General features: G+C 33.9%; 1 protein-coding gene and 1 pseudogene across 1 annotated transcript; both read left to right on the forward strand.

The window, feature by feature from the left end:
* The first annotated feature begins 14,129 nt into the window (after positions 1-14,129).
* Positions 14,130-15,231, forward strand: LOC140667452 (uncharacterized; annotated as a pseudogene).
* Positions 15,232-28,177: 12,946 nt separating this feature from the next.
* LOC140667702 (uncharacterized) lies at positions 28,178-29,607 on the forward strand. Its single transcript, XM_072895858.1, has one exon. It carries the CDS (start codon positions 29,029-29,031, stop codon positions 29,605-29,607), a length of 579 nt encoding a protein of 192 aa, XP_072751959.1. The 5' UTR covers positions 28,178-29,028.
* The last annotated feature ends 42,482 nt before the right edge of the window (positions 29,608-72,089 follow it).

Below are 72,089 nucleotides of genomic sequence, written 5' to 3' on the forward strand. Positions count from 1 at the left end.
ACAACCACCACCACCACTACCACCACCACCACCATCACCACCACCGCCACCACCACCACAGCGAAAAATATTAAATTTTTAATAAAATAGTAGGAATATTATTAAAATATTATTTTACGTACTTTAGTAAAGCAGACTACATTGTAATATATGAAAATAAGAAGGATTTATTGAGACGTTTAAAATTATATATATTTTGTTATGGATATTTTTGACGTTTTCAATAAATCCATCTTATTTCCATATATTACAATGTACCTTCCCTTACTAAAGCACGTAGCATCATATTTTATTACTTTCCTTTCTATTTTATTAAAAATTTTATACATTTTGTTGTGGAAACTATCTCCATTCGAAATTTTTGACGTAGAATCATATTTTCCTACTATTTTATTAAAAATTTAATATTTTTCGCTGTGGTGGTGGCGGTGGTAGTGGTGGTGGTAGCCACCAGGTGGTAAGTTAATTTGTCTTTAATTGATTTTTTCACATTTACCTCCTGTGTTTAATTTATTATTATTTTGTATTCATTATAGTGACACTTGAAAAGGATCACAACCAAATGGTCGAAATGTCGTATTATTAAATAAAGAATTTATTAGCTAGTTTGGTCGTTTTAATCATGTTATCTACTATTAATTGATTACTAGCGATTTTGATCTAATTATTTAAAATTAAATAATTTAAAATTAAATTTAATATTTTTCGTTGTGAAGACTATCTATATCCTCTCCAAATTTTTGACGCGTCATCGATAAATCAATTTTACTTCGATATATTGCAATAATGTACTCTGCCTTATATTAAAGCACGTAATATTTTATTGTTTCCTGCACTATTGCTTTTAATAAATAGTGAATTAATTTTTCCTATTCCTCTTTTTTCTTCCTTTAACCCTTCATTGTCTACACACTTATTTTGAGGGATGACAGTGGAGGGTTAGGAGGAAGAAAGAGAGGAATAGGAAGAATAAATAAAATAATGCTAATTTGTTTTATTCTAGTTTTGTTCTATATAGTCTTTGAATATTTATTACAATGTCATTTTATTATAATGATATCTGTAAATTATTTTATCTTATTTTCTAAATTTCTAAATTTATTCTGTGTTTATTTTCGTTAATCGCATAAACCTATAATTAGGCAGATTTTACATTTGAAATACATTTTGTGTTATACTTATTTAAGACACGTTGTTGAATTCCGCAATTAGAAACTTTATTAATTACTGTTAATTAATGCCGATTATGCAATTGACATACTCGTGCACGATTAGTAATACGTGTCTTCAAATATTTTCGAAAATTCAATTTTTATTTTAAAATATTTTACATAAATATTGGCAATGTAGGTACTTCACGAGCAGTAATGTATCTTAAAACGCTCGAAATTTCGCTCCTGAATGATTAGAAAAACATATTTCGCAAAGAAGGTATCGCTAAAATCAGTGGGAAGAGCGATACCTTATTTGCACTGTAAATGCATTTATTTGCGTTTACTAATATGCGATCATTAATAACTTTTGGGAAAAGCTGATCAGATAATAATAGTACAGCAATTTTGTCCCGGCGTTATATTGAAAAGTGCATTTTTGTACAGTATTTTGTATGTTTGGTAAGAAACTTATTACATTTTGTGTGTCTGCGTACTTTTAAGTGTTTTAATGTGTTATATATTCTTACGTTGAGTTGTTGAAGATGGACCGTAACATTCAAATAAATGCGTTCTTTTATTAAAAAAATTTGAATTATTTGCGTTCTTTACACTCTGTGCTCTTATTGTCTTTCTTTTCTCCATGACGGAATCGTATAGCAATATTAGAACAGAAAGAAGCCTGAGGCTATAATTATACGGGCAACTTATTCTTAGCATCGATAAGATATTATTAAAGATCGTTAATCTTAGATAAATTTCATGACTCAAGTAGTAGGAGACATAAGATTTTAGAAAAAATTTTAAAAAGAACAAACGTTGTCTTTGTTTGGACTCTCATCAATGTCAAAAATTAAAAATAACGAATAGTTAGAAATGAAACAAAACAATCACACATAAAATAAAATCGAATGTACAAAAATTAATAAAAAATTAATATATTACAAACGTAAAATAAAAAAATGCTTAAAAAATAATAAATGTTTTATTATACCAAATTACAGGTTTGTTGTCAACAATGTACGACAAATATTAGTACAATAAAACAATTATTTTGTTGTTCTTACTACATAAAAGATCTATATATTTTTTAAAATAAAACAATAGTTGGATGAGATTTACTTATTTACAATAGCACGCAGCGAGATTTTTTTCAGTCACGCTACATTCTGTAAGATTCATCGGTCTTTAATATAAAATTATAATTTAATTTTGGTTATAGTTTAATAAAATATTTAATTAAATATAAAAAAGGCTTAAAGAACAAAGACAAATGGAATTAGTGTTTAAAAAATTTTTAATGTGCAACAACTTTAATTATTATATAAAAGTAGTAAGAGACATCAGATTTTACAAAAATTTTAAAAAAGAGCAAATAACAAACGTCTTTGTTTGAATTTTTATCAGTGTCAAAAACCTTCGAAAAAAAGTCGAATGAATAATCCATTTATACATTTTTATAAAAGTAGATATTACATACTTAGCGTCATAATAGTTTTATGAAAAGAAGCGACCGAAAAAAATTGTGAATGTAATGATGTAATAACGTTTTTAAATGGTCAGTACCATGAATGATACTTAAGCTTAAATAACACAAAGACAAAGATATATCCTAAAAAAAAAAAATAAGTCAGAAAAAGGGAAAACCGAATTTATCATAGAGAGGACAATTCTCATCGCGAAGTTAATTTTTCACAGCAGAAAAAATCATAGAAAAAGATTTTATTAATGTAGATAATTTTCTTTATATCTATAAATAATATATAATTAGCATTATAAAATAAGAAAAATTTATGTTCCACTCTAGTCATAAATTTTTTACTACAGTTTTCATAGCAGCATATTAAATGTATTTAGACGTTTATATGTTCAACATATTTTTCCTTGAGTTCTCAGATTATTATAAAATTATTATTAGATTATTATTTATATTTTATTGCAGTTTGGTTTCTTTTTAAGAGGAAAATGCATTACGCACTCCTCGTCGATCGGTCTAGCGAGAGAGTGTGAGACTCCCCCCGTCTATAAAAAGTAGTATACCCACTAAAAAGCCTTATATATTTCTCAAAGTGCATTTTCTGAGGAGAAACCTTATATTTTGTAATACATTTATATACACAAATATGTATTATATGTATGTTACACATAGAATTAATTACGTCATAAATATATATTACAAAGTATGATATAAAATTTAATATAAAACATTTAACGTAGAGAGTATATTATAAAATGTGTTACAAAATACATATTATATAAGTAATTTTATACTATACATAAAATTAATTATATATTTTACAATATATTTACAAATATATTTTACAAAATAGGAAACAATTTATTACAATATATAATTTGAAATTTAATAGTGTACAAAATAATTTATTACACGAAAATGTCCAATATATCTACGTCCAATATAAAATTTATTAGAAGCTTTTAGATCAAACGTAGCTGATAGTCTATCACGACCAAAAGAATTATTAATTAATTTCGATTACGTCTCTCTCAATTAAGAGAATCTGGAATTTTAATGAAATTTTGTGTTATTGTACGTGGTCTTTTAATTTGGTATTTTTCATTTTGGTAGTATTTATTGAAGTAATATACACATATATATTTTATTAAAATACTTTTTTATTGAAATTATTAAAACATCAAATTTTATGTGAAATAAAATATGCATTTTAATTCTATATATACGTATATATTACTTCATAATATATGCTAAAGTGGAAAAAGATCACGCAGCTAATAATATCTAATAAAACATATTAATAAATCTATTATATGTTTCGTACTTTTGAGATCCACGATTATGGATCTAGCACAGACCACAATTTGTGGATCTAGCACGGACTCGAACCAATCGGTCGTTTTACCGTGGCACTGGAAAGTGGATCCAGCCACGTAGTTCCGGAAACTCAATTGTGGATCCAGTTAGCGCCACCGTACGGCGGAGAAAAAGCGTTCCCTAAAAAACGGTGGCATGACCCTTCTCATTCTTCTCTCTAATACCAGCATAAAAATGGACACTCAAAATGGCTGCTTATGGACGCCAAAATTGAATGGCTTTTCGGAGATGCTGGAAGAACAAAGTTTTAAATATAAATATGGAATATACTTCACATTTTTAATAAAATCAACTCAATAAGATTAAATTAAAATATATAATTTTAATATGCAACAAATAAAATAATATATATTAATAATATTGAAATTTTAACACATTGTTTACTGTCCTTTAAATAGTATATCTATATAAAACATAATCTTCAAAAACATTAAATTATATTGATAACAATTACTAACCGATGAAATGTTATCCCTTAATTTCGCGCTATTGTTGTTATGCCACAGGCCTGACAATGCACCATAATTTTATTTCACTATTTTTTTTAGAATTAATAATTGTGTATAATAATATGCACATGTATCTGTCTGACAACAGCTGCAGACGATGCTAATAAGCGTCCAAAAAGTGGACACTCAAGATGGTGGCTTCCGTCAGCGATTTCGCTAGCCCCCACCACCGATACATTCCCTCTTGTTTCTTTTTACTCTTTGTTGTATTTTTACACCATGGGTAAATACACCAAGTAAAATATGTGCTCTATGCACGTTTCAATTTTCGCGGGAAAAATTTCTAAAGACGCATTAACATCTGCGTAGTCATAGACCTTATAAATATGGTCTGGCCATGCTAGACAAGACTGCGTCCGAACTTTTCTTTCCATCTCTCTCTAGAGTGTCCGGAAATACGTTTTACGTATGCTTGTGACATACATTATACATTAAACGCATTCGCACAGTGTCATTAGTTGCGTTCAGCAGAGAAAGCAAATCAGTGAGCGCTTAGTGATTCTTTATTGTGATTGGTTCTTGCATTTAGATCTTCGTTGAATCTAAGTGCAGAAACCAATCACAATAAAAAATCACTAAGCGTTCACTGATTTGCTTTCTCTGCTGAACGCAGCCAATGTTTTGTTGAAGCGTGATTGAAATTATCCAGGTTATAAAATTTCAGTGTGTATATATATATATATATATATATATATATACACTATATATATATATATATATATATATAAAGCATAAAAAAGAAAAATATAAAAATAGTTATATTTTAATTCGAGATATCAACACTCGAAATATTAAATAAAATTAACAATTATAATTTTTATTTAATTTTTTTTTAATATCTTCATTAATATATGAGATTAAAATGCTGATATAAAGTATGTATGATTTATTTATTTTAAAACTCCTTTTATAAGTTTATAAAGTTTTATTTTGCCTGTTTTTTTAATCTGTATTTTATATTTTCAAAAAGATATTTATTCCAATCTTCGCCACAATTAAATATCAATTCTGGTTTTATATTCAGGCGCCATATGTTTAACTGACATGCGCAATATACATTTCCGGACATTGTAGAGAGAGAAGTACTAAAAAGTATGTTTTTCTTTCTAACCTTCCTTGGATACTATTTTACTGCAGAAACTATAGCAATTGCCAGTCCATATTTATAAGGTCTATGTGCGTAGTGCTCTTATTCGCCAGTTTGATAGCTGTTTGTTTGTATATTTATATTTGTATATTACTGGGTATTGATTGAACTTTCACGTGAAAATTTTTGTTCCCATGAAACTTGATGACGGAAAGATGGAAATCCGCCCTTATACTCTCTGTAATATATATTAATACATTTGAAGATAAACTTTAAAAAAAGTTAATCAAAGGACCCCGCACAAAACCAATCAGAAAGGTGGCCCCAGTCAAATTGGCTAAAATTTTAGTATGATGTAGTCCTGACTGTCCTGATCAAAAGTCTCAATGGCCGCAAGTTCAAAAAATGGCTAGTTTCCGAGATATTTGATCTCAAAGTGTTGAAATCGATGATAGCTCATCGTAAAAAATCCTTTTCAAAGCTTTGCAACATGTTTATATATATATATATATATATATATATATATATATATATATACATATATAAATATATATATATATATATATATAAGTAGATAGTAAAAGAGAGTTCTAATACCGGGATCTGAGGGGGGTGAGGTAAGCGAGGGAACCGCTTACCTCACCTCCCGGTACTGATATGTTCGTGGGGGGGGGGGGGTACCAAATGTCCTCTCAGATTGAGGAGCAAGGGGGGGGTATAAAATGTCCCCTCAGATTGAGAGGGAAGGGGGGTACATATGGTTCTGCAGGTGGAGGGAGTGTTTTCTCCGATTGATTGCGGAGGTCTGATGGTGAGAGAGAGGAATGTCAACTGTTATAGATAAAATATTCACCCCACTCTGTTTATCCATAATGTATATTTGCAATAAATAATTAGATTAACACTTTACCGACCGATAGTCTATTAATCGGCTTTTTGTCCCCGACGCTTACCAACCGATAGCCTATTAATCGGTTTTTTATCCCCGGCGCTTACCCACCGACAGTCTATTAATCGGTTGCTATGGCAAACAGTAATTTGTTATTTAGTATTGAGGTACAACTAGTTAGTTTGTTCTGTAAGCTTCCATATTTTTATATCATTTTGAAAAACTTACCGTTCGCGATGATCGAAAAAAATGGTGAGTTTTATTTAGATGATCTGTCAGATTGTCCTGACAGTTATTCAGCAAGTGATAGTGATGACGAAAGTGATGGCAGTGATATAATAATTCGGAAGCGATGTTCTGTATTGTCACTAAAATATAGTGATTCAGAAGACGATGAAATAAGTAACGTCGAAGACGATGCAAATAACGTTAAAAATAACGATGATACATGGACGAACGATGAAGTAATAATTTTGGAACCTTTCGAAGACAGCCCCGGCATAAAAATTATGCCAAATTCTCCAGAAAGTATAATGGATAGTGTAAATTTATTCATTGGAAATGACTTTTTCGAGTACTTGGTGAGGGAATCCAATAGATATCATTATCAAGTCATGGAAAAATATAAAATTATATCAAAAACAAAAAAATGGACAGATATAACGGTACCGGAAATAAAGAAATTTTTAGGCCTAATAGTTCTAATGGGACAAGTAAAAAAGGACGTTCTCTACGATTATTGGTCCAAGTCTGATCGAAGTATAGAAACTCCATTCTTTTCACAAGTAATGAGCAGGAACAGATTTGTACAAATAATGCAGAGCTGGTATTTTTGTAACAATGAGAGCATTTCTCACAATTCGCATAGGCTTGCTAAAGTCCAGCCTGTCATTGATTATTTAAAACAAAAATTTAATGATGTATATAAACCATGTCAACAATTGTCTTTGGATGAGTCTATAATTCCATGGAGAGGTAGACTTTCGATTAAAACATATAATCCCGCAAAAATTACAAAATATGGAATACTTGTCAGAGTGCTGTGTGAAGCTGTTACAGGATACGTATGCAACTTTCACGTGTATGCTGCTGATGGAAAAAAATTAGAAGACACTGTTTTAACGGTTATTGAACCATATAAGAACATATGGCACCATATTTATCGAGATAATTACTATAACAGTGTCAATATGGCTAAAATTCTTCTCAAAAATAAAGTGCGAGTGTGCGGAACAATTCGAAGAAATAGAGGTCTTCCTCGATCACTCTAAACAATACAACTTTCAAGAGGTCAGCATGGATTTTGTAGAAATCATCAAATTTTGTTAGAAGTATGGAATAATGGCAAAAGAAACGTAAACATGATCTCAACAATACATTCTGCACAATTAACGGAATCCAGAAGCAGAAGTAAAAGATCAGATGGCCTAATACAAAAGCCTAATTCAATAGTAAATTATAACAAATATATGAAAGGCATAAATTGCGCGGACCAATATCTATCCTATTATTCCATTTTTAGAAAAACAAAAAAATGGACTAAACGAGTTGTAATGTTTTTTACCAACTGTGCACTTTTCAATTCATTTAAAGCATACACAGTTCTAAACGGAAAAAATATTACGTATAAAAATTTCCACAAAGCGGCAGTTTCGTGGATAGAAGATTGTGAAACTAATTGTAAGGAACAAGATGAAGACCTATCTATCTAATTCTGAACCCACAAGGAGAACATCCAGATTAGACCATCCCAGAAGACTGTCAAATTTCGGAAAACATAAACTTATAAATATAGTGACCAGTGGTCGAAGTGCAAAATCCCAAAGACAATGTAGAGTTTGTGCAGTTAAAAAAAAAAAAGAAGTAGAACATGTTTTGTCTGTAAATTTTGCAATGTTTCACTACACAAAGGTGATTGTTTTGAACAATATCATATTTTAAAAAAATATTAAACTATTTCTTATTTGAAGTATATCAATATATGGATTATGGTATATTATATAAATATTAAACTGAAAACGATTGTAATAGATAAAATAAATATAGTTTAGCACTAATATCATGAAAATAAAAGATTTTATTAAATTTAATTATCCTATAATAACAGAAAGCGGGCAATTTTATCTGAGCATAAGAAAAGCACATATATTCCCGCGCGACAGTCTAAGCCGAAACAGAACCGGTGCCAGGGAGGATCTGCAGCCGAGCGGCCGGTCGGACGTGCGTATGATGTTGAATCGCTATCGGTCGGTAAAGTGTTAATATTAATAAATTTTTATATCCCCATGGTAACAACGCGATAGGCGTTCGTAACGTGGTATAGAGAGAGACGATGCTATAGACGTTTGCAACGCAGTAGAGAGAGACGGTGCGATAGGCGTTCGCAACGTGGTAGAGAGAGACGGTGCTATAGGCGTTCTATATAGCGTAGGACAAGGAGAGTATGACGTGATGTAAGAAGGAAGGCGCTGTATATGTATAACAAGGAGTGCATAATGATAGGAAAAGGAGAGCATGATGGTAGGAAAAGGAGATATGGGTGCGAGAGAAAGAATAGAGAAGAAGGAGGATAGCGGGAAGGAGAGCGTGTTATGGGTGCGAGAGAAAGAGCGGGAAGGAGAGCGCGTATGGTGAGAAAAGGGCAGCGCTATAGGCATAGGACAAGGAGAGCACAATACGGCATGGCAGTAGGAAGATAGTATGAGAGAGAAAGAAGGAAGGTGTGGGGAAATGATAACGGAAGCGCGATAAGACGGAAGCTAAGGCGTACGCGAGAAAAAGATAATTTTTGTATGTTAAGTTTTTTTATAATATTAAATATTATCTTATTATATATCTATTATATATCTTATTATCTAATTATATCTAATACAGAGGAAGAAGGATGGGATAGATGAAGAAGGCGCAAATAAGTAATATATATATGAGTTTAACATAAATTTTTATTTAAAAAGTGTGTATACATATAAAGAGTGTGTGTGTGTGTGTGTGTGCGTGTGTGTGTGTTTTAAAATTAAAAATATAAAAAGATATAAATTTAAAAATGTAAAATATAAAAAGATATAAATTTAAAAATATAAAAGATATAAAAATATGAAAATTAAAAATATAAGATAATATAAAATCTAACGAGATATAAAAATATAAAATTTAACTAAAAATCCGTTGGAGCGAGGCGGGGAGGAAACTCGTGACAGCTGCGTCTATAACAGAAAAGAAAATGAACATTTTTATTAGTACTTAAAAAAAAGAAATATTTAAAATTTCCGCATACTTACAATACAAGGGGCTCCTCTCCGAATAGCCTGCGGAAGTCGAATATATCCGCATATAAATGTGGAAACTCCGCGTCGAGATCTTGGACCCCGGAACGATCGCTCCATAAATCCTCCCACTCGGCGCTCTCTCTCTCTCTCGCCTGCACCAAGCGCACCTCCTCCCTGTGCGCGATGTTAATCTACACTTACACAATAATAGTTTTTGTTGTTTTCACACAAGTTTTATGTTATACAAATCGGACACATATTACAAGGTAATTTGATATAACGGATTTCGACACTCGCTACAAAATAGTCCGAGAATTAATGAGTAAATATTAATTGCGTGTGCCCGCACAGCACGAATCTCATCAAAAAGTTCCGTCACTCTCATAAAACATGATGCGCAGAAATAAGTACCATCTGTAGTTGCATAATAAAAATATATGCAACACATTCTTTTTAATCCATCATACGAATTAATTTCTGGTAAGTCTATATCACGATAGATTCTTTCCGAAAAACACTTTCGTCACTATTATAATCACTGTCCTCTAAGGGTGGTACTTCAATGTCCGATCCCTCTTCGTCAGAATCATCCATATTATCATCACTATTATTTTCAATATCATCTAAACCGATATTCCCAATATTGTCATTATTTTCATCATCATCACTGTCTTCTAAGAGTGGCACTTCAATGTCCGATTCCTCTTCGTCAGAAATGATCATTAAATAATCATCACTATTATCTCTGACATTATCAAAACCGTCATTATTTTCATCCATATTCTATTAATATTATATATAAAACACAGATTTACGGAAGACACAAGCACAATGCACAGACTTACTCGCGACACGAGCACAATGCATAGACTTACTCGCGATACGAGCACGTAATAAACTTCTTCTTAGAGCGTAGAGAAAAAACTATAGCGCCACGCTCATTTATCTCAAATATATAACACAAGATCCCATATCTCATCTCTTTCTAAATAGAGTATCTCTTTCTAAATAAACTATGCATATGATCCTATGATCCTTAGAGGTAAACGTCTTTGTTTGACTGAGACTAAGATAGCGCGAGGAGGAGGAAGAGTCGTAAAATAAAATGGTGTGAAGAGAAACATTAATGTTAATAATAATTTTTTATTTTTTATTTGTTACAAGTATCATAAAGTATATCATTTATAGCACACGCCAACAATTTGCAATCTACGAGTGATCCGCTATCGAACGCGTCATTCTCACGAATCGCTTTCACAGCATCATTTACATTAGAAATATTGTTACGTTGCAAAACGTTACAAAATTGTTTAAACTTTTCATTCACGAGATGTGTATTTTGACACAACCATGAAATGCATATGATCGATACAATCTTCAAAATCGAATAAATGTAATAATGTTTGAGGTTGCATATACAAAGACTTATTAGATAATGTTAATTTAACAATCCTCGATCCGTTTAATCCGTTAATCATTTGGATAGATAGATCGCAGATCCATAATGGCTGACTTTCAGTCGATTGTACATGTCGTTCAATGTCTGTACGTTTCTGCATCAATGAGTGCCAGAGTACGATAGGCAATACTACTCGATTGCCTCGGTTGTCACCAAGTATCAATTCCACATACGACATAGCTCCAACGCTTATTCCAATCTCCAAATATTTGTAAGATGTCGGGATTAAGGTATACCTTCTCTCAGGTATGCAAACCGTACGACGAGATAAAACGCTATATAAAATATTAAAATATATTAAAAAATAATTGAAACTTACATTTTCTTTGATTGAATTTCACCGTTCTCAATCGGAATGTAAAAATTCATCTTGTTGGTTTCTTTTGTGGAGCACATTTTTTTGCACAACCTTATGTACAGACAACTGATGCGATACTAAACTGTTCAAAGTTCTGCGAGCAATTTGTAATATCGCAAAACGTAATGAGGAAGGGAGTATTTCTCATGTAATTTTTCAAGCGCCAATGTAAGGCTGCTAAAAAATCATTAAAAATCGTTCCCCCGTGCTTTCTCGAGCGCCGTGGGTGGCTGCCGTATGATGAAATCGATTCAAATATTCGGTTATAAATGTATACGACAAAGCATGAGATAAAATTTTTTGCTAAATGAAAACATATATAGAACGCCAACAGTATGGATGTTTGCGCTAAAGAATAACGTTTCGCATAGTGGGTGGGCATTATCATGTATATTTAATTTGACTATAAATATAAATAATAAATATAATCCTATGCGTACAGGATGTCATATTATATTACATTACCACGAAATATGTGTAAGATAAAGAGACATGATATTATAGAAATGACGGATGTTTACACGAAAGAATAACGTTTCGCAACGCGAAAAGAATATAACGATTAGATATAAATCAGAACAGAGAGTCAAATTTGGCCATTATTGTCGAAGCTTGTGCGAGTGTACCTTATATGTAAAAAATGGAGCAGGTTTTAACACATCAATCCACCTTGATAAATTCGGTGGAGGAGTACTTTGTGTGGGAGGTGCGATGCGATGAATATATCAAGTCGTTGGAAGAGCAGAGTCGAATTAAATAACGGCGAATATCAATCGGATATCAACAATTGTTGATCGCAAAGATCGCGCGACTCGAAGGACTGAAAATTGCGCAAACGTTTCGTACACGCGGGTACCGGCCACAGCGCGCATCAAGCTGCACTATTTTGAAAGATCGAGAAATTGATACAGCGTTCGAGAACCGTATATCGACTGGTGCGATAATCAATATCAATTATATCGAACCTCGCCAGTTTCTCGAAAACGCGAGTGATATCGTGCTCGAACATGTGCGAGACACTATCAAAACACACTGCAGTGTGAAAGTGAATACCGTGTTTAACGGTGAGTTTGTGGCGGGTGAAAAGCACGATATTAAAAGTGTAAATACAAAAAACTGTGAACTCTTTCGTACATCTGATTTACGCGAATGATACGAGCAACGTTATCGAGCCCACTTTAGCATCTCTCGAAGAATTTCAAGAATGTGATAGTGGGTGGGCATTATCGTGTATACTTAATTTGACTGTAAATATAAATAAATATAATCCTATGTGTGCGGGATGTCATATTATATTACCGCGAAAGATAATGATGAAGCGAGCGGTAGTTAACGTGCGATCCAAAGACAATGCATGTTTTGCACGGGCAGTGACTGCTGCTATGTATCCCGCTGAAAGAAGCGTTGAACGAGAATTATCGTACCCGCATTACACAGATGTGCTAAATCTTCGAGATATTGAGTTTCCAGTAACTCTTAATCAAATTAAAAAGTTTGAAATTTACAACAATATTTCAATCAATGTGTATACCATCGAAAACGAAAATATTGTTCCTATTCGTCTTTCGGAGCAAAAGAGGGACAAGCACGCCAATTTGCTCTACATCCAAGATGCGCAAGATATCGGACATTTCGCGTGGATCAAGAATTTATCCCGGCTCATGAGTTCACAACTCAATAAACACAATAGACAAAAATATATCTGCAATCGGTATGTATATTTAATATTATTGATTTTTCCTCAAAATAAATATATAATTATTATTTCTATTTTATAGATGTTAAAATATATATAATTATTATTTCTATTTTATAGATGTTAAAATATATATAATTATTATTTCTATTTTTATAGATGTATACATTATTTTTATTCGAATGAGAAACTACAGTCACATACTGCGGGAAGATGAATGACTGCGCTATCCGATTACCGAGCGATAAGGATAAGTGGCTCGCTTTTAACAACTATAACAGGAAGGAGCAGGTTCCTTTCGTCGTGTATGCCGACCTGAAATGTGTTTTGAGAAAGACGAACAAAGAAGAAGCAGAAAAAAATGTATACTAGCATCATCAAGTATTTAGTATTGCTTATTATGTACATTGCTCGTACGACAAATCATTATCCGCGTATCATTCATGTCGGGATAATAATTGTGTTGCATGGTTTGCTGAAGAATTAAAAAATTTAGCAACGCGCGTGAAAATAATTTTATCCACAAATCTTCCCATGATAAATTTGACGCGTGAAGAATTGGAAAAGTTTAATAGCGCTATTCAATACCATATATGTGAGAAACCATTCGTGGAAGACGATACGCGCGTACACGATTATTGCCAACTCACTGGGCGGTACACAGTATAACCAGTAGCGTCACTTAGTGAAAATAGCGTCTGAGAAATACTACAGCGCATGCGTTGCATTACTACCGACAACATGGCGTCGAGGCGGCGATAAGCGCGAGCCGATGATTTTACTTGATTATTTTATTATCAAGCTGAATTGCTCGAATCTCTTTATCTTTAACACTGAGAGTTGTAAGAGTAATATATAAAATGAAACGTGTAATTATTAGTGGTTTCATATGTGCAATGAGTGAGTGTAATGAGAACTCGGGAATAAATCATCAGCATTTAAGCTTTTTTCGTTTTCCATCTCATCTAGAAAGGTACTGATTGTTTGATAATTTCTTATACGTATATATATGTTATTGTTTCTAAAATTATAGTAATATTTAAAATTTTAGAGCAAAATTGTGGTTACAAGCATATGGTATAAAGAAAGATATCTCAAAAAAGCTATACAATAATTATAGAGTTTGTTCAAAACATTTTGCTCCTATGTTCTTAAATAATTTAAGAAATCGGCTACATGCAATTCCAAATGTAATTATTAATATTACTAATGAAGAAACTACTACATAGAATGAAATCAATAGTAAATAATTTTCGATTATTATATTTATGTTTGTTTCTTGATTATTCAATGTATTATTATTACATACTAAATTTTAATAATATTTTATACGTAGTACAAACTTCAACAGAAAATATAACAGATAATAAATCTACGAAAAATATAGAAGCAAATGTAGTGGCCATGAGTTTGACAACTGACAATTTGACAGGTTAGGTGTAGAATATTTATAAAAAAATTGATTAATCTAGATTTTGTTAGATTTTTTTTGAAGATATTTTATTTTTATTTCTAATTTTAGATATTGATGTAAGCACAAATTCAACTGAAAATGTTAATCCGTCAAATAATGATTATCAAACATCTAAAAATGATAAAGCTACTCAGAAGGAATTAAAATTATCAAATTCTACTCCAAGGAAGATAGCTCTCAGAAGAAAATGTGATGCTGCAGAAAAAAGAGCAAAACGCGCAATATTGAAATATAATAAAGAAGGAAACTCTATAGATGGCATCACTTTCAGCGATTTCCAAAAACTTCTTTACAAGTTTTATCCAAAACCGATAGCTGATTTTATGAAAGCTCAAGCAGATAATCTGAGTAACAAAAAAAAATGGTAATAAATATACAAAACAATTTAAAATGTTTTGTTTAAATTTATATTTTAAAGGGCCCAAAGCATATAGATTATTAAGTAATACTTTCATTTTACCATCAAAAGAACACTTGAACGCACAATACAAGGACTTATAATTTCTCCAGGTTTACATAATATTGTGTTTGAAAGACTTAAGATTAAAACTGAAAATTTATTAGATAGATTTATTAGATAAGTATTGTTGTATTAGTATTGATACAATGTCATTAAAAGCAAGTTTATTTTATATAATTAATAGAGATATGGTAATTGGATTTCATGATACAAGTTATACTAGTTTCTTACCTACATGTAATGCAGCGATAATCATGGTTAGAGGTCTGACAAATAAATTTAAGCAACCACTTGGTTATTTTTTTCTTAATTCAAGTATGGATGCTGATGAGTTACGAAATATTACTATTGAATGTGTTATGAGGCTTCAAAATATAAATTTAAGAGTTATTGCAGAAGTCACAGATATGGGAAAAGATTATCAAAAGGCAGCTAAAAAATTAGGTGTGGAGAAGGATTAGGACTGAAGAAACTCCTTACTACATTGTAAATAAGCAAAAAATATTTTACTTCTTTGATACACCATATCTTATTAAAGCAGCTAGAAATAATTTATTAAATAATGTTATTAAGTCAGGAGATAAAATTATATCGTGGAAATATATAGAAAAATTATTTGAAATAGATACAAAAAACATAAACAGATTAGTACCTAAACTGGCTCAGGACACACACATTTATTCCAATAATTTTCAAAGGATGAAAGTGAAATATGCCGCTCAAGTCTTAAGTTTTTCTGTAGCTTCTGCTATTAATTCAATGATTTCACTTGGACAGTTGCCGGCATCTGCTAAAGATACATCAGAATATATTGAAAAATTAGATGCTGCTTTTGATATTTTCAATTCATCGTCTGTTAAAAAAAAGAAACCAAGCAGAAAGGCGTTTGTAGCCTCAGAAAAACAAGTGGAATTATTAAAATCATTAAAAACATACTTCTGCAGCCTTGCAGTTTTCACATATGATGGCAAAAATATTACAAAAAAAGTTAATGTATTTAGATACTGGAATCAAAATATAAATAGTTTAAATCAAATGTGGGAATACTTAAAGGAGATTCGTTCAGAATTTAAATTTTTATTAACAAGGCGTATCAATCAAGATATAATCGAACATACATTCAGAGAGATTAGAAATTTATCGGGTAATGCATTCAATCCAACTCCAGTGCAATTTTATTACTCTTTTAGAAAATTATTTGCTACCAATCATTGTTCAGTTCAGACAGGAAATTGTACATTAGATGTTGAAGAATTGCAAAAAGTCATGACTGAAGTGAAACAATTTGAACACAATTTTTGTACAAAATACGTCACTGACGAAGAATAAAACTATTCAAATTGATGACCATGATTATTGACAAAAAGACATTGTTGACGATAATGCATTTTATTATATTTGTGGTTATTTTATGTCAAAGAGTCTGAAAAAGCATTCCTGTGATATATGTGAAACTTTTGCCAAAGATATTGATAATTGGAATAATAATAGATGTTACACATTATTTAGAGCATTTAAATCTGAAAAAGATATATATAGCGGATTATGCGTTCCGAATCAAATATTTGTGACCTATATAGAAAATTTAGATAGCATTTTCTTTAATCATTTACATATACTTATTTTAAATGAATCTGTTTTTCATACAATGATTACTTGTTTAGAAACAGTTTCTTGTCCTCACCCATGTAGAAATTTTCCAAAAAAATATTTTCTCAAATTGTATGCCAGAGTTCGTCTTTATTTTACATTAAAATTTTTTTAACAGACGCTTTAAAACTCAACAAGAAAACAAAAAGGTTATAATTTTGACTCATAAATAATTTATTATAATTTATTTTTCTAAGAATTTATTTTTATTATCAGTTATTATTTATTTTCTTCAGTTATTTATTTTATTATCAGTTAATTTATTTTATAACTTTATATGGTGTATTTTAAATTATTTAACATTAATTAATACACAATTCTAATTAGTTATTATAATTTAATTATAATTAAATTAATCTTGTTATTTAATATATAATTATATGTTAAAGATAAATGGAAAATGTATAATTTTTATTTGGTAAATATATTATTGAAAATGTCAATAAAAAGTGTTTCATCTTATATATATTAATTAATATTGTTTTTAGGTAACTGTTCCTGCCAAAATATTTAATACGATCTTGTTATTTATGAAGAACATAATTATTTTACTATATAATAACAAGACAAAATAAATTAATATTTTCCATGGAACTAAGTACATCAGATTAAAAACAATATAACAAAATAAAAGAAGTTTTATTCATTTTCAAAGAGAATAACGAAAAAAATTAAATCATTGATCAAAAATTTATATTATAATTTAACACACTATACACTTATTTATTATATATACTTTATATTTATTATATATACTTATATGTATACACTTATCTTTATTTGTAAATAATAAAAAATAAGTAATCAAATGTACATCATTGTTTAGATAAATAAACTATATTCTTGTATAAATAAAATAAAAATTATAAAATTATGTTACCTGTTTGTTATAGCCCCAGAAAAGGCTACAGATTTAATGAATATATACATATAATATATATATACATATAATTATATTGATGCAGGAATGCATCGCGAGCGAAGCGATAATCGCGCGAGCCGCTGACGCAGCGAGCCACGCGCGCCCGAGACCGAGCGCGAACACGAAACCGGAAAGGTGTCACCAAATTGCTAAAAGTACAAGCGAGGAAATTCGACTTTGAACTTCCTCGCCTGCACTAAAACGCGAATTCAGCAACATAACCATATTTGGTCATGTTGCTAAGGGACCCCCTCCGAAAAACCATGCAGTTCGGAGGGAAGCTCAGCACCCGCCGCGATGGGCAGTCGTTGATCAGATCCAAAAGAGGAATAATCGTCACGGGCAGTCGTTGATTAGAACTTAACGAGTAATAATCGTCACGGGCAGCTGTTAACCAGATTCAACGGAGTCACACACGAATGACTAAGAGATATACGCGCGCCTGAGATAAGTCGACGCCTATCAGACTACCCGTGCGACAGAGCGTACGAGAGATACCGCTCTCTCACTTCAACCGATATCAAACGCGAGTGACATAACGTTCGCTGGGAGCAGTGACAAAATACCAACCCATTGAGTCTATCTAACTGTTATTTATTACAATAAAAGGAAGAAGCAAACACATATAAAAACAAGAACTTTATTAAAATAAATAGAGGCCACTGCCCGCCGTATCCCCGGCCTTCCCTGCACGAATCCCGAAAAACCCTGTGCCCCCTCACGGAGGCACAACAATCTGGTGGCAGCGGTGGGATCCAGGGAACACCCCCGGTGGATGTCAAGGAGTTAGCACCTCGACCGTCGTGCAAGACCTGCAATAAAATACAAAGTGCGTAAACAGGCAGGCACGTCAGAAAGTTAGCAAACACTGACGGACATCAAGAAGCCAAGAAAAAACTACATGCAGAGCAGACGACTACGGACCACGAAATAAACAGAGCATCGCAGAATTGGAGCAAGGACGCGAGCCGCCAAGCCGCCCGACCTACGACAACTCCATCGACGACGCATCGCCGCCGGAACGCGACCGCCAGCCTTATCAGCCGCCGAGCGAAGGACGCAACGTCAGCGAAAACCGAGACAGCGAGCGAATATGCAAGCGATACTACTACTGTAAGTCCGAACCAAATTAATTTTAATTAAATTTGCGTGAATGTCGGAAGGAAGAAACTTACCGAAACCGATAGCAAATAAGTCGTGGTTGCTTAGCGAACGAGCAAATCGAGCTATAAAATATTGCGAATTAAGTCCCGCGAGTGTAGCCGTAGAAGCGCTCCGAGACATACGCGATAGTGTCCGACGGAACCTCGAAACTCGATACTCGAGTGATAGCGACACAGAGCTACCGAGCAATGTTATAACAGAACGCGAATTTCCATTTACGAGTTTCGACGCGAATCTTGTTGAAAATAATCCGACTGACCCCACTGACGATTTACACGACTCAACCAGACGAACGAGACCGTATCTTAGTCGAACTCCAAGCCAGGTATCACTCCGGCGAGAATTTTCATTGACATCTTACGAGAGCGAGATTTTTGATCCCGAAGAAATCTACGCACGAACGCGCGAGATGACAGAAGCTCAAAATCCCCGCGCGTCTACGTCCGCAAACGTGTCTAATGACGCGGTAGACGACGAGATCGCACGATTGCGACGAACAATTAATCAACCGATACAACCGCGAGAAGAATCGACAAATGACTCTACGTCCGCAATGTTAAGAGAAATGCGCTACGCAATACAATTCTTAACAGAGCAAGTAGCTCAACTACAGCAACGCGATCAAAATACAAGCCGTCGAGAAGAACTTTCCGAAAGCATATATTACGGACGGACCGATCGCGACGTTAGAAACCGACGTAGTATGGCACCCAATTTCCTGACGTTAAAGGAAGCGAGACAAATGATTCCGAATTTGACGGAATGTCGCGACACAAGTTGCAAGATTTCTTGAATTCATGCACATACGCAATACAAAATACAAATCCGGCAGACGAAGAATCTCTTATGCAGGCGATATTATATACAAAGTTACGCGGAAGAGCGCGACAAGATTTTGAAACGCGCGATATACGCACTTTCGATGAATTTCGGACGCAACTCGAAGCTTGTTATCAAACGAAACAAAGCACGACACACTTGCAAGTCGAATTTAATTCATTAAAGCAAAAAACAAGCGAAACCGCCTACGCGTTTGGACAGCGAGTCGATCTAGTAGCTATGAAATTATATGACTCTATGACCGAAGGAAAAGAGCATACTCTAGAACAAAAACGCACGATTCAGCAAACTATCAGAGACCAAGCGTTAATTAATTATCAAATCGGACTACGCGACGACTTGAAAGTACTCGTACGGTCACAACGCTTCTCGACATTGCAAGAGGCGATAAACGACGCGAGCTCGGAAGAAAAACTTATCAAGCCGATAGGAGCGAGAACAAACAGTTATCAAAATAAAAATAAACTCGACTCGAATTACTCGCGACCGCCTCGAGATACTAATGCAATATGTTTTAAATGCGACAAGATAGGACATTATGGACGAGATTGTCGAATGAGCAGATACGCTCTGCCGAAACCCGAAAGACCACGCGTCAATGTGGTAGAAAAATTTTGCAAGTATTGTAAAAAGCGCGGATATAATCGCGACGAGTGTTGGTCTTTAAACGGCCGACCGCAAGGAAAACCACAGGATCGAAAAAACCCGAATAACGCGAATAAATCGAGCGATATTCAAAATAATTCAAAAGAAACGCGTTATAAGACGCGAGGAAAGAGTTCCGACTCCGAGCGTAGTAACGACGAAGAAGAAAGAAGCGATAGCAAGGCAAAGCGCGCGCTGGAATATCAGGTGACACACGTACGACAGACGCGAGATAAACAAGGACTCGATGCCCATACGCGAAACGAAGACAGGGCGCATAAACATGCTATACGATTCCGGTGCGACCATATCACTAATAAAAGTAAAGCATTTAAAAGGCGAAACATTGATATACAATAAAAAATTAGCGTTAATAGGAATAACCGGACACAAAGTATATACAATAGGGAAGATGCATGCAACAATTAATCTAACCGGACAAGACATTAAACATGCAATTTACGTAGTAAAAGACGACTTCCCCATGGAATACGACAGGATACTAGGAATCGATTTCCTAAGGAAGCAAAAGGTATCCTGCGATTACAAAAATAAAGAGTTAAAAATCGGTACGGATGTACTCAAGATGCAACCATATAATAAAATTATCTTGAAACCACGCAGTGAAACCATCGTGCAAGCCGCGACTAATCGAAACGAAACGGGAATAGTACGCGCGAAAGAAACAGCCCCTGGAATATATATAGGAAGATGTCTGGTAGAACCGAAAAACTTTCTCTGCCCAATCAGCGTTATCAACACAACAGACGAGACTATTGAGATACGTACACCTGTTGTAACTATAGACGACATCGATAAAGATAACCCGCACGGTATCTATACAATAGCCGTGGGGACGATAAAAATACCCCACGTAACGAGCGCATCTGACAATTGTTGCGAACACAGCATCTCAACTCTGAAGAACGACAGGCACTCTCAAGGATATGTGATGAATATAGCGACATATTTCACCTGAATGGAGAACCACTGTCGTGCACTGCGACGGTAGCACACGAGATAAATACGCGCATAAACGCCTCAACGGTAAATGTAAGACCGTATCGCCTTCCGGAGAAACATAAGACGGAAGTAAATAAACAAGTGCAACAAATGTTGGAAGACGGAATAATTCGTACCAGCGCGAGTCAATAGAATGCTCCGCTATTAGTAGTACCAAAAAAGACCGACGTATCAGGTAAACCGAAACTTCGAATAGTTATAGACTTTCGAAAGCTCAACGACTTGACGATCGGCGATTCCTTCCCTCTGCCTAATATTACGGATATACTGGACCAGCTGGGAAACGCAAAATACTTCACAACATTAGATCTAGCATTTGGATATCATCAAATACCAATGGCCGAAAAGGACAAGCCTAAAACTGCCTTTTCAACTCCGTATGGACATTACGAGTTCAACCGAATGCCCTTTGGATTGAAAAACGCACCGGCGACATTTCAGAGATTAATGAACTCTGTATTGACAGGAATACAAGGACTCAAATGCCTGGTCTATCTAGACGACATCGTCATTTACGGAGCAAGCCTCGAAGATCATAACAAGCGACTCAAGGAAGTGCTGCAACGACTTCGAACTAATAATTTAAAATTACAGCCGGATAAATGCGAATTCCTACGCAAAGAAGTAATGTACCTGGGCCATATAATATCAGAACATGGAATATCTCCTGACCCGTCTAAACTAACAGCGGTAAGAGATTTCCCGACGCCAAAAAAGGTGAAAGATATCCAATCATTTATAGGTCTAGCCGGTTACTATCGAAGATTCATAGAAGATTTCTCGAAAATAGCTAAACCATTAACGAAACTGACAAAGAAAACCGAAAAATTTGTGTGAACCGCAGAGCAACAAAATGCTTTCGAAGTACTTAAAAATAAATTAATAACCCGTATTAAAATATCCAGATTTCGCTGAACAATTTAATATAACTACAGACGCATCCGACTACGCGATCGGAGCGGTCTTATCGCAAGGAAAGATAGGCAGCGACCGACCGATAGCTTACGCCAGCCGAGTACTGAACCGCGCGGAACAGAACTATAGCACTACCGAAAAGGAACTATTAGCTATTGTATGGGCTGTAAAGCATTTCAGACCCTACGTGTACGGAACACAATTTAAGGTCATTACAGATCACAAACCTCTAATATGGTTATTTAACGTGAACGATCCAGGATCACGATTAATTCGATGGCGAATAAAATTAGAAGAGTACGATTATGAGATAATACATAAGGCCGGACGTGCGAACGCGAACGCCGATGCACTAAGCCGCAACGTAACGCGAGACGACGACGAGCAAGAAAGAGAAAAGATTCTCACCGCCGAAGACGAAGAGATAGACGATATCAGCAGCGAAGAAAGAGATAAAGAAGAGGACGAGAAAGATAGCAACGATGCGACACGTGCCTATAGCGCAGATGAAAAGAAACAAATATTATATGAATATCATGATGCACCCACAGGAGGACACCAAGGTATCGAGAGGACGATAAACAGAATTCGCCTCACGCACAATTGGACCGGGTTAACGAAAGACGTCGAACGATACATTAAAAAATGTAACACTTGCCAAAAAAATAAATTATCGCGACGATTTAAAGCACCCCTCGTTATCACCGATACACCGAGTAAACCGTTCGAAAAATGTGCATTAGATATAGTCGGTCCATTAACGATAACTAATACCGGAAATAAATACTTACTAACTTTTCAAGATAGTTTGACAAAATTTAGTAAAGCAATACCGATACCAAATCAAGAAGCGAACACTGTGAGTAAAGAATTTACCACAAAAATAATTTTAGAATACGGAATACCGGAAAAAATTTTAACCGATCAAGGCACAAATTTTTTAAGCGAAATATTTAAAAATACGTGTAAATTATTAAAAATAAATAAAATTCAGACGACCACGTATCATCCTGAAAGTAACGGCGCGTTAGAACGATCGCACAGAACATTAACAGAATATCTACGACATTATATTAATAATGATCAGACTGACTGGGACGAATGGATTCCGTTCGCGATGTTCACCTACAACACTACGCCACATACAACTACAGGATACACGCCCTTCGAGCTAGTATACGGACACCAAGCCGAAATACCGACAGCATTAACGAAACCACCACAACCGACATACAACTATGACGATTACGCGCAAGAGCTAAAAGAAAGACTACGCGCCACGAATCAAGTTGCAAAAGATAATCTCACAGAGAAAAAACTGAAATCGAAGGAACACTACGATCGAACCGCAAAAGAAACAAAGTTCAAAATCGGCGATAAAGTACTCATTTACGATGAAACGCTACAACGCGGAAGATCGAAAAAACTCAAATCTCTATGGATCGGACCGTACATAATAATCGAAAAGCATTCAAATATCAACTACACGGTAAAGAAAGGAAGGAAAAGCACCCGCTTACACGTAAACAAGCTTAAGCCATATATAGAAAACTAGTACTCACCTTCTTCAAGGATCCGTGTCCTAGTCCTCCTCCTCCTCCCCCCGGCGACATCTCAACTCGAAAAAGTCGAACTGGTCGTGGACCTTCCTCAGCTCCACGCGGACGGGATGCATTAGGTCCAGGGCGGGCACCACTGCCCGCACAAACCTCACACCCGGCACCGAGAACGTAACGCGGAGGGACAAAGTACCCCCCGCGACCCGGGAACTTCGGAGAACGGCGCTCCGCGCCCGCACTACGGGGTCCACCGGAGGCGGTAGACCCACAACCGGTAGGCGACCCCTAAAACAATCGCGGCAGATATCGGGATGAATACCATCCCGATATCCATCGCACTGGCGACAAATCGGCAGGCTCCATTGGAGCAAAAATCGCAGCATCTTAAAGATCTACCTCAACCAAAAGTCGTTGAGAGACTAAACCAACATTATAATATTACCGGTATAGTATCAGCCACTGGATTAGCGCGAACCCCGCGAAGTCAGAGAAGGCGAGCGACACCCAAGAGATAAAATATAATAAAATGAAATATAATATGATATTACAGGACATTCGCCTGCTGGATCAGCAAAGGTCACACGAAAGACGACGAAACGAATCTCTCATACCAGATACAAGAATTTAAACATAACCCAGGGTTATTCTTCGAAGAAATCGGACAAATCCACTACGCAAAAGAAAACTGGAAACTAGTAATTATATTAGACTTATTAAACTTAGACGAAAGATACGAGCAAATAAACGAATATTTAAAACAGACCGAAAGATTATGCGAAACTATGAAATTTCACACTCATTATCTTCGAGATACATGTGTGAACCTAGATATTCTAACAAAAAGAGAAGCAAAATATTTAAAAAATGTCATAATACAAATTAAAACAATATACAAAAAACAGACAAATAAACGACGAGGACTCATAAACGGAATAGGTTCCTTATCAAAGTCTTTATTTGGCACAATGGACGTTAACGACGAGAAACGAATTAACGAACAACTTAACATATTAGAAAACAGTCAAAAAACAATACAGCATGCCGTACAAAATCAAATTAAAATAATAAATACAACTATCGGGCATATTGATAAAATCGAAAATACAATACAACGTAACGAATACCTCTTACAGAAACGAGTAAATGAATATATAGAACGCAGCGAGATAAACGAACACTTTACCATAATTACCGCAGTAATAGCAGAATTAATACGCGACGCGGATAACATTATAGAATATCTAACATATACAAAAAACGGAGCAATGCATCCGAGATTAACACCGATAGATAGCATAATAACACATTTAAAGGAAGCAACACAGCAGTTGCCACAAGGACTGTACTTCCCTTTTCAAGTACACACCGAAGATTGGCTTACTATAGAAAAATACGCGAAAATAAGCGCATTCAGCGATAAAGCAATTATTTATACTATTCTAATCTTCCCATTAATTGCGCAACCGAGCTATACCATAATGAATGTAATTGCGTTACCTGTATTCAGTTATAACAATATATTCGCAGTAACAGAAATTAACCATAAAATAATTGCGGTAGACCAAGAAAAACTAACATACGTTATAGTAACAGAAAAAGATTTAAAAGATTGTATTAACATTAACTCACAATACACATGTGAGCATGCGACACCGACATATAGAGTAAATTTAAATGCACCATGCGAAATACAAATTTATACACAGCAGCGTCAACGTAACTGTAAGACGAAATACATTATATCAATGCGTACCACATGGATCGCATTACAACAGCCACAAACATGGCTCTATTCGACTGCTACCGAGCAACAATTAACAATACAAGACGACAAACGACAAGAATACAAAACAATGATTAAAAACACTGGGAAAATTACGCTGAAGGGAAAATGCAAATTAATAACTCCAGACATGACTATACAGACGAAGCAGACAATCTATGAAACGGATATAGAAACGTACCTGCCTGAATATAACTTGACACTAGTACGAGAACGCAACACGATAACACACGATAATGACACGATACAAGACATAGGTCAACACCGAATGGAACTAACAAAATTAAAATTACAACTAGAAGAAATAGACAACAATTTAAAAAGTAACGAACAAAATTTCTTCGCGAAAAAACAATTCGTATATCCAATGGCGACAAGCGGAACAATCACGATAACAATAATAATAATATTAATTGTACTTTACATAGTCATACGAAACAAAAATAAAAGAAGGAAGCGACCATTAATTAGGATATACGACGAAGAGCGATCCGAACCGATCGATCGACTCCCGAAACCAATATTAAAACGTAGCCTAAGCACGCGATTTTAGATAAGAAAAACGATTATATTTAAATATTGTAAACGCGAAAACAAATAAAATTGTAAACTAGAATAAGAAAATAATATAAAAGAAAACATATAGTATATATATCGGGAAACTTAAAACTTAAGAAAAAGAAATAAATTCCCTAAAACAGAAAACGTTGAACCTCCGTTTTCTTTTCCAACGGGAGAGGGGTGTTATAGCCCCAGAAAAGGCTACAGATTTAATGAATATATACATATAATTATATTGATGCAGGAATGCATCGCGAGCGAAGCGATAATCGCGCGAGCCGCTGACGCAGCGAGCCACGCGCGCCCGAGACCGAGCGCGAACACGAAATCGGAAAGGTGTCACCGAATTGCTAAAAGTACAAGCGAGGAAATTCGACTTTGAACTTCCTCGCCTGCACTAAAACGCGAATTCAGCAACATAACCATATTTGGTCATGTTGCTAAGGAACCCCCTCCGAAAAACCATGCAGTTCGGAGGGAAGCTCAGCACCCGCCGCGATGAAGCGACGGGCAGTCGTTGATCAGATCCAAAAGAGGAATAATCGTCACGGGCAGTCGTTGATTAAAACCTAACGAGTAATAATTGTCACGGGCAGCTGTTAACCAGATTCAACAGAGTCACACACGAATGACTAAGAGATATACGCGCGCCTGAGATAAGTCGACGCCTATCAGACTACCCGTGCGACAGAGCGTACGAGAGATACCGCTCTCTCACTTCAACCGATATCAAACGCGAGTGACATAACGTTCGCTGGGAGCAGTGACAAAATACCAACCCATTGAGTCTATCTAACTGTTATTTATTACAATAAAAGGAAGAAGCAAACACATATAAAAACAAGAACTTTATTAAAATAAATAGAGGTCACTGCCCGTCGTATCCCCGGCCTTCCCTGCACGAATCCCGAAAAACCCTGTGCCCCCTCACGGAGGCACAACATGTTTATTATGAATAAGAATAATATATAATACATTATAATAAAAAATACATATTTAATATTATTACTTATTAATTTTCTTTCTTACTTATTTTTATATGATTATTTGCGTCATTTTAATAGTATATTTGCAAATTTGCAATATTTATTTAAGAAAATATGAATTGCGATTACTTCAATAATATAAAATTAGTTGTCTTTCTTTTTCACAATTTAAATTTTAGCGCGCTAATACTATCAAGAACATGGCGACATGACACGTTACTTCAGACACTAACATCAAAAGAACCGACATGAAATGCCGCTACTGGTTATACATATACTGTGGTACAGAGGTCCCGCGCATTCAAATTGCAATCTAAATTATAAGGAATCCTTTTATATTCCAATTATTTTCTACAATATATCCGGTTACGATTTACATTTTATAATCGAGGAAATAGCCACAGCGTTCGAAGGAAGAATCGATCTACTTCCGATAACTAAAGAAAAATACGTTTCATTTACGAAAGATGTTAAACTTATGGAAGACAAATCACGAAATCACATTAAATTACGTTTCATCGATTCTTTTAAATTTCTCACAACAAATCTCAACAAATTAGCATCTTTTATCAGTAAAGATAAATTAAAAATTTTACAATCTGAATATCAAAATTTACGTGTAGAAGACTTTGATTTGTTAACGCGAAAAGTCTTTCTGTACGAATATATCGATTGTGTAGATAAATTGCACGATACATGTTTACCTCCGTGCGAATTATTTTACAGTTCCTTGACCGATGACACAGTATCCGAGAGCGATTACGCGCAAGCCGAGACTGTTTGGAATCGATTCTCCATTAGAACGCTAGGCGAATATAGCGATCTATATTTAAAAATTGATGTTTTGTTATTAGCCGATGTTTTTGAAAATTTTCGTGACAATTGTATCAAGAGTTACGGGCTCGACCCTGCGCATTACTATACTCTTCCCAGATACACGTGGGATGCCATGTTGAAGCATACAAACATTCAGTTTAAATTGCTCACTGACATCGATATGGTAAATGTTTATAGAACGAGGTATACGCGGTGGTTTGAGTCAATGTTCTAACAGATACGCGCATGCTAATAACAAGAACATGCAGTCGTATGACATCGAAACCGTCAACGTACTTGATGTATTTCAATGTAAATAATTTATACGGATGGGCAATGTGTCAACCTTTGCCTTACGCTAGTTTTCAATGGGTCGACAATATATCCAATTTTGATCTATCATCGATCGCGTCCGATTCGCCTACAGGCTATATCCTCGAAGTCGATCTCGAGTACCCGCAACATCTTCACGACGCACATATTGACTTACCGTTTTGTCCGACACGTGATAAGCCACCCGGAAAGCGAGAGGACAAGTTGCTCGCAACCTTATACGATAAGAAACGATACGTAATACACTACCGCAATCTGCAGCAATGTACGCGACACGGTCTTCGCGTTACAAAAATTCATCGCATATTACAATTAGCGCAATCTCCATGGTTACGTACATATATTGAACTAAACACACAATTTAGAACAATGGCGAAAAATGATTTTGAAAAGAATTTATACAAATTAATGAATAATGCAGTTTTCGGTAAAACGATGGAAAATGTGCGCAATCGCGTAGACGTTAAATGTATAACAAAATGGGACGATAGGTACGGCGCAGAGGCAATGATCACGAAACCAAATTTTCATAGCAGGAGCGTTTTTTCGGAAAATTTAATCGCTGTGGAATTGCGTAGACTCGAGGTGAAGTTTTACAAACTAATCTATGTAGGTATGTGTATACTTGATGTATCGAAGATGTATTTTGTACGAATTTCATCACGATTACATGATTCCAATGTATAGAGAAAAATGTAAAGTCATGTACACCGACATGGATAGTCTCATATATCACATTGAGTGTGAAGACGTGTATATAAAACGCGACATCGGCAAGTTCGACACGAGCGACTATGCGATAGACAATGCGTATGGTATACCGCTTATGAATAAAAAAGTTCCGGGTTTGATGAAGGATGAAAACAACGGTATGATAATGACAGAATTTGTCGGGCTTAGAGCAAAAATGTATGCGCTAAAAGTAGATGGTAAAAAGAATACGAAAAAGGTAAAAGGTGTCAAGAATAGCGTTGTCGCGAAAACGATAACATTTGACGATTACATGCAGTGTTTGAAAGGAATTGAAATGACGCGGCAGCAATCGAGTATAAGATCAAAAATGCATAAAGTATATACCATTCGGCAGAAAAAAATTGCTCTAAGTCCGCACGATGATAAACGATATATAATACCGAAAAGTATTGATACGCTACCATGGGGGCATTACAGAATACCGTCGCAAAAAAAGAAAAAAGTGTATATTTGAATATTATATGTATATTTATATATATATATGTAAATTATATATTATTTGTTATATTTTTACAATACATTATTTTTACGTATCCAAGAATTTCGTGAATTATCGAATCCCAACCATTTCACAAAAACTTCATCCCCCCTCTTCCTCAATATATTTTCCACAAGATATATATCGGGATTATCAACGCGTTGTAGTTCGTATTCGTAAAATCCACCGGCGACGGGATTTCCGCGCGAATCTTTTAATATATATGTTACGGGATTAGTTTTCTGTATCTTAACAATTTCAAACACTTCGGTGGTCCAATTTGGTGTGTAGCCTTTTTCGAATAAAGTCTTGAATTTACTCACGCGCACCGAATCGCCTATTTTAAATTTCCCCGGCGCCGCAATCTTTACGTTGCTGTACATCGTATTTAAAAGTTTCTCCGCGACAGGTGGAGTAACATCGACAGGTCTCATACCGATAGTGCGATGTTTTTGCGTGTTGTACTCTTCAACAAGTTTCGATAGTTCGTCGATCCACTTGTAGTTTCCATTGAGCGTAAACATTTTCCATATTTTATTCTTCAAAGTACGATTGAAGCGTTCCACGATCGAGGCTTTTATGACGGAATATGTCGAATAATGATTAATATTGTGTTTCTTCATGAGGTTTTGTACATTTGCATTGTAAAATTCTTTTCCTTGATCGGTTTGAAAATTTTTCGGGCATCTCGCATCGTCTCGAATTATCTCTGCAATCGCATCAGCCGTCTCGCTTCCACCTTTACTTTTGAGCGGTACGACCCACGCATACTTGCTCAACACATCGATAATAGTGAGTAAGTAATTGTATCCCTTGTTGACTCGAGCATACGGACGCATCTCAGACGATATCAGCTTGCCACAGATCATTGTATCCCCGCACTATGACGTGTCTTCGGGGAAAATTTTTTTTCGCTGGCGCGTGCAGTTCGTTTACTAACTGCCGTCTCTCCAAACTATGTTGATTCTTTGCTTTGTCAGTTCTTCTCGATGGTTGTTGGTTGTTTGCTTTTTTATCACTCATTTTTGTTTATCGTCCTTTGATAACTATTCTTTAAGTTCCGTTTTTGACGCGTTTTTTCTATGTTTTCTTCGCGTTTTCTGACCCGTTCTTAATCCGTTCGCAGCCGTTCTTGCGTTGTTCACCGCCGTCCTTCACCCATTCGAAAATCGTTCCTGACCCGTTCGCAGCCTTTTTCACAATTGTTTTTGACTCGTTCATAGCCGTTTCTGACCCGTTCGTAGCCTCGTTCACAAACGTCTTTTGACCGATCTTAGCAGTTCTTGAGTTGTTTGTAACCTTGAGTATAGCCATTAAGAACGTGTTCGTAGCCTCGATCACAGCCCTGCTTGAGATGCTGATAGCCTCATTCGAAGCTGTTGTTGCTGCTGCTGCTAGGTCGTTCACTGCCACTGCCGCTCATTGTAGTTAGATAGCAGTTCGGTAATTCTTCGTAGCTGTTCGATAATTGTTCGCAGCCGTTCGATAATCCTTCGTAGCTGTTCGATAACCGTTTGATAGCCGCTCCTAACCCGTTCACTGATGCTCATTTAGATTGATAGCTGTTTCTGAGTTAGCGTTAGCCGCGCGTTGAAGTTTGTTTAGCGCAATCTGTAATGCTCGTACGTCCTTCTCAAGCGAAGTAAACTTCTCGTCTGATTTTTTCTGTCGATTCATTAATCTTTTAACGCAGGACTGCACGTACAATTTGTTGACGGCATCGGTGTCAGCCTCAGGTTGCGCTACACGGCGAATCTTACGCGACCTTGCATCGTAGTCTGTAACGACGCGACACAGAGCGTTTTCGTGCACATAACTTTTTACCAATCTATCCCAAGAGCCGTTTATGCCGGTTGCATCATTTCTTGAATCGAATAAGCCAAATTTGTTGATAGGCATTTTTTCCGATGCTTCGTAAAGTGTCACGCGACTTTGATCGACTGATTAGTTTTGTCGAGACATCATTCAATTTATAATAAGACCATCTTCGCGAAGTTCTTCGATAATCGACATGATTTCATTGTCGTGAGCATTGTTACCGGCTCGACGCGAAGCATCCAGTAATTGCAGACGATCTACCAACTCGTTTGGATCGTTCCAATGCACGTAGTCGATCTTATTGTCATTTAGAGTCATAACGCGCGGTAGTATACCTTTTTCAGCTTTTCTGCTAGAAAATAACGGTGCAATTACATTTTTATACTTATATCCTTTAGTCCCTAATATTGGATTATGTGCTTTGTTACCACGTTTATGCGCATTCGTCGCTAGTAATATACTTTTATATTTAAGCAAATCATCTTTGGTGTATATTTCATCGTCGGGGATTTTTTTGAAAATTAATTCATAGAGACCCGGCGTTCCCGTATATTTTACTTCATTGATAATTATATTATCATTTTTGTTTACGTCAAAATGTTTATCACCGAGGATTATTCCATCGTTAGAAAACTTAATGCCATACACATAATCCATAGCTTTATCTCTATTTTAATTCATAAAAGTTAGTATATATTTTTGTCCGAGTGGACCTAAATGCTCTCGAAATATGTTTACATCTTTGGACGTTTGCAATTAACGTTGAACCGTTGTAACCAACAAATCGGGTGTAGTTTCAAAAATTTCTTCGGCGGATGGTTGCTCGTACGATAATTGACGCGGTTGCGCAATTTCTATCTGAGTAGATGTGTCCGGTATCGTTCGTCTTTGATTCGGTGTAGAAGTTATCGGCAAATCATTTAATGAGACATTTAATCGTTTTTGCTTTGAGCTCAAATTATTCAATGAGATTCTTGATCGTTTTTTAATTTTAATAATTTTCTTTTCCACATGGTCTTTTCCGAGTATATCAAATGGCTCAATTTTCGATACGTCGGATTCTACATCGACGGTATTTGAAGAAGCTGTTTTAGAGGCTTACTAATCGGCTTAAACTGTTTCTCCAACTACATCTTCCTCAATTTTGCTAGTTTTTAACGCGCGATATTTTTTGGGAATTGACTCGCTCGTCTGTATAATTTTTCGCGCAATCTTTTCACGATCACTGTTATCACTCATGTTTTTTTATGTAGACGTTGCTCTGTCAATGTTTCGATAGCAACTAACCACTTTACGGTACCGCAAAATTATTAAAACCTCTTCTGTAGCGTCCATTGCTCATTGAATTGTCTTTGTCAATTACTAGAAATCCATACTTGTGTTGCCAACATTTTTGACATAACGCGCTAAAATCATCGTAAGACATGTCAGTATTTACATGATCGTTGTACACATGTTGCAAGTTTGTACCGTCTTGTTTAAATAAAATCAACAAATTAGTATTGTTGCGTATAAGATGCTTGGGTATCTTGGCATACGTTTGACAGAGATAGAAACAATCGACGCTTGAGTGTCGACCCATTGAGAAGTACTCTCTTATCGTATCTTGCTTGTCACATGCCACGTCATCAAAGATAAAAACAGAATTCGGAAGCGCCTCTCTCAATGACATCGCTGTTATTAGAGAACGTAAAGTAACTAATTTCATCTATTGATGATAGTAAATTTTTCAAATATTGATATTTTGGTTGTTGAAGCGATTTTAAATATATGTATAAATTTTCAAAGCGTATACCGTTTGGACTTTCTATCAAGCTTATCAACAAGTTAGTTTTACCACAATTCGAAGGGCCACAAATGAGACCGTGTATTGTATTCGGTAACATTTTTTCATGTTTGTGTATTTCTCTTTCAGGCATTAGCCTATTGTCAAAATTTGATACTTTAATTACCGTTGGTTGTAGCACGAATCGCATGACTTGTCTAATCAGACTTAACAATACTTTCTGTGGAGGAGGAGGAGAAGGAGAGCCTATTTATAGATGCGCATCAAATCGAAACCGCTCAGTATCAAACATGTTTCTTTTACTGTCGGATGACTGTGATATTCTCAACCTTACCTCAGAACAGTTACGATATATACTGAAGATTATTTTATTGCAACAGTTTAGTCGTTACGTGGAGCGTCTGTGGGACAAACTTCCGAAATACATAAAGGCGGATTCGGAGGTTCAGACATATCGTCGCTATTTCGAACATTACAATCGACCGTGGCAACAAACGCACATTGACGGTCCAACGCCGATGATAAAAGATTGTTACGAATGTCAGCGAGAACCGTAAGAGGCTGTGGTCTGTTGAATCGCGCGATAAACGCACTTTCTATCGAATTACATATTACTGGATATCAGTTTTGTGGACCGGAAACTCGTTTACAAGAACGATTGGCTACAGGTGATCGAGGCATCAACCCATTGGACGTCGCGTGTCGTGAACACGATTTAGTTTACTCGCGAAGCAACGATCTCGGCGACCGACACGTAGCGGATCGTATACTAGCTGCGAGGGCGCGAGAACGTATTACCGTGAAAGATTCGAATTTTGGTGAAAGAGCAGCCGCTACGGCCGTTTGGACGGTCATGAAAGCAAAGACGAAAATGGGTATGGGGATGAAAAAGTCGTCGACAAAGAAAAAGATTACGAAAAAACGAATACTGCCGGTAGCGAAACGCGGGAGCGTATTACCGATTCTACCAGTGTTGGGTGCTCTTGGATCTCTGATTGGTGGAGCGGCTGGTGTAGCAAAGATGGTAAACGACGGAAAAGCTACACAACGTCAGTTTCAAGAGATGCTACGTCACAATCGCGTCATGGAAGGTCGCGGATTGTATCTCGCGCCATACAAATACGGGGAGTCTCAATGAGAAAGAAGAAAAAAAAACGTCAAAGAGACACTAAAAATGCCAGAGGGTGCAACTACCAACATACAACTGCTTCAACTAGCAAAACGTATGCACATTCCGTATTTTAGAGGTGTTTTTATGCGTGACTCATTACCGATCGGTGGTATATATCGAAACGAGAGCGGTATCATAAATTCGGATAACTCTAAAGGCTCGGGTACTCACTGGGTAGCGTATGCAAAGAGGGGGAATCACGCTATATATTTTGACAGTTTTGGCAATCTTCGCCCGCCGAATGAATTGGTACGATATTTAAATGTGACCAAAATAGATTATAATCACACATCTTATCAAACTTATAATCAAAACATCTGCGGACAATTGTGCTTGCAGTTTCTCCAAACGGTCGATGCACGCGAATTTAAATTTTAACACATACACATTATATGTATGAAAACACATTTTGAATAAAAATTATATATATTAAACATATATATCGCTATGTATCTTCTTTATAAAATCGTATCCTTCTTCCTATATATTATATAATAATAAGTTACATTTATATATATATTTTTTTTAATCGAAATGCGTAGTTAATCTAAGCTATTATATTGGAAATGTGTCAAGAATACTTTTAATATCTTAATAAGTTACATTTATATTTCTTTTACTGCAGCCTTCTCCTTTGCTCTCTTCTCTCCTTATCATCATGCTCTCTCCTTTCCTTACACATCATACTCTCCTTGTCCTACGTCTATAGCGCTGTCCTTTTCCCATCATCATGCTCTCCTTTTCCTATAATCATGCACTTGTCCTACACATACAGCGCCTTCCTTCTTACACCACGTCGTACTCTCCTTGTCCTACGCTATATTGTGTTTGCAGTTTCTCCAAGCGGTCGATGCACGCGAATTTAAAGACATACATTGCGCTACTTAACTTAGTATTCGTTAAACAGTTTGGTCAACATGTCTATGACATTCACGCTGACTGGGAAGAGCAGCGTTCTCGCGGCAAATTACTCTCCCACTGTAGATTTAAGCGATGGTGAATACGAGCTCGGTCTAGCGGATTTTAAGAGTTATCACTCGATATCGAACGTGAATTCCTCGAATAATAAATTTTACTTTGGCAAAGACGATGCGGAAATTACGATTCCCGAGGGATTGTACGAGCTGCAAGCGATATATGAATTTTTGAAAAAAACAATTTCACGAAAACACACAGTTCGTGATGGTGATAAAAAACACACTGACGACGATGACTTTGAGAATGGAGAATGATCGATAGTGCTCCGCGCTAATTACAATACGATGAAGAGCGAGATCAAATGCGTCTACAGAATAAATTTTAGCAAGCCTAACAACATTGGATCGCTGCTAGGATTCTTGAACCGTATACTGCAACCGCGAAAATGGTATGAATCGGACATGTTGATTAACATTATCAACGTGAACATTATCCGCATCGAATGTAATGTCACCGCGGGTGCGTACAACAATGGCAAACTCGTTCATACGACACACGAATTTTCACCGAGGGTACCACCCGGATATAAGATATCAGAAACACTGGCGCACATCATTTACCTACCGATCATCGTACGGAGCATTACGGATTTAACGTTACGCGTTGTCGATCAGGAAGGACGATTACTCGATTTTCGAGGAGAAGAGATCACCATTAGAGTGCATGTACGACGGCGGCAAAATTAGCGTGTGATACTTGTGTTGAACGGATCGAAAAACGTGAGAGACAACACAATCTTTACGACGCCCGCGACAACAACATCGAAATTTGCTAATACGCAATCAATCTGCACTAAGAAAAAGAAATTGAACGCATCAAACGTTGCGTTTTTACAATCTTTGGGATTCACGGTGCGAAACATTTGAACGATGATTGACATTCTCAACATCGCGGACGGACCAATCTTTGACGATCGCATCGTCAAGATTGAGACTCACGCCTACAACCCATTTGCCAACACAACGTTCGGACACAGTGACGAGATAAGAATACCCATACAACAACAGGATCTGTATATATTACCGTACGAGAGTTTCTTATACATCGAGGGAGAATTAAAGATAAACAATCCAACTGACGGATCTAATGTGGTACTGCAAAATAATTGCGTTGCATTCATGTTTGATGAGATTCGATACGAACTCAATGGCGTGGAGATTGATCGCAACAGAAACGTGGGAATAACAAGTATGCTCAAAAACTATGTAACAATATCATCCGATAGAAGCGTGGTTATGAGAAATGTTGGCTGGAGTGATCCAACTACTGTGAATGGACACTTTAATTTTTGCGTACCGCTCTATATGTTATTGGGATTTTGCGAGGATTACAGACGCATAGTAATTAACGCTCGTCACGAGTTGATCTTAATACGATCGCGCAATGACAACAATTGTCTGGTTGGAGCTTCGGCGGTGGAGCCTGTGATCAACATATTCGAGATACAATGGCGAATGCCACATGTGCTGTTGAGTGAAATTAAGAAGCTGTCTATGCTGCGCGCTCTGGAAAGCGGACGCTACCTCAGCATGGGTTTTCGCTTGTGGGATCTGTACGAGTTTCCGCTGTTGCAGCGTACAACTAAGCATTCGTGGGCCATTAAGACCGCGACTCAACTGGAGAAACCACGATACGTTATCTTTGCTCTGCAGACAGGCCGGAAGAATGTTATCTCGAGGATATGAGTAAATTCGACGACTGCAAATTAACAAACGTGAAACTTTATTTGAACTCGGAATGTTATCCGTACGACGACATGAATCTGGATTTCGATAAAAACAGATGGTCGATTCTATACGACACGTACGCGCGTTTCTGTAAAAACTATTACGGATACGAGTACCTCGAACCGAGTCTCACCGTCTCACTGTTTCTACTTTACGGTCCGTTTGTAATCATCGATTGTTCTCGACAAAACGAATCGGTGAAAAATGCTACCGTAGACGTAAGAATAGAATTTGATTGTAAGGAAAATGTGCCGGCAAATACTACCGCTTATTGTCTCATTTTGCATGATCGCGTTGTCGAATACAATCCTCTAACGAACGTAGTACGTAAAATTACATGAATCAGCACGAGCAGGAACGCTCGTCTTATCAACCAACGTTCAAATCTTTTGTAAATAATTATCCCCTCCAATGTTAAAACATAAAACTTGCGATACTCGATGATTAACATCAGTCGTTTTCGTCGTAGTTCTCGCCAATATCTTTTCATTATGGTTGTGCCAACGTTTGTGGATCTTCAAGGATTTATTATCGATAAAAAATTTATTGTGAATAAAATTGCGATTCTGACTAAAGGATCTGTACTCTCTCATTATATTTTTACGAATCTTACACCATTCCGTTTGCTCACAAGGTCTGAGAGATCTCAAGTTGCATGGTTGATTGGAAAACATCACAATCTGCAATGGGAAGATGGAAACATTCCACTACATGGCCAAACGTTTAATCACTGACGCCGTGACGTTAAAAGATGCATCTTCTCGAGTGTATGTCAAAGGACATGAAAAACGAGAATGGTTGGCAAATTTACTGGAAGACGATGCAAGAATCGGTCTTATTATCGAGACATTGGATAACGACTATGAAGACGTTCCTGCTTTAGATAAATTAGATCCTACTCTGCGTTGCAATAGACATGTACAAAATTGTGCTTTACAAAATGTATTTAAAATATTCAATTGGTGGTCGAATCATCATCATAAAGGTTCAATCAACCCATATTTACATTAAACTATACTTCAAGTATTATTTTCTATATTCTGTAATTAAATTTTTTTTATTTTGAATAAATTTGGAATTTTATACATTTATATTTCTTTTACTGTCGTCTTCTCCTTTGTTCTCTTCTTTCTTTACCATCATGCTCTCTCCTTTCCTTACACATCATACTCTCCTTGTCTTATGCCTATAGCGCTGTCCTTTTCTCACCATGCGCGCTCTCCTTCCCGCTATCCTCCTTCCTTTCTATTCTTTCTCTCGCACCCATATCTCCTTTTCCTACCATCATGCTCTCCTTTTCTTATCATCATGCACTCCTTGTCCTACACATACAGCACCTTCATTCTTACACCACATCATACTATAGAACGCCTGATTATATTTATAATCAAATTAAATATACATGATAATGCCCACCTACTATGTGAAACGTTATTCTTTAGCGCAAACATCCGTACTGTCGGCGTTCTGTATATGTTTTCATTTAGCAAAAATTTATATCTCACGCTTTGTCGTATACATTTGTAATTGAATATTTGAATCGTCGTATACATTTGTAACCGAATATTTGGATCGATTTCATCATACGGCAGCCACACACGGCGCTCGAGAAAGCACGTGGGGATCCCTTCCTCATTACGTTTTGCGATATTAAAAAATTGCTCGCAGTACTTTGAATAGTTTAGTATCGCATAAACTACAACGCCTTCGGTAGTGCTATAACTTTTGAATAGTTTTAGTATCGCATAAACTGCAACGCCTTCGGTAGTGCCATGAATTCTGTAGTGCAATTTTTACAAAATCGTGAAATTGGTTTACCAAAGACTTTTACAAGATCGCTAAAACTGTTTTTCGAGATCCGTGACGATATAGATTTTTTATGTGATGTGATCAATGAAGATACCGAAATAGAACTTTTGCAATTTGAAGATCCTATTGTTGCGGAAATGAAGCATCTTCAAAAAGAGAGGCTGTTACAGATAATAAGAGAGAGAAAGATAGACTTTTTAGAAGAAAGAAGAAAGCGACTTGTACATAACTTATTTAATACACACACATGTGTTGAAAAAAACTGAAAAAGGATCAAAGGATCTTTTGTCTATCGACCTCGCTGCGTAATTTTAACCTAGATGCTGTTATACGTTCCCTACTCTTCTTTCCCGAGACGTTGTCTAACTTCGTTGGAGCTGGCATAAAGTGTCTGACTGTGGTGCAGTAAGTGCATTTTTTTGAAAGTTAAAAAAATGTCGCAAATTGTGGCGTTTATAGATGCGCTTTTCGAGTCGGGCTTTCGCCGCCTTCGTCTTCCGGAGGGGATTACCCAACGCCGGTACCTTCGCTGCCGGTCACTTCGGCGAGCGCGAGATTTGGCCCGCGCCCTGTTCCAGGCGCTGTTGGACGTTTTATTCGGAGATGCAAGTAGTTTTTATTATTATTTTATACGCTTTTTTATTTATAATCTATTTATTAATTTTTCATAAATTTTCCGAATATATACGTATCCCTGGGTACATTAACATCGCGCACAGGGAGGGGATGCGCTGGGTGCGGGCGAGAGAGAGAGAGAGAGAGAGAGAGAGCGCCGAGTGGAAGGATTTGTGGAGCGATCGTTCCGGGGTCCGAGATCTTGGAGTTTCCACATTTGTATGCGGATATATTCGACCTCCGTAAGTTATTCCGAGAGGAGCCCCTCGTATTGTAAGTATGCGGAAATTTTAAATATTTCTTTTTTTTAAGTACTAATAAAAATGTTCATTTTCTTTTCTGTTACAGACGCAGCTGTCACGAGTTCCCTCTCCGCCTCGCTCAAACGGATTTTTAGTTAAATTTTATATTTTTATATCTCGTTAGATTTTATATTATCTTATATTTTTAATTTTCATATTTTTATATCTTTTATATTTTTAAATTTATATCTTTTTATATTTTTAATTTTAAAACACACACACACACACTCTTTATATGTATACACACTTTTTAAATAAAAATTTATGTTAAACTCATATATATATTATTTATTTGCACCTTCTTCATCTATCCCATCCTTCTTCCTCTGTATTAAATATAATTAGATAATAAGATATATAATAGATATATAATAAGATAATATTTAATATTATAAAAAAAACTTAACATACAAAAATTATCTTTTTCTCGCGTACGCCTTAGTCTCCGTCTTATCGCGCTTCCGCTATCATTTCCCCACACCCTCCTTCTTTCTCTCTCACACTATCTTCCTACTGCCATGCCGTATTGTGCTCTCCTTGTCCTACGCCTATAGCGTCCTTTTTTCACCATACGCGCTCTCCTTCCCGCTCTTTCTCTCGCACCCATAACACGCTCTCCTTCCCGCTATCCTCCTTCCTCTCTATTCTTTCTCTCGCACCCATATCTCCTTTTCCTACCATCATGCTCTCTTTTTCCTATCATCATGCACTCCTTGTCATACACATACAGCGCCTACCTTCTTACATCACGTCATACTCTCCTTGTCCTAACGCTATATTGAACGCCTATAGCACCGTCTCTTTCTACCACGTTGCGAACGCCTATCGCACCGTCTCTCTCAACCGCGTTGCAAACGTCTATAGCATCGTCTCTCTCTACCGCGCTGCAAACGCCTATAGCACCGTCTCTCTCTACCGCGTTACGAACGCCTATCGCACCGTCTCTCTCTATATCACGTTGCGAACGCCTATCGCGTCGTTACCATGGGGATATAAAAATTTATTAATATTAATCTAATTATTTATTGCAAATATACATTATGGATAAACAGAGTGGGGTGAATATTTTATCTATAACAGTTGACATTCTTCTCTCTCACTATCAGACCTCCGCAATCAGTCGGAGAGGACCTCCACCTGCAAAACCAAATGTACCCCCCTTCCCTCTCAATCTGGGAGGACATTGGTACCTCTCCCCACGAACATATCAGTACCGGAGGGTGAGGTAAGCGGTTTCCCCGCTTATCTCACCCCCCTCAGATCTCTGTATTAGAACTCTCTTATACTATCTACTTATATATATATATATATATATATATATATATATATATATATATATATATATATATATATATATATATACAGGGTGTCCGGTAATAACCGCCTCACCACTCATATACAGGTAGAGCAGATCAAACTGAGTAGAAAAATCCTCTAACATTTTTCGATTTTCGAAATAATTATCGAGAAATTAATTAAAAAAGATCGGCGAATTCGTGCGAGTAAAGCGCGCGCGGCGAAAAGGCCGTCCCACCGCTACGCGGTTACTAGGCGCACTACTCATATGCATCCATTTCCAGTCGTAGACCGCTCCTCCTATCATTCAATGAGTGCCTAGTAACCGCGTAGCAATAGGATGGGCCTTCTCGCCGCGCGCTTGTACTCGCCCAGATTTGTCAATCTTTGTTAATTAATTTCTCGATAATTATTTCGAAAATCGAAAAATGGTAGAGGACTTTTCTACTCAGTTTGACCTGCTCTACCTGTATATGAGCGGTGAGGCGGTTATTACCGGACACCCTGTATATATATATATAAGAATATAGATAGAACAGAAGATAGGATAGTAGAAAAAATAGGCATAAAATGAATAAATAGAAAGCATAGATATAAAAGAATATTAAGAACATAGAAAACAGAAAAATAATGTTAAATCTGAAAAAAGTGCACATATACTTAATATAAATTGAAAATAATAATACGTATTTTCGTCAAAAATATTTCTGAAAATACGGTGGAACTGCACATACACGGGCTCTAATTAATGAAATTAGCAGAGCAAATTCGTCATAAAAATACATATAAATAATTTAAAACAAAATAGGGAATAATTTTACGTGATGTTCTGTATATATATTTAAGGAATGTCTTATTTAAAACTGCAACTTTAAAAATAAAATTGTAAAAGTTGCATTAAGCATTTATCTACACATTTTGTATTCTTATATATAATAAGGCAATTTTAAAGTTAACTCTATACTTTTTATTCTTATTTAATTTTATATTTCTTTTTTTTTAATTTAATAAGAAATGTAATATCATCGGATCAAATATTTAGTATGCACCAGGAGGAATTGATCAGATTTTCGAAATTGTATATATAATTATATATCGTATATATATAATTATATATCGTATATATATATGTGAAATATCGAGAAATTGTATTTTGATGAGAACTTTTCAATCTCGTTTAAAAGAGTATATGGGAACGCTCAATCATCATTTCGTACGAAAATGTATTAAATCAATTCAAGAAGACCGAACAAGAACGAAGCATAATATCACATGTACAGGCATACATATATACATATACATACATACATATATACATATATATATATATATATATACATATATATATATACATATATATATATATGTATATATGTATATATGTATATATGTATATATGTATGTATGTATATGTATATATGTATGCCTGTACATGTGATACTATGCTTCGTTCTTGTTCGGTCTTCTTGAATTGATTTAATACATTTTCGTACGAAATGATGATTGAGCGTTTCCATATACTCTTTTAAACGAGATTGAAAAGTTCTTATCAAAATACAATTTTTCGATATTTCACATTTAGATACTTGTGACTTTTAAAATGACCGCCTTATTATCTATTTGTTGATACGGCGATCCTGCGAGCGAATCAGTGTTTTTGTTTTTCGGGAAAACAATAATCTAATACTCGCGAGAGTCTCGAATCGCGCATTGTTTAGCGGTTCTTTTGTTCTTACCGCACTTTGATAGCGACGAGCGACCGCGACACGTGTATCAAAGAGCTTTCGAAAGAAACCAAAAGGTACCGATTTTTCCTGTTTTCCAATTCTGCTATCTTTTCTTCTAGTTCTTTGTTTTATTTTTTGCTTATTTTTCTTCTTCTGTTACAGTTATACTTTTTTTTACTTCTATCTTTCACTTTTCTTCCTCTTTCTTTATTTTTAGCTATTTTATTCCTCTTTTTATTTATATTTTATTACAATATGGAAACGTGCGGTGAGGTGAAAAAAAGACCCAAACAGAAATTTGCCAAAGCTTGGCTTAATGATGAGCGTTACAAATCTTGGATACGTCAAGTATCCGCCAGAGGATGACACTCTTTTTTATTGTAATATATGCAATAAACAATATTCTTGCTCATCGCATGTTTCCAGGCATGTGGATTCTGCACAAAAATAATATTAAGGAAAATGTTGAATGCACCAACAGTACTAATAGTACTATGAAAAAAAGGACATTTCGACAACAATGGCTGGACATAAAAGAATTTAAAACATGGTTAGATGAAGATCCAAATAATTTCAGCTCCTTTTATTGTTTAATTTGTGATAAGTCGATTGTTACCACAGACTTCTACATATAACTACACTGCTAACTCCCCAGATTTCGCTTATGTAAAATGAGCCGAAAAAGTATGTACTAAAAGTAACATATTTTGCGCATGCGCAAAGTAATATGATAGATATAGTCGAGTTTGTATGGTTCTAACAGAAGTCTGTGGGTTCTAAGTAGTTTCTAACCTGTTGTTTATGACGAATTGTATAGACTAAGTGAAAAGTGAAAAGTGAAGACTAAGATAAAAGTGAAAAAATATGCCTTTGACATGTGTAATTGAGACGTGCAAAAGCACATATAATAAAAATAATAAGATATCTTTTTTTAAGTAAATAATATTAAATAAAAATATATGGTAGGATTATATTGTCATTACGCTACTATATCTTTTAACTATTTAAAATAATTAAAATACATAATAATTCTATATAAATTTAATATTAAATTTATTGTTGTTAAATAATTCAGGTTTCCTATGGATATATTTATTTTATTAGAACAATAGATAGCGGCAACAAATAAAAAAAATTGGACCCCGACCTCATCAAGTCGCATTTGCCAAATTCATTTTAATGACGACGATTTTTCTAATTCTTCAAAAAGAAAAAGATTAAAAGTAGATGTCATACCTACTCAAAATTTACATAAAGATACACGTAAGTATAATTATTATATATATGTATATATATATATATATATATATATATATATATATATATATATATACGTATCATATAGATGTACACATCTATATGTCTGTGTGTGTGTATATATGTTATATAAAAATGAGAAAATAATTACACATTTTTTTATTTATGTAAATATAAATTAATGTATTGTTGTTGGAGACTTTATTTTAAACAAAGAATTGAATGAAGAAGTTATTCCTGACACTACTAATACAATGCAAAAACACATTATATAAAACTCAAATTGTTATTTAATTATATATGTCATATATTTTATTTACAGATGTAAATGAATGTATCGATGTTGAAGACTCTAGTGTACATGAAGAAAATATAGCTACTGCTGACACTACTAATATGATGCATGAGATTAATACAACCAGGTAAGAAAATAGTAAATACATTATATAATACTCAAAGTATTAATTATATATTTTATTCATGGATGTAAATGAATGTATCATTGTTGAATAAAATTTGAGTTTGAGTGAAAAAAAATAGTATTAATTTTTTTAACAATATTAATTTTTTTTCAGCTCTAGCAGAATCTCTGCATAAAGCAGAAAAAACGTAAATGTACAAATATATTAGAAGAACAGAAGAGAACAAATATAAAATGTTGCAAACTAGAATTTTTAGAAGCTGAAGGCTTTGAAGAATTTCAAAATAGTTCTGAAACAACAAAATTTTTGAAAACAATAGATTGCATATTTGACACTTTAAATTCTAGAAATCCTTTTGGAAAAGGTTTTAAGACACCTATTTTTCTTAAAAATATTGAATATTTAAGGAATGTAATTAATGAAACAAAAGAGCATTTATTTTCTTTAAAAACAGTTGATGGTCAATTTTTACATCGCACTCAAAGAAAAACATTTATATATGGTTTTGCAATTACTGCTCAATCTATATTAGATATTTCAACAGAAATTTTTAAAAATAATCAATCGTTTAAATACATTTTATCTTATAAATTTTCGCAAGATCATCTGGAAATATTATTTTTAAAGATTCGTGGACGACATGATTTTAATAATAACCCCACCAGTTAACAATTTATATATGCTATGAGGCAAATTTTATTACACACCGACATAAAAGCTTCAATAAACTCAAACTGTTTTGAATTTGATACAGAATACGCCACATCCATATTTCCTATAATGTGGAAGAAAAAGAAACAAGATAATATTTTTAATGACTTCGAAACTGAAAATAATGATGAACATAATGATTTTCATGAAATACCGTTGAAACAACATGATACTGTTACTGATTATATTATTTATTACATTAGTGGTTACATTATTAAAAAGTTAAATCATCTTAACTGTGAATATTGTATTTTGAATTTAAAAAGTAATCCCTCTGAACATTATGCTCATGAGAAAGTATTTTCGAGATTTCTAAATTTTTGTAATAATGGTAGATTAATAAAATCGTCCGCATCAGTTTTTTATGTATGCAAAGAAACAGAAAAACAATTAAAAATTATAACTGATCATTTCTCTCAAATAAACATAAAAGATATAGATAAAAAAGTAATAAGTAAAGTAAAAAATGTTCTTAGTTTTGATAAAAAAATATTTCCTGATTTACAATGTGAAGACATAAACTTACTCGAAATGCCTCACAAAATACAACTAATAATAGCAGTGCGTAATAAATATATCTCTATACGATTATATTCCTATTCAAGATTTTATCAAGAAGAAATTTTAAAACCTATTCGAAAACGTCATCAACTGACCAAACAAGTTTTATTTTTAAGAAAATAACTAAAAGTTTATAATATTATCCCAAATTAATAAAATTTCTTTATTTTGTATAATTCTATACAATAAGGACATTGCATATATGTATTAAATATTATATGTATATGTATATATATATGTGTATATACAGGGTGGACCATTTAAGTTGATAATGCGAAATATCTAAAAAACGAAGCGTTGGAGAAAGAAATGTTGTAAATAAAAGTTAATTGACTTTAGGGGGGAAAGCAAATTGCATGATTTATGTTTTATTTGGAGAATGTTTTCAAGATCATTTGAAGGTCAATCTAATTTTTTTAAGTGGAAACCTACATTTTTTATTTTGCATTCTTATTCCTCGTAAAAAAATTAACAATTTTTGTTTAGGAACCATTTTTCAATTTAGCATATACTGTAAGTTTCGCAGATATTTGAAAAGTGAAAATTGATAAAAGAGTTATACCATACTTTAGTTATACCACTGTACAGAACTATTTTATGTAAGCATCTAATGTACATTTGTATTATCTGCCAAAACAAAAAAACATTAACATAATTCAATTAGATTACAGTAATAAATGTTCAAAGTGATGCCCTTTTATCTCAATGCACTTTCCAATTCTTTGTAGAAAAGATTGATGTGGGCTAGAAGGAAACCGTTCTGCCTCGGAAAGTAAACAAAAAAAACATAAACAATAAATGTTCGGCTTTGGAAAGCAAACATTCGAGCCTTCGAGTCCAGACGTTCCACTGGTAGTGTTAGTAACACTACCAGAGGTAGTAAAAAAAAAAGAAAAAAAAATCATTGTGTTTACCGTGCTACTGCTACTACTACTACGTGTACTATGTGTACGTGCTGCTAAGTTTTCTGTGAATTGAAAATGGAGTATCTATCTGTAAAGGAAAAAGTCGAAATGGTTCTTATTTATGGGGAATCTGGGAGAAATGTGCAACAATCTATTCTTTTGTATGCCGAACGGTTTCCTGATAGAAGACCTCCATCGCAAATATCATTTTATCGTGTTATAAAGCAGTTTTCTGAAGAAGGAAGTGTCCAGCCAAAAAAAAGGAGCCGTAAAAGAACCGCCACCGGCGAAGATAAGGAAATTGCAGTGTTAGCTGCAGTGAATTACGATCCCCACATAAGTTCTCGAAAATTAGCTACCATTACAGGGATTTCTAAAAGCAGTTCTTAGAATATTAAAACAGCACAAATTCCATCCATACCATGTGTCGTTGCATCAAGAACTACATGGTGACGATTTTGTGAATAGAATAACATTTTGTAGATGGGCACAAGACAGAATGCAGAATAATAATAACTTTTTTGTATCTGTATTATTTAGTGACGAATGTACTTTCACCAATCATGGTGGAGTAAATCGGCATAAAATGCACCATTGGGCTGTTGAAAATCCACATTGGTTAAGAGAAGTGGAGCATTAGAGACCCTGGTCTGTTAATGTGTGGTGTGGAATTTTGGGAGAAAAGGTAATTGGGCCTTTTTTTATCGATGGCACATTAACAGGAGAAATGTACACAATCTTTCTAACTGAGGAGTTGCCGTTACTGTTGGAAGATGTACCATTAGAAGAAAGGCAGACCATGTGGTATCAGCACGATGGATGCCCTGTTCATTATGCACGTACTGCTAGACATGTTTTAAATCACAATTATAATGGTCGTTGGATAGGACGCGGAGGTCCAGTACATTGGTCAGCTCGATCTTCTGACCTTACACCCCCAGATTTTTTCTTATGGGATTATCTCAAAGACAAAGTTTTTATCGATGTGCCAACGACTCCAGAAAACATGCAGGAGCGCATACAAAATGCTTGCGCAAATATTGAAAGAGACATACTTTTACGTACACATCAATCTTTTTTACAAAGAATTGGAAAGTGCATTGAGGAGAAGGGCATCACTTTGAACATTTATTACTGTAATCTAATTGAATTATGTTAATGTTTTTTTGTTTTGGCAGATAATACAAATGTACATTAGATGCTTACATAAAATAGTTCTGTACAGTGGTATAACTAAAGTATGGTATAACTCTTTTATCAATTTTCACTTTTCACATATCTGCGAAACTTACAGTATGTGCTAAATTGAAAAATGGTTCCTACAAAAATTGTTAATTTTTTTACGAGGAATAAGAATACAAAATAAAAAATGTAGGTTTCCATTTAAAAAAATTAGATTGACCTTCAAATGATCTTGAAAACATTCTCCAAATAAAACATAAATCATGCAATTTGCTTTCCCTCCTAAAGTCAATTAACTTTTATTTACAACATTTCTTTCTCCAACGCTTCATTTTTGAGATATTTTGCATTATCAACTTAAATGGTCCACCCTGTATACAGGGTGGACCATTTTAATCCATCCAGTCGAATATCTCGAAAACCAAGCCCGGGAGAGAAAAATGTTTCAGACAAAAGTTGTATGGTTTCGAGGGGGCTATAAGATGGTACCATTAGTTTGACCTTGAAAAGTCATTTGAAGGTTACTTCAAGTTTTTTAAATGGAACACCCTATATATTTTTACATATTCTTGTAGATCATCTCGAGAGCTTTCCAAAACACTTATGACAAAGTATTTTTCATTAAGTATTTTTTGAGTTATAAGGCTTCAAAGTTGCAGTATTTTGACATAAAATACAAGATATCTTGTAAAATATTCATTTTTTGATTATCTTACTCTAATACTTTTATACACAGAATAATGAGACGAATCAATTGGTGTAAAGAAAACACATAATTATGTTAAAGTAAAAATGTGTAACTGTTAGTTGCAAATTCAGATTTTTACTTTAACATAATTATGTGTTTTAATTATGCCAATTGATTCGTCTCGTTATTCTGTGCATAAAAGTATTAGAGTAAGATAATCAAAAAATGAATATTTTATGAGATATCTTGTATTTTATGTTAAAATACTGCAACTTTGAAGCCTTATAATTCAAAAAATACTTAATGAAAAATACTTTGTCATAAGTGTTTTGGAAAACTCTTGAGATGAGATACAAGAATATGTAAAAATATATAGGGTGTCCCATTTAAAAAACTTGAAGTGACCTTCACGTGACCTTCAAATGACTTTTCAAGGTCAAACTAATGGTACCATCTTATGGCCCCCTCGAAACCATACAACTTTTATCTGAAACATTTTTCTTTCCCGGGCTTGGTTTTCGAGATATTCGATTGGATGGATTAAAATGGTCCACCCTGTATATATATATATATACGTAGATTGAAAATTAATTATATTTTTGCAATATGTTATAAGATATATACTCATCTAAAATCTATACTTCGTTTGACAATAACGTTGAGGTTCCTTTAGACATCGTTAGATTTAAAATTTGCAAAAAAATTCAAGAGTTCTATTAATAATTTTATGCGTATCATGTTTTATAATGTATATTTTGATTTGAATGTATGTTATCTGTTGAAACGTACAGATATTTTGAATGTAATTTTGAGGTATCATGATAACTTGTGCATCTATTGATACATACAAAATAGATATAGATTATACATATATGTATACAATATAATTAAAATAATATAAAGTACAAATATAAAATGTGTGCATTTTATTAATCCATAAAATATATTTGTAAAATTTTTTTTTCATGTATATAATATAATTGATACATATAAAAATTTATAAGTATAAAATATTTTGCTATACATTATAAAAACTTACTGTAATATTGCATAGAAGTTGCGAAATATCTCTACAATGTTGTTGCAAGATTGCGGCAACATTGAAATGTCCGCCCTGGGAAATATTGCAATGAAACATTGCAGCAACATTGAAATGTATGCTTTCAGAAACATTGCAATAAAATATTACAGCAACATTGAAATGTGTGACCTCAGAAACATCTTAGACAGCACAAAATCGACTAAAAGTATGTATTACTAAAACTGGGCATATTTTTGTCAAAGACATCTTTTAGTCGAAGTGTTTAGTCTACGGAAAGTTGACTTAAAGCTGTCTTATAACCTGAATTCAGTCGCTTATAAGCCTATCCATATGTTGACTAAAAGATGACTATTGTAGATATCTTTCAGTCGTCTTTATAGCTTCTTTTAGACATCTTTTTAGTCATTTCTAATGTTTTTTTTACGTCTTAATTATAGGTTATTCTTATAGGTTATATTTCATATTTTGTATCTCTTATTGGGATTATACCAGAAATTAAATTGATAAGAAAAATATACTTTATATTTCATATTTAGTAGTATCTGTTATTCTTTGTAGTCTTTATATATTACATGTTATGAAAACTTGAATACGAGTTATAGTTAAGAGCATGCCACGGAGCGGCAAACAAAGAAACACGTATATTATAAAATAGATCTTTTTTGTCTTGTCGAAAAGATGACTAAAAAAATGATCAAAAAGACATCTTTTCGTCGACTAAAATTAATTATGACTTTTAGAAGACATCTTTTAGACATCGTTCAAAAGATGACTTTTTTGTGGGCAGAAAGATATCCTTTTAGCTTTGTCAGAAAGATAACTTTCAAAAAAAGACATCCTCTCGTCATCTTTTAGTATTATATGCTATCTGAGCTTTACCGCGTTGACATATGTGTGCGCCACTGAACACTGAACACTGAACAGACGACACACATTATAAAATTTAGCGCATACAGCGCCACCGTTTACGTAGAATGTTTCTGCAACATTGCTGGATCATTTCGATGAAATATTGCAATTGTATGTCTCTGTAATATCCATGTAATATTACATTGAAACTTCCAATGTTGCAATGTTACTACAATATAACTGAAAGTTTCGGTGCTGTATGGGGAGTTAGCAGTCTAGTTATACAGGGTGTCCCCGAATTGACGGATAACTCTCGTGGGTAGATAGAGCGTGTTAAACTGAAGAAAAAAATCTTATATCATTTTGCTAAATTCACAATAATTAATGAGATATAAATTAATAAAGATCGGCCAATCCGTGCCAGTATAAGCGCACGGCGCGAAGAAACCTTCCAGTTGTTACTTGATACTAGACGCGCGGCAAGACATAAACGCAGAACGCACTGTACGTATCTCTTTCAGTATAATGTCAATTATTATCCGAGCGACCTCCACAGTACACGTTGAGTCAACAAATTATTATCAACTGTCACAAAATATTGTTAAAGAGTGAGTGACCGCCCAACAATTATTGAATAGTGATTATTAAGTCAGATTTTACTTTCTTTTAAACATCACCAATTTTAGAGATTTCAACGATCATTGTTCACATACAATATTACCAGGTCAGTGACTTCTTTGTAATGTTGACTCCGTCATCTGTTAAATCATAATTAAACACCCATCGGAGACGGTCCATAATAGTTAAGTCGATAGCTTAATTACACTTTTATGTATAATTTATTATTTATATTTCTTGGTTCACTTAATTTTTAGAATTATAGTTTAATTATTGCGCTGAGGAAGACTCAAATTAGAGTTCGAAACGTCCGCATTCAATGTAGTTAATTGTATTTTTAATTTTTTTTAACATTTATCGTTTTTTAATATCATCGATTAACTTTGCGTTATTGCGATATATAATTTGGTTATTAGTAATTTATTACTTGAGCGTATTGCGTATATGTATGATTAAGTCCTAAATTTTCTAATATTATTTATAATATACCTTACTTTGTTATTTATTATATCATTCGTTAATTGTTACCTATTCCGTTTGTCATGACACATTTTTGCTCTCTATTGCCGATATAATTTATTGTTCTTAGTTTATATTTAGGAAAGCACTGATTTTATTTATTTATTCAATTAGTAAAATTAATTAATATTGATGCAAAAGATAGTAGTGCAGACAAATTATTCGATGCGTTTCAATTAGAAATGATAAAACTTCAAATTCCATTTAATAATATTATTGCTCTGTCATGCGACAATACGCCTGTCATGACAGGAAAATATTTATCTTTCAAAATAAAACTTGAATTAAAATGCAATAATATATTAACATTTGCATGTCCTTGCCATTCCTCCGCAGTGGCTGCGCACGCGGCATGCGCCAAAATATCTGATTTTCGTGAAGAATTTTTGAGAAAAGTTTCATTAATAGTAGTCCAAAACGTTCAGCTATCTTTAATGAATTTTCTCAATGTTTCCAAAATACAAATCACAAAATTTTGAAATTATGCGAGACTCGGTAGCTTTCGCGTTACTTGTGTATAGATAGACTTCTTGAGTTATGGGATTCGATAAAACATTTTCTAAATGAAATGGTCGTGAGCGAAAAAACACAATCCGGGGAACATTTATTGTCTTTAATAGAAAATGTAGACTTAAAAGCATATTATTTATTTTTAAAATACGTTCTAAATTTCTTTAACTTTTTTAATGCTTTCTTTCAAGCTTATGAAACAAGGATTCATTTGTTATATTCCAAATCTGTTAATTTTCTTATACAAATATGTCAAAACTTTTTAAAACCAGAGTTATTAAAAGATGTGCTTACAAATATTTCATTTAATGAAAAAGAGAATCATAAATCTCTCGATAATATATCTTTGGGATCAAAATGCGACGAATATCTTTCTAAGTTAATAAAAAAAGGACACGGCCCTCTCGCGTACTCTATATAATATCTTTATGTGGATACACTCTGTTGTGCCTCCAGGAGGGGGCACAGGATTTTTCGGGATCCGTTCAGGGAAGGCCGGGGATACGGCGGGCAGTGGCCCTTTTTATTTTAATATTTTTAATTGCTTCGTTTTATTATAATAAATAACAGGTTAAAAGAAATCAATGGTTTGGTATTTTGTCACTGCTCCCAGCGTACGTATTTACACTCGTGTGTATTATCGGTTAAAGGGAGAGAGCGATATCTCTCGTATACTCTGTCGTACAGGTAGTCTGATACGCGTCGGCTTATCTCAGGCGCGCGTATATCTCTTAGTTATTCGTGTATCTCGTTCTATTTAATAACTGTCCGTGACGATTATTCCTCGTTAGGATCTAATCAACGACTGCCCGTCGCTTCATCGCGGCGGGTGCTGAGCTTCCCTCCGAACTGCATGGTTTTTCGGAGGGGGTCCCTTAGCAACATGATCAAATATGGTTATGTTGCTGAATTCGCGTTTTAGTGCAGGCGAGGAAGTTCAAAGTCGAATTTCCTCGCTTGTACTTTTAACAATTCGGCGACACCTTTCCGGTTTCGTGTTCGCGCTCGGTCTCGGGCGCGCGTGGCTCGCTGCGTCAGCGGCTCGCGCGATTATCGCTTCGCTCGCGATGCATTTCTGCATCAATATAATTATATGTATATATATATATATATTCATTAAATCTGTAGCCTTTTCTGGGGCTATAACAACTCGTAGCCTTACTAATGAAGGGAAAAGTGGGGGACTGGCAGTCCATATTTCTATGGTCAAAGGCTTAATCGTTGATTAAAGGATTGCCAACTTGAAAACATAATTCAGTGTGTACACGACAAAATACGTAACGGAAGATTAGAGTTAGAGTGATATCACCACAGACTTCTATATAATACTAGACTGCTAACTCCCTAGATTTTGCTTATATAAAGTGTCCTTGAATTTTATGTACTAAGGGCGCGTTCGGGGAGATACTATTAGCGCTAACAGTGTCGTTCTGTCTTTGTTACTCATTAAAAATTGAACAAAGATAGAACGATGCTGTTAGCGCTAATAGCGTCTCCCCGAACACGCCCTAAGGTGACCCTTTCTGCGCATGCGCTGACATGTGCCCACGCCATTATGATCAATACATATATCAGTTCTAACCTGCTTTCGGTCTCTAATTCTTGTCAGAACACATGTCGTGTTAGTAAAAAAAGTAAGAAATATAAATATTAAATTATGGGATACAAATGTGCAGTTATTTTATATCTTTTATATAAGTTTGTCTATCATACTTAGTATGTATATACATGCGTGCAACACGCGCCTTCACAGCGCATGCGCAGAAAGGGATGCCATACATACTTGTTTGTACATAAAATTAGAGCTGCCCATAGACTTACTAGAATAGACTGCTCATGAAAGGGGTATCCATCACTGAGAAAAGAACAATTGTCGTTAATATGAGTTTCTATCTCTTTCTAACGCAGAGTAGTGGGAGAAGTATAGCGACCAATAACCGGTGTCAGAGCGTGTTGTCATAGTATACGTGTTGTTGATGTGAGTGCGTTCCATGCATCGCGCATGCTTTGCTACGTAAGTCGCCCACTAGAAAGAGATAAAGACTCATATTAACGACAGTTATCCTTTTTTCAGTGATGGATACCCCTATTACCGTTTTTCCATCTCATAAGCAGTCTATTCTAGTAAGTCTATAGAGCTGCCTTATACATAAGGAGTTAGCAGTCTATATAGGGTGCGTTCCATATAAACGCTCACGCGCTGTAAGCGCTCACGCTTATAAGCGCTATTTTCAATCGTTCCGTTTGCTGCTTAAGCGCTTAAAATTGCAAACGGAAAGTTGTTCCTTTTGCGTGCATGAGCATCGTGAGCATGTCAAAATGGCGGGAAAACAGATTGTTCTTTTGTGTTCACTAATTGTAATAATGTTCGAAATATTGTTTGATGACGATGGAGATTCTTTAAAATTTAATACAGAAGTAGAAAACATTTTTTTAATTCTTAATAAGAATTGCGAGAAAACTGCAATATTACGCCTAAAGAATTATGTAGAAAAGATTTTACCATCATATACCGATGTACAATTTAAATCACATTTCAATTATTAATCATATATTAATCACATTACAATTTAAATCCATTTTTCTATTCATCATGCGATACCACGGATGCGTTCCATATAAACACTCACGCGCTGTAAGCGCTCACGCTGCCCTACCTCGATGAAATAAGCATTTGTGAGCACGAGTTATGACGTCACAGTGACGTCATTAATGCGTTTATAAGCGCTTATAACTCCAAATGGAACAGCGTAAGCAATGCTTATAAGCGCTTTAAGCGTGTAAGCGTCCAAAAGGAACGCACTCATAGAAGTCTGTGGATATCACAGACATCTATATAATACTAGACCGCTAAGCTCCTTATATAGTTACTAGATTCTGTGGACCTGAAATCTATGTACTTTTATACACATAGGCGGACATAATAACTGAATGGAATGCTGGATTGGTAAAATTTCATGTCCTCCACCTATGTGTACAGTGATCATATAAACGACGGCACATACTAATATAAATAAATCAATAAAAATATTAATTAGCAATTATTATTAGCTCTTAACATTAATTATTAAATATTAATAATCAGTTTTGCAAGAGACCGAACAGTTAAGATTAGATTAGGTTGCATTTCAATCGGTTATTATGTACATACAAATTGTACATTATATACCGAACCGTCTAGGGAATAAAGGTTAACGGTCTAGTAGGGTGGGAGTCTATTGAGCACGTCGCCAATTGGCCAGTTTAAAATGAGGCTCTCTGATTGGTTAATCGTTGCTGATGACCCTAGGCATCGGTCGATATAAGTGGCTGTGGTCAATCGTGACGTGGTCAAACGGGACGCTCCCGTCTAGTATTATATAGATATCTGTGAGCAAAGAGTAAAAAGAAACAGGAGGGAATGTATCGGTGGTGGGGGCTAGCCAAATCGCTGACGGAAGCCGCCATCTTGAGTGTCCACTTTTTGCTTATTAGCATCGTCTGCTGCTGTTGTCAGAGAAACACATGCGCGTATTATTTTGCACAATTATTAATTCTAAAAAAAAAATGAAATAAAATTATGATGGATTGTCAGGCCTGTGGCATAACAACAACAGCGCGAAATTATGGGATAACATTTCATCGGTTAATAATTGTTATCAATATAATAACAAGAATTTAATGTTTTGAAGGTTATGTTTTATTTAGATATACTATTTAAAGGACAGTAAACAATATGTTAACATTTCAATATTATTAATATATATTATTTTATTTGTTGCATATTAAAATTATATATTTCAATTTAATCTTATTGAGTTGATTTTATTAAAAATATTAAGTTTTATTAAAATTATTCCATATTTATATTTAAAACTTTGTTCTTCCAGCATCTCCGAAAAGCCATTCAATTTTGGCGCCCATAAGCAGCCATTTTGAGTGTCCACTTTTATGCCGGTATATATAGGCATTTTTGTCCGTTTAGCTCGAACCATATGCTACCTTCTGTTTCTTTTTACTCTTTGTCTGTGACATAGATATCGGAAGATAGGGATGGAGCATGAACCCAGTATGTAGACAAGGGGGGTGAAGCCACTGAGGGAGGGGCGACGAGGTAAACTGTGAGCACTTTCTATTGGATGGAATGATGCGCGTGCGTAATGGCGTTTAATACGAAATAGAATTCCTGCCCACCGGACGCGGAAATGCTGGCCGCGCGACAAGTATTTCCGCGTCCAGTGGGCAGGAGCTCATATTCTAATATCTCTGATTGCTAGCATTACACAGCTATATATGTTTAATAAAAACAGTCATCGAATTTATTATATTTTACATTAAAATGTTCTTTTTTAATAATAAATAATACCATGATAAAAGGGTCACTAATAATAATAATTTGATTTCTGTAAAAAATATTAGACAAAGAGCATTAATACAACCATCAAAAGACGTTATTACAATTTGTAATAAATGCGAAAGAATTATAAGACATGCAATTCATGTATGTAAACACAAATGGATTTATAACTAAAAAATTTTATGAAACATATATTACTAATGATGTGTTGAAATCGTTCCTTGATACTAATTTATTTTATTCATTACGAGAGCATACATTTGATCAATCTCCTTTAGAAAATCATATTGTACATTTAATTCGGGCCATTGCTCAAAACTATATCAAAATCAGATTACATTATATAACATTAAATTCTATAGATAAATCTAAAAGCAAACGTCATTTATTTAATAAAATTGTATTATTTAATTGTTAATTGTATTGTTATGTAAAAAGCATAGACATATACAAATGTCTATGGTAAAAAGCGTTTGATCTATACTATTTACTTTAATGAAGTTGTCTGTAAGATTTATTATAAATTTAACGAGCTTTATCTAACATATATAATTATAACTAATATATTTTTTAACTTTGCAGTATATTTATGTTCTTAAAGAATAAGTATTATTATATTTATATCTATATCTTATGACTATGTTCCTAAAGAAGTGTATCTTATATATGACTATGTATTTTGCCAATAAGTATAAACAAGCTTGTAATAATATTTATACTATCTTTTATAATAAAGTGTATATGTATAAAGTCTCCATTAAGAATATATCAATTGCAATTATTTGAATTTGAATAAAAGTTTGCAATAAAATTTAAAATAATTATTATTAGTGACCCTTTTATCATGGTATTATTTATTATTAAAAAAAGACATTTTAACGTAAAATATAATAAATTCGATGACTGTTTTTATTAAACATATATAGATGTGTAATACTAGCAATCAGAGATATTAGAATATGAGCTCCTGCCCACTGGACGCGGAAATACTTGCCGCGCGGCAAAAATAAGGTGATAGCCAATAAATTCATCAGTTATAATAAATTAATTGACTGAGAATACCGCGTTCTCTTTTGTCGTACGGCCAGCATTTCCGCGTCCGGTGGGCAGGAGTTCTATTTCGTATTAAACGCCATTACGCACGCGCATCATTCCATCCAATAGAAAGTGCTCACAGTTTACCTCGTCGCCCTCCCCGAAAAGGCTTCACCCCCGCGAACTCACGCTCCATCTCTATCTTCCGATATCTATGATCTGTCTGAGCGATATTGCCAGAAATACAATTGGTCACACTGAATTATGTTCTCAAGTTGGCAACTCTTTAATCAACGATTAAGCTAATCGGAGTTTGGTGCAAGTGGCCCTAATTCTCGCATATGTATGCCTGCGTGCTCACGCGCACACGTATGTGTGTGTGTGTGTGTGTATAGTACAATAGTTTACACACGTACATAATTGGTTACCTTATATATAATAGTATATAATTATCAAAGATAAAATTACCTAAAAAATGTGCTAAAAAAATTAAAAAATGATATTAGAACCATATGATGATCATATATGGTTATCAAGGAAATAATGAATATTAATAATATATACAAAATGTTTAGTTTTCTTTAAAAGGATGATTTTTATTATTATAAGATTTCTATGTATCATTCAAAAGATTGGTATGTAGAAAAGTTGATTTTTATTATTATCAGATTTGTGCAATTCAAAAGAATGATATATAGAATTCAAAAGATTTATATGTACAATTTAAAAGCAAAGAATAATTTTCATAATATGATAATTTCTGATAGTAGATATTACATGCCGAGTGGACTGTTTTACATATTTTTTACCAATAAAAAAAATAACAGGATTTTTGTTTTATTTACCAAAAAACTGTAAGTTTAGCTGATCATTTGGCACATGTATCAAGGTTACATTCTTTTCTGCCACTTTATGATAAAAGTTACTGCTAGTGCAGAAAGGACAACATTATATGTTTATATCAGTAAAAATAAAATTTTTCTTTAGATTGTAAATGATTTCTACAAAAAATAGTTAAGATAAATATTAATTATTTAAAACTAAATTAATATCTATTGTTTCGAAACAAGAATAAATTTATAAAAACATTTATCAATAAATTTCCAAAATAATAAATTTAAATTTTCGGCCAGCTTTATTACATATGACAAATTGGATCACCAATTAGCAATTGATAACCCGGTCTTAATTCTTACTAGAGAACTATAGGCTGGTATTCATAGTCCGTTCTTATATATAAGATCATCTTAAGACATGTTTTTAATTAACTTAAGACTACGTTCAGCCAATCAGATAGCCGAATAGAATTTTAAAACTTTACTTAAGACGAGCTTGAATATAAGAATGGACTATGAATACCGGCCTAGGCCTCAGGTGTAGTCTCTATCTAAACCGGGCGTGTGCTTGGCTATCGCGATGCTCAGTCCATTCTATATGTCGATGAAATCAATCAATCACGATAAAGATCTTAAGCAGTCATTTTGAAACATAAGCAACGCTGAAAATTTCGTATGGTTGAAATTGTTATATTTTAAGGGCCGCCGCACACACTTTTACATAACGCATAATGCATATACATAAGGAATTCGATTGGTTAAATTCCTTATGCATGTGTTTATAGACCAATCAGTTTCCTTATGTATATGCATTATGCGTTATGTAAAATTGTGTGCGGCGGCCCTAAATCTTAAGTTTTTTTGTGTGCTCTCGACTTTATTCCTTTACTCTTAATCCACTACTTTTACTGCCATTGTAAACGACATCATACATATGCTGCTTGTTACTATTAATCATATTGTATTATGACTAAACATATATTTTGTTGTTAATCACAATCATGTTTAAAATTTGTAAATATTTATAATAAAATGGCACATACACATTAATTTATAAGTAATATATCACAATTAATTTACAAGTATTTTTATAATCATATAGTTATAATTATATTCACATTTATACCTTTAATTAATGTTGGATGAAGAATGAAAACTTTCTTCCAAAGGTCTTTTACATATTTCATTCCAAAAATGATTTCCAGTTGTCAATAAAACTTGCTATATACAAATAATAACAATGTAATGTTAATAAAATTACAAATTCATGTAACAAAAAATAATAACCTATCAATTTTTAATTTGTATTAATATATAAACATTGTCTGAAATTGATTCCGTTGTCCATTTATATCCAAATGGTTTTTGATAGATGACATCTGAAATAGATTTATTTTGCGACCATAAAGCTATCAACGAAGATTCATCTGGAAATATATATGTTCCTGTACCATTCATTGCTCCGTTTTTATCAACGTTACCTTTATATTGTGCATTATTGTTGTAGCTTTAAAAAATGAATATAAAAATGCTGTTAAAATTATTAAATACAACTTTATGATATCACTTATATTATATGTAATTTTTTAATTACCTAATGTGAAATTTACCAGCAAACTTATCGTCATACCATGTGCCATTATATACATCAAAGTTATCAGTTACGTATACTCCTTGATCTATAAATTCCGATAATGAATACAAATATTGACAAATACGTACATAATTGTTTACTGCAGACATATATATATATATATATATATGTATATGTTGATAACTATTAAATATTATATAAGAATGTTATAACCTTGTTTAACAAAAGTACATCTGTCAAAATCTACTTGATAATTTCCTTCGTAAATATCTCCATTTTCAAAAGTAAATTTTGCAATACCGATTCTTACGTTCGAATCAGTCACTTTAGAAGCTTCATTTGAATGTTTCATATTCTAAGGATTTTTTCTTCTTTATTTTTTTATTCGATATAAATTTTTTTTTGTATATATGCCCATATATGAAAACTGTGCATATATATCATATATGAAAATATTTTACTATGAGTGCGTTCCATATGAACGTTCACGCGCTGTAAGCGCTCACGCTTATAAGCGCTATTTTCAATCGTTCCGTTTGCTGCTTAAGCGCTTAAAATTGCAAACAGAAAGTTATTCCTTTTGGGTGCATGAGCATCGTGAGCATGTCAAAATGGCGGAAAAACAGATTGTTCTTTTGTGTTCACTAATTGTAATAATGTTCGAAATATTGTTTGATGACGATGGAGATTCTTTAAAATTTAATACAGAAGTAGAAAACATTTTTTTAATTCTTAATAAGAATTGCGAGAAAACTGCAATATTACGCTTAAAGAATTACGTAGAAAAGATTTTACCATTATATACCGATGTACAATTTAAATCACATTTCAGTTATTAATCATATATTAATCACATTACAATTTAAATCCATTTTTCTATTCATCATGCGATACCACGGGTGCGTTCCATATAAACGCTCACGCTTTTGTTGCTCTACCTCGATGAAATAAGCATTTGTGAGCACAAGTTATGACGTCACAGTGACGTCATTAATGCGTTTATAAGTGCTTATAATTCCAAATGGAATAGCGTAAGCAATGCTTATAAGCGCTTTAAGCGTGTAAGCGTCCAAAAAGAACGCCCATACCCATAAATTTAGTACTATCATACTTACTTCTTTTATCTTTAAAAGTTCACTATACGAAAATTATTGCAAGAAATATAAAGCTTTTACACATTGCGAAATAGAAAACAGTGAAATTTAATTTTTTGGTAATGTTAATTTATTCATGCATGAGAAATTATGTAATAGTCAAAGAATTACATAATTTTTAAGAATTATCAACTTACATATTTTGATTTAACTAATTCTTGTAAAGAAACTATGTGTTTAAGAAATATGTAAAATAGAAAAAAAGATCAATTATAATTATATATCAAGAGAAGCAAAATAATATAAAATTTTTCAACAAAATATTTTCCTAAATTTTTATCATACATTGCACACATCAGAAAGTAGAATAAGTATATATATATATATGATGTAACGAAGCGTCCTCCGTTACTAAAATTCCCGACAACACGACTGTCGGAAGACCGCGGTTCGGTGAACACCGACCGGACCAAAGCGGCGGCGCCGTGTGCCCCTTTTAATGCACCAAGAACCGTGAGACTCCCGAAAAAGCAATCGCGACGCGCCCGAGACTAAGTCCCGCTCGGGTACCGACCGACCGAACCCGAGAACACCTGAGCGCAAGACGAGATTTCGAGACCCGCCGAGGAGCCAAGCTCCAGCGACCGAGAACGGAGACACCCGACCGAGACACCCGCGACACGCAAACTAGATAACGGTAGAAGTCTCAGAGGAAGGGGAACTCCCACAATATAAAACCCGCACAGCCTCCACGATCCAGACCAGATCTCCGAATCCAGTTCTCCAAGACAGGCTACGTCTTAGAGAACCTTCCCGATCACACGTTCCACAAATTCCAAAAAACGCTACTCGAGACTCACGATCCTCAGCCTGAGCGACTGCGGTGGAGCGTACTCCGCCACCATCGAGGGTTCTCGATCGCCCAAGGCTATCCTGACCAGAACGCGAGTCCACCGGAGAAAAGAGTGCTCTTCTCCCACCGAGAGTTCTCGGTGATTCGTCAACTAACCCCCGCATCTTCCAGAATACCGGACCAGCGGTCAAGGGGTAAAGACTGAGCTGCCTCTGACGAGAGTTCTCGTCATCCGGTACCAAACCCATTCTCCGGAAACTCCTTCTTACCCACAATCCGCCGAATCTTGACCGAATCAAGACATGAAAAACCATGGCCGAATAAACGGCAAAAACCGGCACGCGCGATACCACAAGCCATAAAAACCGGCACGCGTGATAAAGCGAACGACAAAAACACGACGGCGCCCGAGCGACCATAGTAAAAACCTGACCACCAAAAAAAACCGCCACGCGCCGCGCCGCTAAAAATAGCGCACGCTGTCGTACGCGCCCGTGCTCCGAGCGACACTTACCACCACTCTTATTATCACCCCATCACACTGTAAATAGCGTTCATCCCATTTATACACCGACGCACAAACTCACACACACCTTTGTACATACACATCCAAGCACACAATAAACGACTCTACCTTACAGTATAACAAAATCTCGTCGTGTCTCTTTTCCCCCTCGAACTACGAACCCTGATCCCAGCGAACTATCCGGCCAAACCTCAGATTAAAGGAGGGGGGCCGTTACAATATATATATATATAAGCCCCGTAAGGGCTCCTGTCAAACAGGACGTGATGACGTTTCCCAAAAAAAAAAATGATATGCTAACTAATCAGGGTACGTATTATGAAACTTTTCGGAAACGTTTCCGTTCGGAATAATTTTTTTTTTCCCTAGAAACCATTGGTTTCTTTAACTCTTTATTCCGATCGAAATCATCTTTCTGCTTGCTCGTGAGGTGTCGATAACTTTCCGATCGTTTCGGATTCAATTCAAAAGTGTCTATAAAGCAAGACATCTATAGAGAAAAAAGAAAAATTATTCCGATCGGAAATGTTTCCGAAGTTTCATAATAGGTACCCAGTTTCCGCAAATACTTTTGTATGCGCTTATTTATATGTACTCAGTTATACTTTTTTTAACGTTAATATCATCATTGTCTTGCATTTTTTGTTCTCTGTTGCATCGCTGTTTTCCAAAGCGAAACCATTCAGCAGCGATATCATCAAGTTCTTTCTCAGTTAAAGTCGCATACAACTCTAAAATAATTTCTAAAACAAAAAATTACTACATTATAGATATTTTTTATAGAATTTAATTGAACATATATATGTGTATATTACATATTTATTTTTATATTTATACAAACCTTTCATGACAGCAATAATACGTAGTTTGTATATAGCAAAGTTTTGACGCCGTCCTTTCCATGAACATTGAAGACTGCATTCATTAGAAAATATTCGTGCTAAAACGTTTTGAATATTTCCTTTAGGCGTATGACCGCCTACCTTGTGTATAAAAACTTTCTAGAAATTTATAAATTTATGATTAATATTAAAAAACATAATAAAAAAATGTACCTTTATTTTATACTTATTTACACTTTTTACTTACATATTCTTGAAGAAAATCTTCTTGTAATTGAGTTTCCATATCTTTGATGTCGTTAATCGATTTTAATGGTAAATATTTATTTATTCGTTCTGTTGAATAATTTATTTTTAGTGTAGGCGTATCTCTATCAATACATTGCATAACATCTTTCATTTGCACTTGCAATTTAACAACCATTCTTATTAAAATATTAATATTTCCTAAAACAAACATATAATAAATATAATAATACAAATCAAAATAAATAAAATAATACAAATCTGGTTTTTATAAGAAAAATCTATTTAGAAAAATATAAACTGACTTTCAATATTTTCAATTAAATTTGTTAATTGATCTAATTAATTTTTTTCTGTATTTGTATACTTTGTATCTGTTATATTTAAATATTGAGCTGAATTTCCTGAAAACATAATTTATGGGAATTATTGTTGTAGGACATTAAGACTAAGATTTTTTATATTAAATTTTGTATTATTAGATATATGGTATATGTTTTATATTTATTCTTTTATTTTACTACTAATATTTACCTCTTTTGTTATTATAATTATTTGAACATGATTGATATTTAGAAGAGTTATTAAGAGTCAAAGAACGAGGCCATTGTGGCAGCTCTGATAAAGTGTTTGAAAAGTGTGTTTTACTTTGGTTATTATTTATATTTTCTTCGGAATCACTATCGGTATGAATATCTTTGGTAGATATTTGTTTAAATGTTTTCCTTGACTGGCATTGATCTGTAAACATATATATAGTAGATAATATAAGAGAGTTCTAATACAGGGATCTGAAGAGGGTGAGGCAAGCGGGGGAACTGATTACCTCACCTCCCGGTACTGATATGTTCGGGGGGCGGAGGTACCAAATGTCACCCAGATTGAGGCGGAAGGGGGGGTACATATGATTCCACAGGTGGAGGGAGTGTCCTCTCCGACTCATTGCGGAGGTCTGATGGTGAGAGAGAGGAATGTCAACTGTTATAGATAAAATATTCACCCCACTCTGTTTATCCATAATGTATACTGAGACTAAGAGAGCGCGAGGAGGAGGAAGAGTCGTAGAATAAAATAGTGTGAAGAGAAACATTAATGTTAATAATAATATTTTATTTTTTTTATTTTTTACAAGTATCATAAAGTATATCATTTATAGCACACGTCAACAATTCGCAATCTACGAGTGATCCGCTGTCGAACGCGTCACTCTCGCGTATCACTTTCACAGCAACATTTACATTAGTAATATTGTTACGTTGCAAAACGTTACAAAATTGTTTAAACTTTTCATTAACGAGATGTGTGTTTTGACACAACCATGAATGCATATGATCGATACATTCTTCAAAATCGAATAAATGTAACAATGTTTGAGGTTGCATATACAAAGACTTATTAGATAATGTTAATTTAACAATCCTCGATCCGTTTAATACAATCATTTGAATAGATAGATCGCAGATCCATAATGGCTGACTTTCAGTCGATTGTATATGTCGTTCAATGTATGTACGTTTCTGCATCAATGAGTGCCAGAGTACGATAGGCAATACTACTCGATTGCCTCGGTTGTCATCAAGTATCAATTCTACATACGACATAGCTCCAACGCTTATTCCAATCTCCAAATATTTGTAAGATGTCGGGGTTAAGGTATACCTCCTCCCAAGTATGCAAACCGCACGACGAGATGAAACGTTATATAAAATATTAAAATATATTTAGAAAATAATATTTAGAAAATAATAATTGAAACTTACAACATCTTTGATTGAATTTCACCATTTTCAATCGGAATGTAAAAATTGTATACGACAAAGCGTGAGATATAAATTTTTGCTAAATGAAAACATATACAGAACGCCGACAGTACGGATGTTTGCGCTAAAGAATAACGTTTCGCATAGTGGGTGGCATTATCATGTATATTTAATTTGATTATAAATATAATCAGGCGTTCTATAGTATGATGTGGTGTAAGAAGGAAGGCGCTGTATGTGTAGGACAAGGAGTGCATGATGATAAGAAAAGAAGAGCATGATGGAAAAGGAGATATGGGTGCGAGAGAAAGAATAGAGAGGAAGGAGGATAGCGGGAAGGAGAGCGTGTATGGTGAGAAAAGGACAGCGCTATAGGCGTAGGACAAGGAGAGTATGATGTGTAAAGAAAGGAGAGAGCATGATGGTAAGGAAAGGAGAGAGCAAAGGAGAAGGCGGCAGTAAAAGAAATATAAATGTATAAAAATTCCAAATTTATTTAAAAATAAAAAAAATTTAATTACAGAATATAGAAAATAATACTTGAAGTATAGTTTAATGTAAATATGGGTTGATTGAACCTTCATGATGATGATTCGACCACCAATTGAATATTTTAAATACATTTTGTAAAGCACAATTTCTTACATGTTTATCGCAGTGCAGAGTAGCATTTAATTTATCTAAAGGAGGAACGTCTTCATAGTCGTTATCCAATGTCTCGATAATAAGGCCGATTCTCGCATCATCTGCCAGTAAATTTGCCAACCATTCTCGTTTTTCATGCCCCTTAACGTACACTCGAGAAGCTGCACCTTTCAACGTCACAGCCTCAGTGATTAAACGTTTAGCCATGTAGTATGGAATGTTTCCATCTTTCCATTGCAGATTGTAATGTTTTCCAATCAACTATGCAACTTGAGATCTCTCAGACCTCGTGAGCAAACGGAATGGTGTAAGATTCGTAAAAATATTATGAGAGAATACAGATCCTTTAGTCAGAATCGCAATTTCTTTTACAATAAATTTTTTATCGATAATAAATCCTTGAAGATCCACAAACGTTGACACAACCATAATGAAAAGATATTGGCGAGAACTACGACGAACGACTGATGTTAATCATCGAGTATCGCAAGTTTTATGTTTTAACGTCGGAGGGGATAATTATTTACAGAAGATTTGCTCGTTGGTTGATAAAACGAGCGTTCCTGCTCGGTTTAAGAGCGCCTTATAACTTCATATAATATTCGGCGTACAATTTTGGTTGTAGAATAGATTTTTCTAGTATCGCAAGTTTTAACATTGGAGGGGATAATTGCTGATTCATGTAATTTTACGTACTACGTTCGTTAGAGGATTGTATTCGACAACGCGATCATGCAAAATGAGACAATAAGCGGTAGTGTTTACCGGTTTACATTAAAGAATAGGCGAAGAAAGAAATAATAAAAATCTGTAATGAAAAAGACAACTGACTCTCCACACAGCATTCATACAGATAATTATAACAAAACGATTATTGAATCACGACACAATCAAATAAACATTAAACAAACATGTATCGAACATTGATCAACATCGATTGAAACATCGATTCAACCATGTTTGAACCACTATCGTACATCAAACGAACGTCGATCAACATCAAATAAACCTCGATCAACATTAAAAACGAACCATAATCGGTTCGTAATCAGCTGTCATTGATCGACTACTTGTTTAAAGATGTTAAATATTCCATGTCTATTGTCTGCTAAAAATGCAAACTAACAGAAAAATGCATCACGTACTGTAATATAATATTCACCACACAGATGTATACAAGGATAAGATATATAATACTTGCTATAAGGAGAGGATAGAAAAAAAGATACTAACGCATATGTATTTTGACAATAGTTTATTATAAATATGGATTGATCAAACCTTTATAATAATGCTTCGACCACCAATTGAATATTTTGAATACATTTTGTAAAGCACAATTTTTATATGTTTATTGCAATGCATAGTAGATTCGATTTTATTTTCAATCGCGTCCAATTTAAATAATATTCTATTTAACTTTCCTAAGATTAGTTCCTTAAATTATTCTGAAATAAATTAATATTATTTAGTTTATAGAATATGAATATAATTCCTGTGTTTTCTATATTATACATTATGCAACAAATATATTTTTGCATACTTCTTTATTTATAGAAAATATATAAAAGTATTAGTATTTTTTAAACTTACCATGAGAACATAGATTTTCATTTTCTATACGTAAAGCAGAATTTTTTTTTATAAAAGATGTACTATCTGTAACAATTTTGTTGTTATTATTAATATCTGAAAAGAAACTAAGTATTAGTATTTTTTTTACAAATATCATATAACGTTAATAAATTGTAGCTAATGCTCACCGTTTTTGCTTATTACATTAAACAATATGTTTTCGTCTAATATATTTCTTTCAATATGTTTAGATGTACTCTGTAGCTCTTTGTCATATGACATAAAATTTTGTTTCTGTGGAAGAGCGGGCAGAATTTTTCCTTGCGTAACACTATTTTTCTTTAAAGAAATCTACATCTTTTTTTCAGAAGAGAAAGATAAATATTTTTTTTGGTTCTTATACGTCTTCTTTTTTTCTCGTTTTTGTAATTCATTTGAAGATAGACCTGTATCATTGTTTGATGTATCTTCTGCCAAAATTAATTTTTGTACACTTCTTCATAAGTATCTGAATAATTTAAAATAAAAGTATAAAGGAAGTTATAAAAATTATTAATAATATATGCAATATTACATGTAATTAATAATACATACAAATTTATGTTCGATATTATTCACTTACTTGCAATGCCAAAAATTTTTACTGGTAACTCCTTCCAATCTGACTTTTCTCATAATATCTCTCTTGCCGTTATAGCTTTATTAATACGAAGCTTTGTTTTAAAGTGACTAGGCCAAATACATGTAAACGTATCTGCGTTGTATCATGTAGCAGGTATTAGCTGCAGACCATCATTAAATTTCGCAATGATATATTTTTCGTTATCCATTTCTGTGTTGCGCAAAATGAACGAAGATCATGTAGAAATTATGTATACATATTTTATTATAAAAATATATATATATTATGTTACGCACAAAATTATATTTCATGACATGGTGATTTATATAAATCTTTTACATATTTCAATTTTGTACCAATAACACAAATTTCTTTATTTTTTTTTGTGTAACATTTATAATCAAAATATATTTACCGGTTCATAATAAGCAGCAATTATTAGAAGAATTTTTACAATTAATAGTAAATTTTCCATTTGATATTCTGAGATACTACGATTCAACATCAACATTATCAAGTATTGGACCATTCTTGTGTAAATTTGTACATGAATATATCTTATTATTATTATTATTATCATGTTCTACAAATAAAAAATTACAATTTTCAATTTCATTGTACCTTTTAATCAACTGTTGCAATGGCTTTTCATTTTTCGAAAATTTTATGACATTTATAAAAAGACAGTTACGACTGTCTTTTTATAAATGTCATAAAATTTTCGAAACTGAAAGCACTAAAATTATCGAGTGGACCATACAGTCTTACATCAGAACATATACGTAAAAGATTATGCGCATTATGCGATATGTACTGTTTACCGTATAATATTTCAAATGACTCAATAAAATAATGAAGCAAAGCTTCAGTAAAATTTTTAATTCTTCTTGACATAAATTTCGACGTGTAAGAATTGTTACAGGTACATGTAATGTGAGAAAATGAGTATATATTTTTTTTCTTGTAATATATTTCTCAATACAACAGGACTGATTATAATAGAAAATTTCTAAATTCTGCTACTTTCCACTGCTTAACGTCTCTTATCGATCTGGGTCTTCTAACAAAATCAACCAGTGTAGTATTTCTAAGTAAAATCAGTAAATGTGATATTTTATTAATAGCTCTTGCATTTAAACGTACAGAAGTTGGACCTTTCATCCAAAGTAGTATCATTTTGTCATAACTCCTAAACAGATCAAATGCATATAATCTAACTATACAGATGCGTCGCATTATTAAAGCAAATAATGAGACTTTTCAAATTAGTGTTTATATTTTACATAATGTTCTCAATTTTTACCTATAACTAACACTCCGTTAGATTATATGCATTTGATCTGTTTAGGAGTTATGACAAAATGATACTACTTTGGATGAAAGGTCCAACTTCTGTACGTTTAAATGCAAGAGCTATTAATAAAATATCACATTTACTGATTTTACTTAGAAATACTACACTGGTTGATTTTGTTAGAAGACCCAGATCGATAAGAGACGTTAAGCAGTGGAAAGTAGCAGAATTTAGAAATTTTCTATTATAATCAGTCCTGTTGTATTGAGAAATATATTACAAGAAAAAAAATATATACTCATTTTCTCACATTACATGTACCTGTAACAATTCTTACACGTCGAAATTTATGTCAAGAAGAATTAAAAATTTTACTGAAGCTTTGCTTCATTATTTTATTGAGTCATTTGAAATATTATACGGTAAACAGTACATATCGCATAATGCGCATAATCTTTTACGTATATGTTCTGATGTAAGACTGTATGGTCCACTCGATAATTTTAGTGCTTTCAGTTTCGAAAATTTTATGACATTTATAAAAAGACAGTCGTAACTGTCTTTTTATAAATGTCATAAAATTTTCGAAAAATGAAAAGCCATTGCAACAGTTGATTAAAAGGTACAATGAAATTGAAAATTGTAATTTTTTATTTGTAGAACATGATAATAATAATAATAATAAGATATATTCATGTACAAATTTACACAAGAATGGTCCAATACTTGATAATGTTGATGTTGAATCGTAGTATCTCAGAATATCAAATGGAAAATTTACTATTAATTGTAAAAATTCTTCTAATAATTGCTGCTTATTATGAACCGGTAAATATATTTTGATTATAAATGTTACACAAAAAAAAATAAAGAAATTTGTGTTATTGGTACAAAATTGAAATATGTAAAAGATTTATATAAATCACCATGTCATGAAATATAATTTTGTGCGTAACATAATATATATATATTTTTATAATAAAATATGTATACATAATTTCTACATGATCTTCGTTCATTTTGCGCAACACAGAAATGGATAACGAAAAATATATCATTGCGAAATTTAATGATGGTCTGCAGCTAATACCTGCTACATGATACAACGCAGATACGTTTACATGTATTTGGCCTAGTCACTTTAAAACAAAGCTTCGTATTAATAAAGCTATAACGGCAAGAGAGATATTATGAGAAAAGTCAGATTGGAAGGAGTTACCAGTAAAAATTTTTGGCATTGCAAGTAAGTGAATAATATCGAACATAAATTTGTATGTATTATTAATTACATGTAATATTGCATATATTATTAATAATTTTTATAACTTCCTTTATACTTTTATTTTAAATTATTCAGATACTTATGAAGAAGTGTACAAAAATTAATTTTGGCAGAAGATACATCAAACAATGATACAGGTCTATCTTCAAATGAATTACAAAAACGAGAAAAAAAGAAGACGTATAAGAACCAAAAAAAATATTTATCTTTCTCTTCTGAAAAAAAGATGTAGATTTCTTTAAAGAAAAATAGTGTTACGCAAGGAAAAATTCTGCCCGCTCTTCCACAGAAACAAAATTTTATGTCATATGACAAAGAGCTACAGAGTACATCTAAACATATTGAAAGAAATATATTAGACGAAAACATATTGTTTAATGTAATAAGCAAAAACGGTGAGCATTAGCTACAATTTATTAACGTTATATGATATTTGTAAAAAAAATACTAATACTTAGTTTCTTTTCAGATATTAATAATAACAACAAAATTGTTACAGATAGTACATCTTTTATAAAAAAAAATTCTGCTTTACGTATAGAAAATGAAAATCTATGTTCTCATGGTAAGTTTAAAAAATACTAATACTTTTATATATTTTCTATAAATAAAGAAGTATGCAAAAATATATTTGTTGCATAATGTATAATATAGAAAACACAGGAATTATATTCATATTCTATAAACTAAATAATATTAATTTATTTCAGAATAATTTAAGGAACTAATCTTAGGAAAGTTAAATAGAATATTATTTAAATTGGACGCGATTGAAAATAAAATCGAATCTACTATGCATTGCAATAAACATATAAAAATTGTGCTTTACAAAATGTATTCAAAATATTCAATTGGTGGTCGAAGCATTATTATAAAGGTTTGATCAATCCATATTTATAATAAACTATTGTCAAAATACATATGCGTTAGTATCTTTTTTTCTATCCTCTCCTTATAGCAAGTATTATATATCTTATCCTTGTATACATCTGTGTGGTGAATATTATATTACAGTACGTGATGCATTTTTCTGTTAGTTTGCATTTTTAGCAGACAATAGACATGGAATATTTAACATCTTTAAACAAGTAGTCGATCAATGACAGCTGATTACGAACCGATTATGGTTCGTTTTTAATGTTGATCGAGGTTTATTTGATGTTGATCGACGTTCGTTTGATGTACGATAGTGGTTCAAACATGGTTGAATCGATGTTTCAATCGATGTTGATCAATGTTCGATACATGTTTGTTTAATGTTTATTTGATTGTGTCGTGATTCAATAATCGTTTTATTATAATTATCTGTATGAATGCTGTGTGGAGCGACAGTTGTCTTTTTTATTACTGATTTTTATTATTTCTTTCTTCGCCTATTCTTTATAAAACGTATTCTGTGTATAGTTGGATCTACATTCATTCTGC

This window comes from Anoplolepis gracilipes, chromosome 7 (assembly GCF_047496725.1).
Source record: "Anoplolepis gracilipes chromosome 7, ASM4749672v1, whole genome shotgun sequence".
NCBI lineage: Eukaryota > Metazoa > Arthropoda > Insecta > Hymenoptera > Formicidae > Anoplolepis > Anoplolepis gracilipes.

Excerpts from the sequence above, each read along its gene's own strand:
- LOC140667702 (XM_072895858.1), top strand. The coding sequence starts at position 29,029 with ATGTATCGAAGATGTATTTTGTACGAATTTCATCACGATTACATGATT.